We start from the raw sequence: 72,089 nt of genomic DNA, 5'->3' as shown, positions 1-72,089 counted from the left end.
CCACTTCACTGTTTCAAATGTACATTAAGAATTCACTTTATTGCCGAGAACGATTTTATTTTGGTGTAAACACGAGCAGAAATATACGTAAAAAAAAATGTTTAAAAAACAATAAATAAACTAAAATGTTTTATTCTAAAATGTAAAAAATAAATACAATAAGAATATGACAAATTAATGTAGACAAATATTAACATAGCATCTTAATAAAATCCGTGACGCCCCCGGAGTGGAGCGGAGCAACGAAACTGCAATTATGAAGCAGCTTTTGATGGCGCGCTATGCATGGGGCACCCTTGAGGGGGTTTCCCGACATGTCGTTGCAGTAAATTAAAGGGTGTTTCATGTTGTCGTTGCTGTGGACCTTCTTAATCTACCTTCTTTTGGGGGCCAAAGTATAATATTATTCTGAAATGGGCCAATCTGCATGAGTAGGCTACTCTTTTGATACTTTAAGTACATTTCATTCTTATACTTTAGTACTTTTACTTGAGTAACATTTTGATTGCAGGACTTTTACTTCTAACAGAGTATTCCTACACTCTGGTACTTCTACTTTTACTCAAGTGCAAGATCTGAGTACTTCTTCCACCTCTGGTTATCCTCCTTTATAAAGGGAATACAAATGTCACTCTCCCTTTGAGGTGCTATTCCAGGTCTCTGGGTCTTGTTACATGTTGTAGCATGAAAGCCAAACGAAACACTTGTAAATAGGTTGTTATGGGACTATCTCTTGAGCAACATTCTTAACATCACACAGGGATTGGTATTATAAGAATCCCCATTTATCTTCGCAATTAAAAATAGAAAAGTACTCATGTTATATGGCCTAATTCTTGTCATGTTTTCACCCCTCACTTAATTTGACAGTGGTCATAACTGCAGAGAAAACAAAGAAATACTCTCAAGAAAGCACAATAAATTTGGAAACTATGATGAACAACTGTCAACAAATGATGACAGTCGTATTAAAAACCGAAGCGACCCTCTTGCCACAAGCCACTCTCGAGGGGGAGACGCGGGAAGCCAAGAATAAATTGCCTGTCTGTAGTCATTTGAATGCAACATTTAGCTGTGATTTATGTGAAGTCAGAAAAGCATTATGAGGAAACATTTTCCAAGTGCAACAGCTTGCAGCAATTTACATTATATGGGGGGAAAACCGCCGAAACAAATATTTGACTGGCCTCCGTAATGAAATGGATATATTTATACACACAGAATTGAGTCAATGGCTCCGTAACAAACGCATGGCTTCACCAAAAGACGTCTCTTCGATCTTGTAGTAAACATTTTACTGATGCTACAGGGGCCTCGGATGAAAGTTATTAGAGCCATAATTCTCCCAGTGGGCCAAGAGATATGAAGATAATCCGCATGAAGATACGATAAAATGAAATCAATGCTGTGTTTGTATAAGTACAGAAAGAGATTCAGAGATTTACTAATTTAATTTAAATTAGTTTTAAGATGATATAGATCTGCTTTCGCTCTACTAATTACTGTGCAGACTGTGTTACCCTTTAATGTCCAACATGTTACTTTTCTGCAGAAAAAGTTGCCCCGAAAAAAAGGAAAATACATTTGCAGGTAACCTGGTGAACTTAGTGTAGCATTCAGCAGCTGACACACATATGTCTCTCAGTGGTGGGTGGAGAACAAAGCAGAGCTAAAAGGAGAGTCAATTTGTATACTTTGTTTCCACTGAGGATGTTGTTGTTGTGGAACGGCTCTTCTTGACTCAACTCACTTTTTCGTACCAGGACCTCGCTTTATTTTGTTAGATTTTCAATATTACATTTTTAATTAAAATGTTATAATAATATAGATTGTTTTGAGACCCACAGTGTCTATTTATCAATTTGGCTAAATTAATTGTGCTTGTGTCGTCTCTCTGTCCAATCAGAGGTCTGTATATTTCATTTCCACTTTCTAGTGTCAGCTTAGCTCACTTGACCTTACCAAATAAAAATAACGGGTGTTGAGGACTATACACAACCTTTGCTAATGTTAAACAAAGGAAAGAGCAAGTCCGGTTGAGTAGTGCCATGCCGTATATTGCAGTGTAAATGCAGCATTACAGCTTGTTTCACTCCCCCCAAGGGAGACATAAATGAATACAGTGTGGCAATTTCATTCCTAGTAGAAAACCCTTTGAAACAACATTTAGACCAACTTGGGGAATAAAAACTCAAATAAAGTACTTTCTAACAACAAAATAAATAAATAAAATATTTACATAATGACATATTTTTTTATTCTGGCCATTGTTGCCTGTTGTGAATGTATCATGACCTCAGTGTTTGTTCCTCAGTGCCACTGCCCTGTTTGATTTAGTTAGGAAGTAAACTTCCAATGTTAGTTATTGTAAGACATCTGTGTCTTTAAATGATGAGTTGATGAGTTACAGATGGTTGAAATATGTGTTCAGCTATCTTGTCCTTGTTCAGCACATATTGTAGCATGAATAAGACATACACACACACAAACACACACACAATTGCACATTTGCAATCAAGCATGCAGAACTTCAGCACTCTTTGTGCACAGGCGAGAAGACATGAAGGCAGCACTCTAATTAATATGTCACAGAGAAAATATTTTAATGACTTACAAATGGGGGTGACTGCACACTGCCCTGTGCCATTTATTTACAGTGAGGCTGAGACTTACTGGCATGAGGCAGCACATACAGCAAATTCTTAGACATCTAAATTAGAGGGGCCCGAAGTGTCGTGGCTTCGGATACATGTGTGTAACCCCTGTGGTCTCTAAGCCCCCTCCTTCAAATTTGCGTCTTCCCTAATCAGTGCCAAATGGACATTTTTCCCAGCTTGGGCAATTCAGCGAGAGAGAGGAAGGAAGTGATTGTATTCAATGAGAGCCTTCCATTTTTATTTTTTACAGCCGCGTCACATTGGGTCCCCCCCCACACATAAACGCAGCAACTCATACAATTACCAACGCTTTCATGTGTCTCAGGCAGCGGTCTGTGGGAAGGAGGGCCAATTGCTTATAATTAAGAGGTATTTGTTTGGGAGCTGCGGGGTGCTAAATTCTTCATACATATGGCCCTTTTTTTGTCATATTAGCAAATCTCCAGCGCATGTAGTACAACAGCAGAGCCCAAGGGTTAATCGAAATACTGTTACTGAGAGCTTTGTTTTCTTGTTTATCTTCCTATTGGTTTTCTCTTCTTATATTTATGTGTATGTTTACTGAAATGTTAGAAGCAAGCTGTCAGAGGTGCTTTTTAAAGTAAACATGTTGGATTGAAGACCATTACTGCACTTTTTATCTCATTTGCACCTAATGCCACAGTAAAAGATGTCCACTCTTCACCCAGCATATGCTAGTGATTATTAATTAGTGTTTTGCCTGCATTTTAGGTAATAAGAGAGAGAACCAGTAAAATGGTGAGTCCTCATACCCAAGGCAAATGCCTACAATTAAAGTTTACTATGTGTTTGTTTTTCAATAGGTCCTTAACGTTCGGCTGATGCAACAACTTGGCAGACGCAGGCAGCTAAAGTTCCTCCTGTGAGATAAACAGAGCTGCAGTGAGTCTGAACGAGGGAGAAACAAGTTAAAGGACGAGTTCACTGCGTCTGTAACCTGGCAAGGTGAGCAGGAGGAGCGAACAATTCTGACAGAAATGTCCTTTATCGATGAAAAATGACTTGTCTGTTTTATAATGTCTTGTATATTATGGCCTCTCCGTCCTGTGTTGCACTATTAGCTCAAGTTCCTGAAACCTCTTTATGATTTTGATAAAGTTACGATAACTTTATCAACTCTTAATACAACCAAATGTTGAGGAGGAACAAGTGATCTCCTAGGGTGACTGATAACATCATTTACAGTAAAAGGCTGAAGTCTCTATTTTTGATCATGTCTTTATATAGGTTATAGCTTTTGAGAATTCAAGTGGAAATGATTTATAACTAACAGCACAACCTAACAAAAACATATTGTATGTGTAGCTTTAGCTCCATTATTGTTCCTTTATTACCATTAACACACACACTTGAATATATTTTTGATTCAATCTCATATTCATTGTCCTTGTCCACCGAATATGAATTAATCTGCATCTAAAATGAGACCCTGTCAAATATAGAGATTTCTCCTTCTTAAGTAAATACAATGACCAGCTGTTTAAGGGGAAAAAAATAAAGTATATTTCTGACCTGCTGTTAACAATTTACATCTCCTAATTGCGCTGAGATCTGCAGACAAACTGCAGAGGCTGGGAAATATGTTGGATTTGAAATTTTTGACAGTAAGAAAAATATCCAGCTTTATCCCTTTGACATAAAAATCAGACTGGGGGAGTCTTGCTGAATCAGTTTTGTTGTCATCTGAAATATTACACCTGCATGCACACATGTTTTATCCTGTTGATAAGTGTATAGCTGCAAACACAGAACAGGTTTGGTGCAGCGGGGGGGGGGGACATTCAGCTGTTCAACAACAGAGAAGATGTCTAATTCTCCAAAGTGACATTCGGTCCAGCACTTGTGTACTTGTGTGTGTGGGGGTATTACTACCATAGCACTGTCATTGGGCCCTGCTGACATGGCAGAAAACCGTCTGGGTCACAGAGTCAGCTGGCACCAGAGCTAATGGGCCTGGCCTGTGTGTGTGTGTGTGTGTGTGTGTGTGTGTGTGTGTGTGTGTGTGTGTGTGTGTGTGTGTGTGTGTGTGTGTGTGTGTGTGTGTGTGTGTGTGTGTGTGTGTGTGTGTGTGTGTGTGTGTGTGTGTGTGTGTGTGTGTGTGTGTGTGTGTGTGTGTGTATATCAAGGTGGGCAGATACACATTAAGGGAAGTGTGTGTGTGCATGCATGCGTGCGTGTGTCCCTCCCGTTGCACCCCCCCCAGCTCTACTCTCCGTTCACAATGAGCCGTGCTCTGAAACATGGAGCCGGGTGATGACAGGCCGATCGGTGGGGGACAATGCGCTGTAATTTGTGAGGGGCCTTACCGCGAGAGGAATGATGGGTAATTAAGAGGAAGACACTGAGAGACACGGCGGGGGCTCGGTGACAGGCGACAGGCCATTGGCTGTGTGTGCCGACAAGCCAACAAACCCATCTCTGGTTCTCCCATAACAGGCTGGTCCCCTGCTCGATTTCACACACACACACACACACACACACACACACACACACACACACACACACACACACACACACACACACACACACACACACACACACACACACACACACACACTACTGTCCCGAATACATACCACATACTGATACTGACTGTGTTTTGAGAAGTCCTTTGTAAGAAAGTTTAAAAAGATGATACAATTTAAAGGGGACCTATCATGCAAAATGCACTTTTTTATGTCTTTTATACATAAATATGTGTCCCCGGTGTGTCAGGGAACTCACAAAGTGTCAGAAAATAAAACCCTCTCTCTTTTCCTCCGTGCGCAAATCTCTAAAAACGGGGATACAACGGAGCTGATCCAGATTTGCCATCCGATATGACGTAAATTACGTCACATCGGATGGTGGACCCACGGCCCTATCAGAAACGTTGCTATCAGAAACAATGCCCGATATGTTTTGGAAGTAATATGGTCTTTGTTTACATTAGCAAGCATCGCTAACACTCAGAGCTAACCTGCACTGGAGAGAGTATGTGTAAAGAAGCAGGTTATAAAAAGGAACTCACCTTGTGGTAAACCCGAGAAAAACAGTTGAGCTCCATACTGTTTCAAATATAATCCTTGATGTGGTTTTGAACATGATATGGCGTTTCATCACTGCAGCGTTTAGAAAGTATCTGCCGGGTCCCGCATGAGCAGGCATAAGCTCCGCCCCCTCTTTTTCTTTTCTTTTTTCTTTTTTTTAAACCTTTTATTCCCCGAATCAGCACTTTGGTAACAAAGCTGGAACGGTTACTTTTGTCACAGGAAGTGAAATAGAGGGATATGAGGCATGGCTAGAATGGGTGATCTGTTTGGTATTTTGAGCAAAACACTTCATAGACATGTTTTTTATATATTTTTATATATCTGAGACCTATGCTATTGCCTAAAAGTAGCATGATAGGTGACCTTTAAGGATAAATCGTATTTAATACAACTTGGATATTATTTTCATAGATTTCGCCATCAGTTATGATAAGATTGTATTTACCGCATCATGGGGACAATGACAAAAACTGTGATGAATATTTCCAAAGTTAGCCATGTATGTTTTAGTTTGCCGAACGTAAGATAGACATTAGCATCAAAGCAATGCTACTTGGTTATGTTCAGAAAAAAATCAGGTTGTAATTTGAATAAGTACATTTGTCATGTAACTTCTCCTCTTCAATAATGGATATCCGCCTTAACAATTGTCGGTGCAAAAACGGTGAGTTACAACATCAAAGCATCATATCTCCATTTTACATCACATCATCTCCATTTGGTCCTTTTGGGAAAAAATTACCAAACAGACAAGTTATATAATTCTCAGCAGTTTTTAACAGTGTCGTGGTGATTTAAGTCGCATTTCTTCTTTGAAATCCAAAGCCAAAATCAACATACACTATGTATACCTTCTGTTTTTTATTTTGAAGCATTTCCATAGCATATCACAAGAATGTGGCTCCTGCACAAAAGAATATGTGGTTGAAATATAATACACATGAAAAGAGGCTTTTAGCCTTTCAGAAAATGTTTAACATTTTCTCTTTCCTTTGCATTTCTTCTCTTCCTCTGCAAACGTTTTCATCTTATGGAGCTTTCACCACATTACTACAGGGACCTTAAACCGCAGGACCAAATCCTTGAGGTACACGGTACACAGGCTCTGTTCCCACAGACCTCAAAAACCCATATCAGCCCCATGTCTGCACATCCCTCCCTTACATCTCCCTCGCAGCCTGTAAATCACCAAAGCTCACTACCGGCCCCATTGAATAAATGTGCTGGAGTCGCTGACTAATTGATAGCGTTACAATCTGAACTGGTTCATAGTGCCGCCAAATTGAAAACATCAGGGGAGGAAGGCATGGGATGATGGTAGTAAAGACTGGGAGGAGGGAGACGGAGCACATGGGGATGTCGGGAGTAGACAGAGGGAGGGAGAGGAAGAGGTTTTGATGATAAAGAAAGAGGAGGAAGAGAGAGAGAAGAGGAGGTAAATAGGATGCTGATAGGAGAGAGGGAGGGATGGCTGCTGAGGGGGGAGTTCAAGGAGAAAACAGAGATAGAGTTAAATAGAGGGTTAGGCAAAGAGGAGGCGCAGTATCAGCAAGATAGAGCAGGAAATGGCATCTTAAAGTCGTATTCACGAGTACCTCACACGACAAACCACAGAACCACAGACTATTGAACTGTCTTTAAGTCTTCAAATCACCCACAGTCTAGTTCCAACATTAGTTGTCCTAATTTGTATATTTTTGACAATTGAATTAGTAGTTTTCATTTGTTGTCATTGAGTGGAAGTACAACACCAATTTGACACCGCCAACCCTACTTGTGTTTTCTATCTATCCCCTGAAGGTATGTATTAAATCACTGTTTGCCAATTTAAATATTGATTGAAAGCATGGACTTTGTATGGAGGGCAAAAGCAGAGAGAAAAAGAGAAACTTTCAAACTTAAAGTGTAGGCGTACTCTTAGATACAGACAGAGGAACAGAAAGAGATAGAGAGGCAGAAAGCTGGATGGGGGGGGGGGGGGGTTGTCTTTGATCTCAGTGTCTGCCATGCTGTTTTCCTTCAAGGCTTCCTGGTAAGTTTCAGTGGACACCAGCGGGTCCACTCTCAGGGATCGGACGCTAATGGATCAGTTAAAGGGGCCTATGCTTTATGGCCGGGCTAAGTGTTATCATCTGGGGTTAAAGACACTGACCATGGAGCAAACCCCTTCCAGATAGCCGCTCCTCTGGGGGATTACAGTAGGCCCTTTGCCAAAGTAAGGAGGCAATTGAGGGAAAGTGGTGCTCATTCTTTGTTTTGTTTTGGTTCATTTATCTCACTTAAATCTCTTTCTTCTATCTCACTTTTTTCTCCTTCTCTCTGTTTCTCTCTACTTTTCCCTTGTTCTCTCTACAGACGTCAGGGAATGCCTCTTTGTAGCTTCCCGAGCGCTGTTTGAAACCATTTGTCAGTTGTGCAAGACAGAAAGCTGACGATGGACTCCAGAGGTCGGGGTGACCCCTTTCATACAGCAGTTTATCCGTGGGACCTGTCAGGGCCGACTGCTTCAAATACGACGCAGGGCCCGTCAGATAAGGATCACAGAGACAGAGACATGCCTCCTAAAGTGATCGTTCCCCGTCTGTGTTTTTGTTTAACGAGCGGGCCGAGGGCTGGATTGACAGCACAGAGTCTCGCTGTAATTGAATGTGATAGATTCAGTCATTAAGTTAATTGGCAGCTGGTTTTGATCAAGACCTGTCACAGTCACTCAGAGATTTTATAGCATAATTTTTTGAGTCAATTGGGTAAGTGAATACCAGGTCTGTGAGAGCGCACCGGTCTCTTCAGTTGTGGCTTTTCATCACGTCATGTTAACAGCATGTGCAGGGCTAATGTGTCGCTACTGACGCAAAGGCAACATGGATCGGCGGACGCAGAGGTTATTTACAGTGTCTGTCAACTTATTGTGTTGTGTCTTTATTCCACATAAGTTGCTCTTTGTCGAGTTTTGTTAATGTCATTCAACTTTCAGCATTTCCTTTAAAGTAAAAAGTGAATGCCACTAATTATTTTCAAGGTATATCTTTGAGACACACTAAAAAACAAAACTGTTGCTTTCATTTTCAAACTGTAAATCACACAAGTTGCTGTCTAAACCTGAAAAAGTCCTTTCAAACATCTTGGTCAGGTAGGAGAGGGGACCTCTCGTAAAATAGGCAATAACACGTGTTTCAAATTGGCCATTGGTTATAGATTGGTTTACAAGGCTGGCTGGTTATCGGCCCAGTGGCATTTCCCCGTGTTGATAAAGCACCAGGGACTCGTGGGTCAATTAGTTTGCCACAGCAGAAATTCCTGCAGACAGCCAATTAAAGCTCTTGGCCTGCAGTCATGAAGCCCTTCCTGTTGACGGCTCATGCAGTTATTCTGAGCCCCCGGCAGCTCCTCACTCCTGCCGGTGTACATACTTATTCTACGTACAGTGCTGTAAAGAGAGCGCTTTAGGAGATCCCCATAGTTAGCTGAAATTACTTTTTAAAAAAAAGCCAAAGTATGTGCCGGTCATTCGGTGCAATGCAGTGATTGAGTTCCTAATTTTCTTGCTTTTAAGTCACAGGAATGCGTATGCAAAAACATAAACACAACGTATAAAGAAATAAACAAAATCAAAACGGGTAAAAACAAGTGCATCTGTTCAAAGGAGCAGTCAGAGCTCAGGGATGATTGGAGTGTGGGCCAATGTGGTGCGGAGAGTAGACAAAAGACGACGGGAGATGATTGCAGGGAATCAATTTTCCATTCTGCCTCAGAGCAAACCTAACCTCGAGGAGGATAAACTTTTATCTTTTAAAACAAAAGTGCTCCCTGTCACAAGCTTTTATTATGAGGGCTTTTGTTCACGAACGGGCTGCAAATTGTTGTTTTTCTGACGTGACGCAAACAGAGCATAACAGTAAACACTGATCCATTGTGGGATGTCAGCGGAGAGGATACTTTTGAAGAGCAGCAGCTGAGTCATAAGTGACGTGTGTGTGTGTGTGTGTGTGTGTGTGTGTGTGTGTGTGTGTGTGTGTGTGTGTGTGTGTGTGTGTGTGTGTGTGTGTGTGTGTGTGTGTGTGTGTGTGTGTGTGTGTGTGTGTGTGTGTCCTGCAAATAAAGACACATGCGTACATGTACACATTTAAAATGATGTGGCCACATTTTGTTAAAAATAAAAGAATCCTTTTCCCAATCATCCATTTTGCAAAAAGCATAAAACTTCAAAGATGATCCATATAATGTGATCATATTCAGTCACACGCAGGATGGCTTCATGTCTGTCTGTGTGCCAGGGGCCTCAAACAAAACAGAGTTGGTTCCTGGGATCACTTCACTATCATCCTCGCGGCTACGACTACATGCACAACCACTTATAATCACTTATAACAACTCTATAGACACGCCGGGCGTCAGCTGATCCACGCCGACAGGCCCAAGCAGCGGCACCCCGGGAGAATCACCCTTTAAAGCTCAATTATCTCATGGAGCCAGTGTCGTTTCAAAAAGGCCAACAGTAGAAGATGTTGGCCCCTGATAAGGGACACATGGGTTCCATCACTCTTAATTGAAGCAACGTTTCCTTGAAAAGAAACAACCCTGGAGCAATATGACAAAACAAACAGATTTAAGGACATAACAACTGTATTTGTAATAGAAACTTTTTTCATGGTGCATGGAAATTGCTTTTTGTGGGGCATATTTCTTTTTGAAAAAGTCATAGTTCAGAACAGCATGGTGAATGTATTTTTCTTTATTTTTAACGAACATCATTCTGTCTTGGAGAGCGCACCATGACGATAGGTTTCCAAACCTTCTCAAATGTGATTACTGGCCTGCAAAAACCTCAAACAATGCCGTGGAAAGCATGTCACTTAGAGTCACAAGCCAAAGTCCTTCTGTTTTTTTTCCATCTCTTCTCTTTCTTTTCATCCTTATGATCTGAAGTTAAGAATAAAGACATAAGTCATGTGTTTTAACAGAAGACACGCAGAACAAATTTACAGTAAAAAAAATAGCTGAGCTGCATAAGGAAAATGATAAATCTTGATTTGTGTATCATGTAAACAAAAAGCAGCCTCTCTGCTTTAATTTTGGGAAGAGTTGGTTAAATCCCTCCAATAACATCTTCATATATGTTTGCATGCATGTATAAAAGTTTCAATTCAACAGAAAGAAACTCAGAAAAAGAAGGCTTGTTGATGCGGTCAATCTCAGCTTTCGTATTCCAATGCACAGCTATGCCCAAGTTTACTCCCAGGATCTGTGGGATGTATTTAGCATTTACAATTTCTCATTTACAGGGATATTATTACCTCTCTGGCACCGAGCCCCGTTTTCGGAATCCCTCCCTTTAATGTTAAATCATGTGGACATTAAAGTCTTTCCTTGACTTACAAGACATGACATCTCTGGAAACATACAACCCAGGTCAAAGATGGAGCTCGTTAAAGGATTGCACACGACCACAAATTCACAGAGAGAAAAGGGGATAAAGAGAAAAAAATGTTTAGTTAACTCAGACTTCAGTCGTCGGGGAAGCGCGGCTTTGTAGCTGCTCGCTGGAGATGAGAGACAAAGACAGTTTTGTGCAAACTACTAAATATGGCTCCCCTGTCGTACTCATTTTAACTCGGGAAAATTGTGTTTGTTATCGACAATGGCTTTTAACAAGCACCACAAGCAAGAAGGGGATATGACTATAAGGAGATAAAACCTCAGAATAACGTACACTGTACTTTTCTCCCTCTGATGTTAAATCAAGACCACGTTTTAAAAAAGGTCAGATATGATTAAAAGCTGCTGCGTGCAGCTATTTGATCACAAACTGTTTTTCCCTGTTCTCAGTGGCACCTAAGTGATGCAACATTGACTCTTTTCTCCAATCATCCCTTCTTCATCATGACTTAGGTATTCATACTCCACCTTTAATCATCATTAAACAAATAATCTAAAACACACTCATTCTCCCAGTTGTTCTCACCTACAGAGTACAAAGAAATCTCCAATTGAGTTGTTTAGTCTTCACAGCGTCCATAGCCAACAGTCAGCCAGGCATACAGCTAACTATTTGTCTCATTAACTGCAGTTTGTATCCCATTAAACCAAGCCAGAAGGACACTTAATGCCCCCACAGACAAGCAAATTACAGAGTTTATATTGCAATCTTTAATTAGACTTTACTAGCCGCTTTAGATTTGGAAAAGTTATTTTAAAGTCTTATTTTTCCGTAGAAATCCAACAGATGAAGCAATGCCTGCATGCGAGAGAAGTTTACACATCCCATAACCGGTCGATAATCCCATTCACTTCATTCTGAGCACTTTTACCCCCCTCTTACTGCTAAATTGCCCAACATCATGTTGCAATTTAGGTTTTTTAATCACCGTTTTAGCAGTTACAGTGCGACTGTCCGATTTCCTGCAACAAAAGTGTGTAGCACCATTAGCGCGAGTAATTCCACACAGCAGGCCTCCAGTTGTGCATGTGATCAGACGAGAAGAAAACAACAAGCTTCACAATGGAAAACGTGAGCTAATGTCCTCGACCGTCCTACCTTGTTGTGGTTTTTCTCTGGGGCATTTACATTCTGTAGACATTATGGGGGAGAAATACCTGCAGCTGGGATACAATCCCTCGCCTCGGTTGTTTTGTGTGTTTGTGCTCAAGCTCACCCTGGTTTTCAGGTGTGTTTAAAGATATACCATCTCATATGGAATACTGAAATGTGCGACTGTCCCACAAGATTTCCCTAAGTGGGTCTGGATGAGAGCTGGAAAGTTGTTGCAAGGTCAGCGGTGAGTCATGGAGCTGAAGGCAGACCACTGGGGAGTGTGGTGCAGCGCTGGGATACTTTGCTACTGTGTCATCGTTACATTAAGGGATGTCAAGGTCGGGCCTTTAAAGTGTTCCCACAAAGGATCCCCTCTTCTCCCCGCGCTGGCCTGCACAAGTCATTTTGTGGACAACCACGCACCTACGAAAAGTGTATTTTCACATAAACCCAGGGCCATATGCCTGACAACACAGAGGCTAACCTCCGCGTTTTGGCTTAAGCCGCCTTTCAGTCCAACAAGTCAAACAAGCAAAGCCACGCAGCGGGTCAGATATTGAAATTCTTGCACTTATACAGTGAAAAGCAAAACAGAGAGAATTCTTATCCTGTTTTAAACTTTGTCTTATATAAACGTAGCCAGGGCTGTGGTGATATCTGATAAAATAGATCAAAATTACATTATTGGCTTTTATAGCCCACTGAAAACATAGCCCTAAGGTATGCTATTTGGCACAGAGCAGCTCGTAATATGTCTAAGAATTGTTACCATCTGGCTTGACTGCAGGGAATGCTTCTCTCCTAAAAACCTCAAAGTCAAAATGATACAAGTAAAAAGCAGTATTCATAACCAGGTTGGCTTTTTATGGATGCCTGTCCACATCAATTTGGCTCCACAGAGTCTTGAAGATAACTCACGGTATTTAGAAGCAATCATTTTCTTCCTTCCAAAACGTTTATTTCACTATTTCTCTCTAACGCTACGGCATCTGAATACAGTATTATTTTTAAAGCCGGATGTTTTCTGCCTTTGACAAAAACAGCAATGTTCATACAGCATGCCGTAGTGACAAGGAAGAAAAAACAGCATCAGTATTTGGTTTGCCCGGTTAGTTTCATCAATACAACCCAAAAACATAACTAGAATATGCAACCTCTCTGTGTGGACAAAAATATGTTATCCCCCGACATTTTAACCCTTTTTTTCTGAGCTACACCCTTCTAATCGCACTCCTGTACACAGTTTCAGCCCCCATTACCTTATTATGAGATTACAATGTCAATGTGCTCAGAAAAGTGACAATTACAGTAAGTGGTGGAGTAATTTTGAGCATTAAATGGGGTCTTTGTGTGCTATGTTGCTGTATATTTCCGCGGCCTGTCATAGGTTGAAAGAAGGCATTCAGGCGTATAGTCTAATACTTTCTCAAATGTTCTAGTCGGCAGGTATACAGATACATGTGTATATGGGAGCATTATGGTAATATAAATGCAGAGTTACATACTCAAATTTGCAAACACATATAGAGGCACACTGACAAGCTTTGTGTGTGTGTGTGTGTGTGTGTGTGTGTGTGTGTGTGTGTGTGTGTGTGTGTGTGTGTGTGTGTGTGTGTGTGTGTGTGTGTGTGTGTGTGTGTGTGTGTGTGTGTGTGTGTGTGTGTGTGTGTGTGTGTGTGTGGGTGTGTGTGTGTGTGCACTGAGGCCTGTGGCATATGAAACATGAGTCCCTGTTTAGCAGTGTGAACCGTGGGGGAGAGAGGAGGGCGGGAGGCTGTTTTCTCAATGCCTCCTTGACCTGTCACTATTGATGATGTGTGTGTGTGTGTGTGTGTGTGTGTGTGTGTGTGTGTGTGTGTGTGTGTGTGTGTGTGTGTGTGTGTGTGTGTGTGTGTGTGTGTGTGTGTGTGTGTGTGTGTGTGTGTGTGTGTGTGTGTGTGTGTGTGTGTGTGTGTGTGTGTGTGTGTGTGTGTGCATGTGAGTGTGTGAGAATCCGGCAGACATCTACAGGGGGACAGCGAACCCCTCACCCTCCTCCCCTGCTGCCGATATCCTCTCTCATGCCACCACCACCCCCCCTCCCTCCCTTCCCACCTCTCTGCCTCCTCTCCTCCCCTCTCCTGGCGCCCCGGTATGAGAGAGAAAGCTGTTGTTAATAAAAAGTTTTCAAAGAATGGGATGAAAAGGGAGGTGAAATTGAGCGGCCCTGGCCGTATTATTTCTTCTCCGTATGGGAGCTGGCCTCTCGCGGTCTCTCCGACGCTCTCGGACCGGGAGGGGGTCGCTGGCTCAGTGACCATTACTGCCCCGGGGCCAAAGCAAATGATTTGCCTCTCTGAGGCTTCAAAGGGGAGCAATTACACTTAAGTAACCAAATGAAAAGATAGCCCAGCTTGGCAGCAGTTTGGGGGAAACAGTGGAGGCCTTTGAGGGAAGAGGCACCACACCTCAGGAGTAATATGTAACAGCTCGCATCACAGAGAGAGAAAAAAGAAGAGGAAGAAAATAAACAACAGAATATTCTGCCACTGAAATGAAAAGAAAAAAGGTGCTGAAACCTGCCCAAACCAAAACAACAACATCATTTAGAGCGGTTTACCAATCCAGCTGATCTTTTAGAGTAATTGTGGCCATATAGAAACACAAACCCGACCGCTGGCCACTTTGGCATAGCTTATCACATAAACACACACTGCATGCAACATTACATCATGGCACATTTGAGAGAAATTAGATATGAAATCTGTTTTGTTTTTAATTCTTCTTCAAATGTGCTCCACATTATTGTCACTGCTATGTGTTTATGGTTGATTGCTTGAGAACAAGGTTCAATCTCTGTGCCACAGACAGAAACACAGTGCATTCCTTCAATGCTGTGTTTGTTTGTTTACTATAAATATGTCTGTGTACACAAACTTCCAAAAGACATGAACATCTTGCATCCCACCGAGCTTGAGAGGACGATGCTAAAACAACCGTGACACAATGAATAACATTAATTGCGATCTTAAGAGGCATGAGTTGCGTTTCTGTGAGTGGCATACATAAAGTCAACCTCTCCCCGCTGATAAAAGACTTGAAAAAGACCCTATTGACTGAAGTGGAGACTGTGAGTTTGGCAGGGGAGCTCACCTGTGGAGAGGAGTCTATAGCTGCATAGAAGGCCCAACAGCTGCCAGGGTTGTAAGTCTAGGCACCTAGCAGAGCCGCAGAATGCAAGGGACTCTTTCAATGCACTGCCACTTAGTAACAGAAGGCATGTGCCAAACTTGCAGAATGAGAATAAAAAACTCCCCCTTTGGAGTTCACTAAATATCAGCAGCGACTCTCTTTTTATCCCCACCACTCCTCTCCCCCCTCCTCTCTTTCTCTTTGCTCCCTCTCCTTTAGTCTATTATAATTCCTCCATAAAAGAACAATGGTTGACTGAAAGACCCCCAAACCACAGAGATATACCAACAATCGGCAGGGAGAAGGAAAAGGGGGGGGTCTCAGCTGAAGTGTGGAAGCCATCAATTACTGAGGGCCTAAAGTTAACATCCCAGCAGGATATGAGCATTAGAATGCAGATATGGGCAGGCCATGGGCAGCAGATGCCTAGCGGAGCGGTCAAAAGAGCACGCCGAGCTCATGAGAGGACATATGCAATGTGGGAGACTCTCGCCTCTCGCCTCTCGCCTCTCGCTTTGGAATCCAAAGAAGAATAGAAAATTAAATTGAATGATGATTGTAGTAGCAGTTCAAAAGAGCCCATTGTGCGGAACAAACTGGAATTATGGGTTTGAAATGGGACAAACAACGGACATTGCACATAATGGAAGCCAATACACATGGCTGTGGTGCAGCCTCAATAAATCTCACACATCAGCAGTGAGATTGCCTTGGATCTGGGGTTTGCCGCTCCAACAAGTCATGGCTCTTACCTGACGATGGCTCAACTGTTCTTTGCACTTGAAGGCTTTCAAGACGCCGACCATTAGTTCTCTCAATAAAACATTTTGTCTATCAAACAATCTTGTTTTATATTTATTTGAGAAACAGCAGCTAATATTCGTAGTTAAAGTTGCATGAGGGGAACCTTTTGTCTTTTAAAACTGTGACTGCCATCTGGGAGAAAACATGTTTCCCTCTAACTGTTATTGGGAATGCAGTTTAATTGTACAACAATGTCATTTTAGATGAGAGAGTTGGGAAAGGCAACTGATTGTGGTTTCTACACAGGAAAATCTAATAAAATAACAATTCATTGTTTCATCCAACCTTGGATCTGGGGTTTGCCGCTCCAACAAGTGGCCCTCCAGTCGGGTCTCAAACGCACCGTGATTCCTCCACACACTGCCCTAACAGGATTTTCCCCTCTCACCACATCTCTCTATTCTGACCGCTCAGCAAGAATCAGCCCTCTGGGCTTCCTCGCACAGCTAATTTACACTAGCCTGCAGGCTACCTTCACAGTGAGAACAGTGCAATTGTATTTTCAGGCTCATTAAGCAATAGCACAAAAAAGGGGGAGCTCTTACCCCCCATCTACTTTCCCGTTCACGCTCTGTTCAGCGGGAGAGAAAGGGGGAGTACAGAAGAGATAGAAGGTGGGATAAAGAAATGTGGCTAAATTATAGTTGTGAGGCTTTATCAGGTTGTTTGTGTTTACATCATCAGTTAGTTTGGGAGCTGGGTTGAGGAGGAGGTGGAGGAGGAGGAGGAGGAGGAGGAGGAGGAGGAGGAGGAGGAGGAGGAGGAGGAGGAAGAAGAAGAGAGCCGGCACAGTTGCTACTCTCGATCTTCTGAGAACCAATCCGGCTGCTCGGTAGCAGCCCTATTCAGGATCAACCCATGCTTGTTTATTTGAAAGAGACCCCGCTTTTTAAACTTCCCACCCTCTCCATTGTTCCACTTCTCATGGGGAGGACTTTGAAATTGTAATCTCAGGATATTCAAACACACACATTTGTTCTGACCTTTGGTGACTGCAATAACATTATTACTATAAGACAGGCATTGCCAATTTGGATCTGCGCTGCATTCAACCACTTTGACTTCAACGCTTTGTAGACATATAAAGTATTTCTATGGTGAGTTAGATTAAGAAATTAGGGGTGATTCTTGTTGTCATTAAAACTATATAAAATGAAGTTATGGCCTAAGCTGATTCAAAAGTACCGTTGAGTTAAAAAAAAAAATAAGGAGAACTAAATATTTTAAAATGTGAAGAAACATCAATTTAGACACTAAAAAAAAGTTTAACCGGTTACCATTACAGAGATTTTCACCATTACATTTAATTAAACAATAATTTATAAGGCCTGTTAACTGAAAAGAAACCCCTTCATCCTTCTCATTTTCTTCATTTACATTTTTTTGTTTTAACATTTAGCCTCATGGAAAGAAACATTTTCTATTTTATTTATATATATACATATAACATATTGTGTATTCACCTTGTGAAAAGTGCAGTTTCTCCCTTTATTGTTTGTGATTATTTATTTTTTTAGAAAAATCTGTAAATGAATAGAAAGAAAATAGATTGGTCTCCACAAAGATAACATTTTCCTCAACCAAATCTAAACAACAGCTATTGACTTATATATGAGGTGCAAAATAAAAATATGTTCTATAATATATACCAAATGGGTGTAATTTATACAATAGCTACTGGTTTTGACCTCACGTGGATTTGAAGCCAGCAGTGAAAGAGAAAATTGATGCTGCTGCCTTGGCTTTTTTTTTTTGTTCAAATGTACTGCATCACAACTTTGGCTGCTAAGAGCATATGAGATTGTGGTGAAATTCTTGGGTTGTGAATGAGACCACAGAGCAGCCACACAAAGTTCCTCGTCCCAAGTGCTCAACCTAACTCGCCCACTCGCATTGTCCCTAGACTTTCCTCAAGAATGTGGATTTCTATGGCCGACGGCAAGCCAGACAAAATTGCCAATTGCATTGTCACCTCTTGTGGTTTTTCTCCTCAACAATCTCTATTGGCAGCAGAGTTCAGGAGGAACCCTCTCAAAAAAAACACATCTGCTTTTAAAGATGCTCGAGTGGGAAACAGTGTTCAAGATGGTATCTCAAGAAGTAGTCAGTTTATGAGAAAACATAAATTTCAGCCTGAGTTGAAAATGCATTTTCCACCACCACCACAGTGGAAAGAAATAAACTCTGTTGTGTTTAGGTTTGAGTTAAAAACAGCAGCTATAACACCGCAGGACACTCCATCCCCTGTTTGCTTTTTTACAGTCCAAAAAACGAAGCCATGATGAAGGCAGCTTGCATCCTTCGCTACAGTGCAGCAAAACTAGTTCCCTCATTACCCTGCATTCAAACACGGGGCACTCTGATGCCACAAGAGGAAGTGGCTTTGGCAGAAAATGTCAAACCAGCGTTTAAGTGCAGGAATGAAGCGGCTCTGATGTGGATTGGATCAACTTGTTAAGTCAAATGAAAGGTCAAGATATTTTTCCACAGCACTGAGCAACCCACAGAGCAGCTATTTAAGCTGCTGTTAAATGGAGAGCGCCATGCTGGTTACCGTATGTAAGGAAGGCACACGTGTCGACAGAGGCAGGAAATTAAACCAATACACACAGAAAGATAAATAGTTACCTCTTGTTTTCACGCAGAAATTAAGACTACACTTCCCCACAGAGGTGTTCCTGTTCTTACAGACAAGGGAGAGCAATGTGAGAGTGACGTGTCAGGGTGATGCTCAGTTGTCCCCGGCTACTCCGCGCTGTCATGTCAGCAAAATGTCCATCTCGTGGAGGCCTTTAGCTACAGGTCTTTGTGTCACTGTCGACACATCTCACAGGGATTGGGTTCCACAGCTCGCTCACTCCTCTAAATGATCTGTTTGTTTGTCAGAGAGCCTCGCTACAGCAGGGAATTCACACATTGTTGATGGAGGACAGACACAAGCTCACCTGGACTCCCACAAAGTCTGACTTCATCAGCTGTTGCACCTCAAGTCCTCACTGGATCATCTTTTTGGAGAAAAACAAATGCGAGAATTACGTTATAATCTTGTTGAATTGTTTCCTCACATAGCTTATCATTCAGCCAATTGGCCCTTGCTCTTTACGAGCTGGCTGAGTGGTTCCATCTAAGCATCGAGCATTTCATACACGTAAAAAAGTTTTCATTTCTAATGCCAGCCAAAGGGAAAGTGCTTCCCATCGAGCTTGCACCGACCTTGAGGGACAGATCTGCTTTCAAACTCACTAACACCTTTTGACACAGTTCACTCGCCTGCATGCTGTTACAGAAATGTCTTTTGAGGTAGGGGAGAGGGGGCCCGAAGCTAAATACACTGGAGCAAACACCAGGGGAGGAGAGGTAACTATACTTCATGTGTAGATTTATCTCTGGGTGAACCTGTATCGGATGAATCTCTGTTTGAGTCTGTGTGCTCCACGGGACAACTCTCATCCCCTTCTTTCACAACACTACGGAGGTGAGATAGAGAGAAGGGTACACGTTCGCTGGGATTTAAACCCAAACCAGCTGGGTTACGAGAGGCCCCGGTGAGCGAGGAGACAGAGGGCCGGCTTTGTCAAAAAGAAAACGAAGGAGCGCACTCAACATCAGGATTTACTCAAGTTGAATCATCAACCAGTCATGGCTCTTACCTGACGATGGCTCAACTGTTCTTTGCACTTGAAGGCTTTCAAGACGCCGAACATTAGTTCTCTCAATAAAACGTTTTGTCTATCAAACAATCTTGTTTTATATTTATTTGAGAAACAGCAGCTAATTTAAAGTTGCATGAGGGGAACCTTTTGTCTTTTGATTTATGTATGTTTTTGACATATCACAAACACTTTTCAAGTCAAAGTCTAGATGAGGATGTAGTTGATGGCATTAACACACATGGGAACACTGGTATTCTTGTTTTAATTTACAATCTTAACCACATGTTTAAAACTGTGACTGCCATCTGGGAGAAAACATGTTTCCCTCTAACTGTTATTGGGAATGCAGTTTAATTGTACAACAATGTCATTTTAGATGAGAGCGTTGGGAAAGGCAACTGATTGTGGTTTCTACACAGGAAAATCTAATAAAATAACAATTCATTGTTTCATCCAACTAAGCAATTAAGCATTAAAAGGACTAATGAATTAAAGTTCTCGGATTAACCACTGGCGCAGATCAATCCATCATCTCATTTAGCCTCTATAATCGTATATTTGATAGTGTTGATGAGAGTGGAACTCTCGTGAGGTCTCATGTTGGGACTGATGATGTCCAGGAGGCCGCAGTGTGCTGCTGACACATTTAATGTGATATCAGCTTGGACCTTTGTTGAAAGGGGATTAATAGATGATGGACATCACAAAGTACAAGGAGCTTTATGTCCCAAGTTGCAAAACAAGGATCATATTGAGGAGAAATAATCATTATGGCACAAGAAAGAACTAACTAGAAAACTAAATACATCCACTTTACGATACCTTACAAGCTGACTTTAGTCCATTTGAATCTGAATTGATCCCCCTATCAAATTGAATTCATCCATCTGAACATTTTATAAAGTAGCTAGCTCCACATTAACTAACTATAGCAGTGTACATACTGGAAATGTGTCAATAAGTTGTAATTGTCACATTAATTAATTCAAGGTATAACTCCTTGTTCATGGCATTTTTTTTCAATAATTGTATGGGACTATTCAGCAAAATGTCTTTTGTTTCTTTATATATTTTAAGTTCATTTTGCTGATTAACATTGGTACTTTCAAGTGAAGTTTTGAATGACTTGTACTTATATACTTACGTATTTGTAGCCTACCTAAACTTGAGCAAAAGAAAATGAGTACTGACATAATTGACTTATTATCACCAGTAGGCTACTTATCAGGAAAGTGACCTGTAGTTACTCAAGCAGATATTATCCTGCAAATACTTTTTGCTGAGCACAACAATGGCAAATCAAATAGTTTTCTTAACAATTCACTCGGTTAAATATCTTTCAAGACAGTACAACATGTATTTGTAACCTGTTCTGAAGTCCAAGGAGGTGAAGTGAGATGATTTTGCATCACTGCTGTGAACATTTCACTAAACTTGTCAAACTGAATTAAATCCCACCTTCGACAGTTTCGGACTAGACGTGAAACAGTTAACTGTCAGCGCCTGCTTCCTCCCAGCAGCTCCATGCAGTGGACTATGAAATATTTGGAGGACAATTGGTTAAGTGGAGTTAACCGTTGCCTTTTCTCCCCGAGGTATCTTCCTTTTTGATCCTGCCGAGCCTGGCGCCTTGCAAAACACAACTTGTCTGGCTTATTAAATAGTATGACCTGCAGAAAGAAAACGCCTGTTGCTTCTCAACTGAGGCCATTGTGCAGCGAGAAGAGCTCATGACAGGCCTTAAATTGCTGTAATGCTGTGTGACCAACAGTCACCTAATCAATTTCGATCGTGGGTTTGCACCTTTTCTTTCTTGATTTGATTATCTGATAAATTGTTTAATCTTTTTTTTTTCAGTCTTTTTAATGTTTTACGTAGCTTGTTTGAATAGTAATTAGCCTATGTGTGATTTTATTTGATCTCTTAATGTTTTTATTTTTTCCTTCTCCTTTGATACAACTATCACTTTGATATTGACATGTGACTCTTTGGTTCCTGCTCAGCTTTACAGTAGTGGAATAATTCAAAGAATAGCAGCGATGGTGTGCCGGGCTAATGGATGTAAATGGTCAAGAGAGTCCTCCCCACTGGTTAATTGCGCTAAAATTGGTCTAAGCTACTTTGTGAGGGCCATCAATAGCCGCGCGCCGCATGGGGTCTGTATGATTAACTTCTCCTTCCTTTCAAAGGCCTCTTGATGTTCCCTTGGAAGGCAGTTAGCCAATCAAAGCCGCACTCCAAGACGTCACAAGGCCAAAGGGACTAGCTGATTGGTGGGAGTGGAAAGGGGGAACAGCCCCTGTCGTTTTATAGACGACTCCGTACAGCGCGTAAAAGCTACTGGGCACCGCTGTCAGCGCGGAGACGCATATTGGACACTGTACACTCGTCGACTCCATTTCTCTGAACGGGCCACACGGAGGTGCATGGCCCCATCCCCTTCTGTCACGATGAATCCTGTGCAGGGGTCGCCGTCCCAGGACGTCAAACAACTTCATCAGAAAGAGGAGACGGATACAGAGGGCGAGGACAACCAGCCCAAAGACATGACCACTGAGAAAGGATACAAACCTCAGCGGACCAGCCTCCCGTTTAGCGTAGAGTCGCTGATTTCCAAGAAGACCACCTGTCGGACTTCTTATCCCCCCTCAGACTTAGCTCAGGCCCTGCCGAAGCCCGTGGTTGGGCAAGGCGTGCAGTTCTCTCCAAGGACTCTTTACGCGGAAAGCAAGGTTTCCGCGAAGGGCTCACCGGGTGTTTCCAGCAATTCCAGTGAGGACAGCCCGCAGTTTTGTGAGAAAGAGCAGAGCACTTGGTACCAGACGTCCTCCTTTTCTACTCCGCCTCGTAAGTCCGTCCCTCTGCTGCTTTGAGAAATGCAAGGTTACTTTTCCCACAAACATCCATGTTATACAGTCAATAATAAAGGCTGCAGAGAAAAGGCTTAGACAACAGATACACAAAATGATTTGTTGCACCAGTCCTATTAGCTTTGCCCCACAGCTCTAAAGACTCTGCGTATATGTCTTTATTCTTTCTTGCATTCTGTGTTTTAAGAAATGCAGATACATGATGGTAGTGTTGCCACTGAGCATGTGAAGCAATTTGGTTTGTTGGGTTATTTTTGCAAGCATCTTTATATGTGATATATACCCACAAATGCAGGTGGTATATGCAAGCATACTAATAACTTCAAGATGCTTCAGCATTATAAAGAATGCCAGCACAACTGAACATCATCAACAATATATTTAATAGTAGCCTACTTATGGAAGTTTGTGTATCATAACTTAGTACTTTTTTTTAACATATGTAACATTAAGCTCTCTGTGGCTCTTTCCTGCTGTAACAATGCAAATGTCCCCTCTGTGGGACTAATAAAGGTATTCTGATTCTGATTCTGATTCTGATGGAAGTTTGTGTATTGTATCGTGTGTTTGCATTTGATATTGAATATTGCCTGTTCACTTGCTGTCTTTATCAACATACGCTTCAATGTAATCTCACCGCAGCGATTTCTTTGTCATTTTCCAACAGGGAGCACAAGTCCACCTCAGTGTCCTTTAAGGAAACACAAAAACAACAGGAAACCTCGCACTCCCTTCACTACCTCCCAGCTGCTGGCGCTGGAGCGCAAGTTTCGCCAGAAGCAGTACCTCTCCATCGCCGAGAGAGCCGAGTTCTCCAACTCTCTCAACCTGACGGAGACTCAGGTCAAAATTTGGTTTCAGAACAGGAGGGCCAAAGCCAAGAGACTGCAGGAGGCCGAGCTGGAAAAGTATAAACTGGCCTCCAAGCCCATGCTGCCCGCCTTCGCTCTGCCTCTCCCCCTCGGAGCGCACATGGGCTCTCCAACGTGGTGTCCGTCAAACGCCTTCGCGAGGCCCAGCATGCCGATCCCAGGACTGTTCGGCGGACCCGTCACTTATGGGATGTACTATTTATCTTAGTAGTACTGTCTGTTTATGTTTTAAAAAGTGAAAGTTTCTTCTTTCAATACACTTATGAACAAGGATGATGCGTTTTCTACACCTCGGACTATTTTTATAGGGGTTCAGAGAAATGTTCTAACCTCCAGAATTTAAAAAATATAATTTGGGTCACATTTTGCTATTTAATTGTGTGCGTAATTGGACTGAGTGAGTTTAGTTGTGCGCATTTTAAGGCCAGTTCTGTGGATTGTGGAGGCCTACATTACTGAGGCAGGACTCCAAAAGTAAATGTCAGGTTTTTAAACGACATGCCTTAAATATCTCTTTCCAGTCCACAGTAGTTTGTAAAAGTGTGTCCAGAAGCAAGGCTGCTGAGGCGGAGGTTTAAAAGCAAAAGAAAAGTACTTAAACAGAGTCAGTGCCTTAAGTGTATCACTTGAAGTATTACTTATCAATCAGGATTGACATTTCTGGTACAACTGCAGGTTCCCAGAGTTGCTGTTGAATGTTTGTATTTCCTTACAGCAGTCACCATTTCTACGTCTTTTTCAAAACATGGAGCAAAATTATATTTTAGAAAAACAATGTGTATTAGATATTTTTTTATTATCACAACGTGGCCTATATGGGAGTGATGATAGATTTTCTTCGAGGTGTTTTGCTGTAAATGTAAATACAATGTGTAGAGTTCATAAAGCCTTGCTGCCTCGCTTGAAGAGCAGCAGGAAATGTGGTATTTATTTATAATCTTTGTATCTGTACTGTGTACATACATCCTTCTATCTAAGTGTTCAGTAACTTGTAAAGGCTGATTTTAGTAAATAAACATTATACAAGATCTGAAAGTGGCTGACTCATTTAAAAAAAAAAAACCGCGTTCGCTATTTTGTTGAATTAGTGGAGCAGGAGTTGTGCTTATTCAACACATTTCAACAGACTTCATTAATGTAATGTTTATTTATGTATTTCTAGTGAAAGCACTGCCAAACCGCAACCATTGTTACCAATAAATGAAGCATTGCCTGCCCACTTGCCTAATTGTTTTATAATGGAACCTTAAAATGGCCCAATAATTACAACTGTGATTTTCCCAAAATATCGTGCCATTTACCTTAGACAACTTTATACGTCAAACGAGCGAAGACACTATTCATAAAACACTTTGTGGATATGTTAACATCAGCCTTTATCTGAGTAAAACCTTTTTTAACACAACAATTTTAACACAACTCTGTCTTCTTTCCTACTTTTTATCAAAACATTTGTAATGGTAAATACTTTTTAATTTAACATATATTGTCAATTCATTGTCATTTCCAAAAAAAGGGAGTTGGAGTTGGAAGGCTGTTCACACAAACCTCCTGCCCAATAAAACAACGTTCGGTTGGTAAAATGTGGTGGGCCTTGGGCGGTTGCTGCGCACCTAAAGAGACCGATATTCACCTGCAAATGATGCTTCCATAGCTAAAATAAATCCAGAAATATTGCAAAATGAGCACAAATTATCAGTTCGATGACATTTGGACAAAATATATCGTATATTTTTAAACGTGGTGCGATAATTGATTTCATTGTGCCCGTTGTTTTGATCCCTGCAACACACAGAGGTAATCATTTATATGTTTAATCTGTAGCCTACCATGTTAATTGCAAGTACTTATACCTTTAATTAAGAAGAAAAACTACTATGTTATTAGGTTCTAGTCGCCCTACACAAAATGATCGTAGCCTATGTCTGGTTTATATGACTCAACAGTAACAAGAGTAATACGACTTGCAGTTTAATATAGGTATATTTATTTTCACTCCAAAGCACCTGTAAATATACAGTTTATCCTTAATGTCAGGGATGTAAAGTAACTGAGTAGATGTACGCAGGTACTCTCTAGTTAAGTAGAATTTGTTCAAGTAATTGAACTCGAGTAGCCTATTTCATTTTTTTTGTACAATACATTTCAGAAGTAAATAGGGTATTCTCCCTCCACTACATTTATTCAAAAATGTTGTTACTTTGCAGATTTGGATAAATGATGTGAAATATAATCAACACTTAAACGTTGGTTACATCTGGAGTAAATTCACAATGTACCCTGCAATTAATATACAAAGTCATTAAAACTAGCTGCACCTTTACCAGCTTCATTGCATTCATATGTTTTTGTTTTTATCAAAACATATTATGTATTATTGTGAAATGGGCCAATCTGCAAAACGAGTAGATTTACTTTTGGTAGCCTACTTTAATATATTCAGATGCTATACTTTTCTACTTTGCCTCGAGTAACATTTTGATTGCAGGACTTTGACTTGTAACATAGTATTTTTACAATTTGTTACTTCTACTTTTATTTAAGTACAAGAAGATGTTAGTACATTTTCCACCTTTGCCAAATGTACAGTCAGAGACTAAAGATGTATATGAGCTTTTCCGACGGACAAATTAAGGCAGTGTAACTCTCGGTAGCTGCCTTACCCGTCCAGCAGAGGGCGGTGGCGGCCATGTTGCTGATCCTCCACTCATAAAGAAAACCACTTCCGCTGCTCCACTACGTCACTACTCTTTCAGCAGCGAGGTGAGTACATCCGAGCAGCGATCTCCTAAATGAAATCTAAAGAAAGTCTGTTTAAATAATCGTTTGTGCAACTTATACACGTGTCTTTGTGCATGATTTTCAACAGTACACGTATATTTTCCTGGGTGTTTTGTGAAAAACCCTGTGTAATAGAGAGACTTGACTGACCTTCACTAGCAAGCTAACAGAGCTAGCAGGAGTCTTAGACATAATGTCAAGGGCCTGGTGTCATTGAATGCCTATGGTCAAACATGTGTTTTCACCATGTCAACTTCTCCATTAGTTATTAAAAAACATTCCTTACAATGTAGCATAGTCTTTTTTCGAAACGTCACTTTCGAAAATGCATTTCTACCTGACGCTAACGCAAACTGCTAAGTGTTTATAACATCACAATGCGCCTTAAATTGCAAATACAAGTATGTTTCTCTGTCCAGGCTGCAACTAGGATGCACTAATGAATCAATTATTTTCATCTATATATAGGCTACATATAACCTTTGTGTCAGCAGCAGGTAAATGTCTTCCCATGTATGTCAACCGTAGTATAGCTAACGTAGACGATCACTACATAGTATACATTACATAGTGGAAATTCAGAAACACCCTGTCATTATTAAACCTGCTACACATTCATTACACACAGCCCTGCAATACATCCTACTGTCATTAAGGGTAACATGTTCAGAAACCACTTGAAATCCATATTTCGTTTTTTTTAAATATTAGTTGTTTACCCTCAATGATATAAACGGGGTAAAATATTCGCCAGCGATTACAACTTGCGAAATGATCATACACTTTATCAACACCTACCTAAAACACAAGTATTACGTTTCACTTTTGACCTTGTTAGCAGACAAAAGTTCATTCAAAAACTAAGTAAGGGACCTTGAGTTAAGTTTTTTTCTCCTGTCAAACTCCCAAATAGCTTCAAGACACATTGAATATCAACATTTATGCAGCTGGGATTTATTGCAGTACTGTACTATAGTATTAGTATTAGCTAGATGTACTTCATTAACTGGCAACTCAGTGTGTGCATATAACCAGAAAATAGGTTTTTCCGTAGTAGCCTGGTTTATTTTCATGTTTTTGATGGGCTTAATTTGACGAACAAGATTTCCTTCTTCCTTTCAGACATACATAATGGCAGGCCGCCGTGTAGCCGTGAAGGCCATTGACTGGTTGGCGTTTGCCGAGAGGGTCCCACCCAACCAGAAGAGCATGTTCAATGCTCTGAAGACTCGCAGTGATGCCATCGCTGCCAAGTTAGTTTAACACAAACAACAGGCTTAGAATGCTATGCCAAGTCAGCTTGAATCAATTTAGGTCTTATAGTGTTGAACTGTACTGTTGAGAAGTAAACTGTGAAAAATGTGGTTTGACGGAGCATGGACAAAATAAATTAAATTGTGCGCAGGGGAAACAAGAAAGTTACCTGTGCGAACAGGTGGAGATGGCGCTTCCTGAGACCACCAATGCTTTGCAAACTATTATGTTTACTTGTGGAAATTAAGTGAGTTATAATTCAAACTCTTACTTGTTTTTAAAGACATTTTGGCCAGGAGTGTAGTGCTATTTGTTTAAGCACCAGAGCGCAAGTAGGACATGAGCGTGCGTACGTGCACATCAATCAATTAATCAATCATATTGTATTAATAAAGCCCAATGTCACAAACTACACTTGTCTAAGGGGGCTTTACAGTGTGTACAAGTAATAGACTCTCCAGCTGAACTCGGCAACGCAGGAGACTATTTAAACAGGAGACTATTTAAACAATTCATCTATAAATTCTCACTGCATCAGCTGCCCACAGTTTTACTAGGAAAACCTCCTCTACTTCATGAAATGGCTGCAGCATCAGCAGGCAGCGGGATAATAACTTAAACAAATAGCACTACACCCCTGGCCAAAATGTCCTTAAAATTAAGTCAGAGTTTGAATAAGACTCAATTAATTTATGTACTGTAATTTCCTCACATAAACATAACGGTCTGCAATGAACTGCTGGTGTAGCTCCACTTCCTCCTGTGCGCACTGGTATCTTCCTCGTGAGCACACAAACATTTCTTATTTTAGTGTAATATATCCCAAGAGAAGCTCCGCAGGTTTACAATTTGGTGATATTTGAGGAAATGTGTATTGAGTTACAATTCTGTTATCAGGCAGGCCTTTACCCATTATGAGATAACGTTTTTTTGCGGGGGGGATCCAAGATGCGGACAAAAACGTTTTATTACGTGTATTTGTCATTTTATTATTTTGCTTGTTATATGCATTTTATTGGGTTTCTTATTAGCAATTGATGCAATGGGTTATTAAGTTGTCTCTGCACAGTTATTTTCTTACTCACCTTTTTTATCAACGAGGGAACACATTTGCTTATTCTTAACTGTTAAAAACTCATTTGAATCTTTGATGTCCTCTTGAGTTTGCTTACTGTACCTATATTGTCTGTTAAACTCCCATTGTCTCTTTGAACCAGACTGAGCTCCCTGCCAGAGACTGCTGCAGCCATTGACTGGAGTCTCTACCGGACCACGGTGGCCAAAGCTGGGATGGTTGATGATTTTGAGAAGAAGGTGAGCTTTACTTGACTGCAGTATTTAACTGATCATGAGCATAATGCAATCGTTCAATTACATGTGGGTGTAAGTAAAATCCCACATCTGACACTGGTAGTTAGCTTTACTGAGACCTTTCCACATAATGTAAAACACAATACTGGACCCAAATAAATGGTGAATTCAAAGGATTCTCTAAAGCAGGGGTGGGGAACCTCCGGCCTCCGGGCCGTACACGGCCCGCGAGACCATTTACCCCGAGGTAATTTATAAACACACGCAAAAAAGAAAAAAAATTAAGAAATCTAGACCGCAACAAAATTAAACAAGCGAATGCCTGTTTTTCATGGCCACGGTCAGGTTCCTTGAACACAACACGAGCCTAACGTGTCATCACGTGGTATATGTCTCATCTGACAGGGGTGTAGTGCTGACGGAGAGCCGCTCCGGCACTTCCAAAAATGGCAGTACCCATAAGGAGCCATACACATGCCGCAGTTTTTGCGTGGCTGTGTCTTTAGTTGAAAGCCCAGTGGCGATCTGTTCATCTGTCATACTGATCATACAGTCAATAACTTTGTTATTAGCATCTGGTTAGCTAGCTATGCTAACGAATATAAGAAGCTTTTTCTCCAACCAGTGAGGTAAAGGCACATCTTTATATGATCATTATAGTTATAAAAAAATAAGAGAATAAAGTAAACGGGTATAAAATACTATATGACAGTAAAAATAAGTTGTTATTAATAAACAAGAATAGAGTTTAAAAGGAGAGTGATTTGTAAAATATCCATAAAGAAAAAGAAATGTGCTTCCAGTTCTGTTTCATATGGGTGTTGAGAGATGTATCCATAGATCTCTTAATTTTGCCCCATTTTGATGCTTTTAACTTCAACATTTAAAAAAAAATCTTCGCTAGGGGAGGTTAGGTCCCCCCCCCACTTAAATAATGTCCACATGGATAGGATACTAAATGCATTTGCACACATCTTATGACCACCCAAACAGAAAGATATGGACACGTCACAACCGTGCACGCATGCATGGGCGAGTCATGGTAAGATATCTGGATTAAGAGGTTGCTTTTTCTTTGCACAGCATGAATGAAAGGCGAAATGAATGGGCTGTGATTTTAGTATTTTTAAGCAGAGGTTAATAATTTGTACGGCCCTCGGAGGATGTTGAAAAAATTGAAATGGCCCTTGAGAGGAAAAAGGTTCCCCACCCCTGCTCTAAAGGCAGTAGAATCTGACAAATCTTGGGTTGTCACTGAAGCTTTGTCTTAAAATAACTTATTTTTCCCCTGCAGATTTAATGACTTGCAGTGCTATTTGAATAATTGCAGTTTTATGCGTTACAGTGCTAAATGCAAAATGTTCTTTTTACACACAGTTCAAAGCCCTGCAGATTCCTCAGCCTGTGGACACACAGACCTCCGCCATCAACGCACAGCAGATTGAAACTGTAAGTGATTACACCTACAACAACGGTATAAAGTTGTATCATTTGTTGACTTTTTATAAAAAGAAAGATTGTTAAACCAAAATTGGTAACTCTATGTCATTTTTTTGTAAGCACTTAAATTATGTTAATATACACAATAGTTAACACTAACGAAATCTGACTATCTGACACTGAATTTCTTTGTGCTAATTAAAGCAAGGAAAGACAGAAACCAGAACTGATATTCATTGAAATGTATTATTTGATAGTACCAGCATTATCTGTAGAAGTGTAAGGTATAATTATTTCATATTTCTCCTACAGGATAAAGATGCTCTAGCCTACATTGAAGCTTCTAAGGCCCGCGTTGCTGAACATGAGAAAGAGGTGAGACATTTGTTGCTAAAACCACTCATGCACTTCATCAGTAAACCTGCATTTATAACCTTACTGTTTGTTTTCTGCTTCTCTTTTTCTATTCTTCCGTGTTTGGTCTCAGCTGGCTAAATTTAAGGACATGATTCCAGTCGATCAGATGACCATCGACGATCTCAACGATTACTTCCCCGAGACCAAATTGGACAAGGAAAAATATCCCTACTGGCCCCACCGGCCCATTGCGAGCCTGTAATCATATTACTGGCCACTCGCCCATCAATAAAGTTTATGTATTTGGAAGAGAACCATTTGTTTATTTCATTATTTGATGCACATGTTATTTTCAGATTCTTGACTGTTATTTTGACATTAAGACCAGTAACAGCAACCTGTGATACTATAGTTTGAGCCCACAGGGGGAGCGATATAAAGGCTTCTTACTAACATGTTGACTTGCAGAATAATGGTATCCTCTTGGGTTTATATCTGTAGCCGGTACCACTGTACGATAATATATGTTTCCAAGGCTTGAGCATCAAAAGATGTGTGTATTAACTTAATGTTTCGAAGGCTATTGAGCTTATATAGTAATAAATAAATACATTACCTAAGAGTTGTTGGCTAATTTAATAAGTAGACGTGTTGATGAAGACCTCTGTTGAGTACAGAGGTCGGGTATATAAAGTAATTGACATTTATTATCTGTGATCAGTAATATAAAGCTTAAATTAAATTCACATAGTGTTTTGTATGTTCAAACTTGCCCGTGTGTCTCTCATGTCGAAGTCCGAATAAAACGCTCAAAAGTTTACCTGCAGTTATAGACAAATGCAATATGTCCTGCTGATGTTACCCAATCGGGGATGTACTGGCTGTCTTCCTCAAAAATGATTGGAAACTCACTATTTATTTACATGTATGTGGGTGGAATATACACCATTCCCCAAAAATAGGCGTTTTGATTGGCCCATCTTTACGGCTTCTCAGTAGATGATTGGCTAAAATTCTGGTGGAAGGAAAACAGGAGGGGCTTCATCAGTGATTTCCCTTGTATGTTATTTGAGTCAGTGCCGATTGACGGGAGTGTATCAGATCAGGTAAATGCATTCTTGAAACGGCTATGTATTATTTGATGACATATTGTTAGTATGACAAATGTAAGCTCACGGTCGTGTCATTTATTGACCGTTTTATTTTCGCGTTTGTGTTTACCGCGCAGTGAAAACGGGCCACCCCTTCAAGTGTGTGTCAATAACTGTATGATTGCTGCTGCGGAGGTCAAAAAGACAACCCAAATGTTATTCAACATAAATGATGGCTTTGAGGTGCTTTACTTCCACATCCGCGATGATGACCACAGCGAACAGACAACAGTAGCGTCGAAAGCTAGCTAACGTTACCGTTACCCAGTGACAGCGCTAGCCGCAGGGATTACGATATGGATGGGATATTCAGGCAGGTGCCCTCTGCCCTGGACGCTGGAGAGATATTGTGATTGCTATTTTCAACCCACGAATCTTACGAAATACTAACAAATAATACTACCACATTTGCTTAACGTTTCCCAAGGCTGAAATCACACATTTAACACTTGTCCGAATATAAACAATAAGGCCTAACTATATATATGTATCCACAATCCCCTGTGTGCTTCCTTTGCCTGTTAGCTAGTTTAGCTAACTGTACACCACTGCGTCAAACACTCAACATCAATACACACATGCGAGTAGCCTATACGAACTACTGCTGCGAATTAGCAACATTACGTATTTCGTGTCGTAGCTTGAGGTTTATTGGTAGAAAATTATACTATTTTTTTTTTGTTTTCTGTTAAGTGGTTCCCCGCGTTTCATGTGTTTACAACTGAACAATCCTGCCATGGGATTTACGAGATGTCAGTAAGTCAACACCTCTGTGAGGTGCAAAACTATTTGGTCGGGGAATTATGAGATAATGTCAACCTCTGAGTTGACCTTGGTCAGAAGTTTGCTGATGCCTGTATGTTGTTGTGTTATGTTGTCTTTTCTTATAGTTTTATTAAAATCTGTCTCCACAAAGTGTGAAGTGTACAGTTGGCTAATCCTTCAGGGTCAAAGGTGATAGTCCAGCACAGTGTTAAAAGTAGTACATTCAACCAAATAAATGTTCCTCTGTGGTTGTCTTCTTGCACTGGCACTGCAAAATCCTTCAAATGTGGATATAGTGCAGAGTCACAGTAATGGTTTTACCTTGTGGCAGACATTTTCCAGCCATACATATTCCTAAAAGGGGGTTTAAAATGCATCATCATACAGGCACGTTTTTGTGAATATCATGGCCTGGAGGGTGTATTGTGTTAGGTGAAAACAGACATGGCTGTGTTAGTAGTTGGCCCAGGTCTGTCCCTGGACTGAAGAGTCAACACTAGCTTCATTGTACATAGAGGACAATGAGAATAGGCCTGCATGGAGAGAGGCACTGCTAGGAGGCTAATGCGTTGCTTATAGTCTCATTTACGGGGATAACAGGCCTGTGCTTTTCTTACAGTTGTATCACCACACTTGATGCTATATACAGCGAAAAGAGAGACAATCTGAGGCAAAGTGTAATGTGAAGCAACATGTTTTGAGTAATAGCAAGTACGTTTTGTTACATCGCTTGCTGCGATAGCCGACTGCTACAAGAGGCAGAGTAAGACATGTTTTACAAGAGCACTACATATAACAGTTATATCCCAAAATCTACAAGCTTGTTTTTGGAAAGGCAATTTTTTAAAATAGTAAAAGATTTGATAAATATGACTGACTGCCTGCCCACTGCTGACATTTGGCTGCTGTTGATTTTGCACTCAAAGATTGAAAGCATGGTGTTGTTAACAACACACACTTTTCTTATAATTTACTTTGTTTATTAATTTGCACTCAGCATTAAAAGACCACTTGTATACGAGAATGTCATTAACAATTTCTGCAAAATAATGAAGACCATATTATAACCTTTTTATGATTATCAATATTGGAAGATTAAGTCACATTTAATTTTCAAATGCACTTATATAATAATATAATATATTTTGGTTTGAAATAAGTGTGCTTGAAGCGGTGATTCCCTCGCAGCAGCCTCCTGTTCTGTTTGTGTGTGACTCACAGGGGTACTTCATGAAACATGACACTGCATCCTCACCCTTTCACTGATTTAGTTTCATCCATGCAGCAGTTCAGCCACAGATGTTATAGATTTCAGCAGTAAATACATCAGACAAGGGATGCAGCTGATGCCAGTCTGTGTTGTTACCTCATATTCAGTCTGGACAATGTTGGGACATTGCTGGTATCATTGGCAAATATGTTCTTTAATAAACCTTTTAACAGTCAATATGAGCACAAAACATAATTATTTTACATTGAATGTCAGATAAGAGCTGAAGCCTTCAATACATTGATGGCTTTTCATTGTAAAAACTGAATTGACGGTAATTGGAAATTCAGTCAGTTTTAGGCATACATACTAAAAGAAAAACATTGAACCGTCTTCCTAAATGAAATGATAAGCATCTTTTCTTTGTTTCATTTAATTGTGAAGTGAAATTTATGAAGTTGATGGGCATTTGTTTTACTATTCCTAATTACTTTTTTTGAAGGATTTATTTAATTACCAGTTAATTTGATGATTATCAAAGGGCTGTAGATAATCATTCTTGATCATTTTGCCGTAAAATTACTGAAAAAGACATTGATTGTCAAAAATAATAATCAAATAAACAACTTAACATTAGTTGCAGGCCAACTGTTGGTTCTGAAGTTAGTCATTTTATTAGCAGTATACACCAAGAGCAACTGAAGTACAGTGTTTATAAATCAATGCATTATAATGTAATGCCAGAGGAGATGCAATCACTATACAATATCCTTATTTACCAATATGAACATGCACTAAAACATCTTTAAATACCTAAGACACAGAACAAGAGGCTTGTTGTAACTTCTATGGCTATGGTAATGTCTTTTCTCTAATGGTCTTGAAGTGTTGGCTATTAGCCGTGAGACGCTTTCTTGTTTAGAGGCTTCTTCGCTCTGCTGCTGTATCCTACTTTGTATGCCCTCAGCACACATGGAGTGTCTTGTTAGCCCAATAGTTTACCCTCCAGCCTCACTTCTGCTGGTGTAGGAGTTGGAAATCGGTGGACCTCAACGAGCTAAGCTAGCATAGCTGTTTATTTGTTCATAGACAGTGAATGAAGCTTGTGTCCTAGCTCCAGTACATAAGCCTGTGTCAGCTGAATCCGTCTGTACTGGCAGATGTGGGCAGAGAGGTGGTATGTAGCCATCCTCGATGAACTTTGGGAATTATTGCCTCAGCACAATGTCACAGTTATCAGAGGCAGAGACATCAAGCTGTCGGCTATAGGGAAACCTCTCCATTAACCGCACTTTCTTACACTTCTTACACATATTAATATACATTTTATTGTATTGCACTGTTGGTGGAGCCTGTGACCTAAGATTTTCATCATAACTACACTATAGCTATGTACGTATGACTAATAAAAGCCTTGAACTTTGAACATGCTCACAGGTTTAAAAAAGAGAAATTGTACAGGAAAACTATGCCTACAAACACTTTTTTATTATGCTGCCCTAAATGCTTTCTCTGAATCCCCAATAGAAGCGCCACAAATGAATTGGGACAGTAAGGAGATCATTCTGGGATAAAAAGAGGGGAAGGGGTTACCATCTGGAACGTTTGTTTTATCTGTTATCTCGATAGCTTGCTGTGTGTGTGACAGAGACTTAGCCTTGACCAGACTTAGCTGTAGGATGCAATCATTTGATCCCTCTCTGATTCTAGTACTCGGTTAAAGGGATTTTAAGTAGAGCTGAAGTCTGTTTCAACCAGACAATTGAGAATATAAACAGTTGTTTTTTAATCCCCTGCTTCATATTCTCTTTCTGGTTAAACACGTGTTTTTCTTTACAGCAGCTTAAAGCAATTACGTGTGTGTTTGTGTGCATGTATGTCCCTTGTTACAATGTTGCATTTTCCTAATAGGAGTACAAACTGTGCTGAGGTAATTGTGTAGTTCACAATGAGAAAGCTCTAAATAGCCAGGATGTTTGTTAATGTTAAGTACCTAGAAGCAAGGTGACATCTATCCATGGATGCAAATGAAAAGTCAGGAAAAGATTTACATTTCCTAAACAAACATTCAACCATTCACCTGTGTTTTTCTACTGTGACATGCCAAAAGGTCAGTTTTGTAATCATGTTTGTCTTTGTTTCCAGTGGCCGTTGATGGACCATCCCTATGAAGAAACAGGGTGACAATGGGACAGAGTACCTCAGAACAAGAGGTCCAAGGAGACACGCAAGAGGTTGGTTTTTCACTAGATGTATATTTAATAATTTAATAAAACAAAGTGAGCAATCAAGTTTAGCTACAAAAAAGTAAATATACCATGTGCCAATAGAAGTCAGTAAGTGGGCTAACATAAATTGTATAGCTGACAAGTGTCATCCTTTGTAAGGGTGAAGTGAAATGCCTGTTTCAGACACACAGACGATCACTCACAAGTTCTACATATAAAACGTGAACAGACGGTGACCTTACACAAAATACTGTATAGCAGTCCACAAGCACAAAAGACTGCACAAGCATCCTATATATTAGTTAATGAAAACGTGCATTTAGGTTACATGTTATGTCCCAATCACAGCACAGCACACAATAGCAGCTTATAACAGCAAACTGCTGTACCGGCAAACTCAACATTGACCTGATGAATTTGGCTGCTAAACTCAAATTCAAACCCCAGATCATAATATTCCCATAAGGAAGAAGCCCTCATTTTATTTCTAGTTTATTTTCATAAATCAAGTTTTAGCATACATTTTATTTATGGCTGACTGTTAGCTTGCAAGTCTAATACATTGCAAATGCTCCTGCTTTGAAAAGAACTTTCCCAGACATTAGCCCTACGATGTACATGTGTCTCTAAATCGACCCAAAACTAAGGAGAATGGCCAGATCTGTAAGGCTCGGTCTGAACTTAACATGAAACATATTTTCTCTTAATGAGAATTCTAAGCAAACATTATGAAAATAAATATAATAACCTAAAGCTAGAAATTGATCCTATTCCATTTTTTCTGATAATCAACCCATCACTTCCTGTTATGTGACGTATTGCGATGTCTTCACATGCATAGCTCTTCATGTTAAGATTTCCACTAGTGTTTTAGTAACAGACTTTCAATTTATTGGAGACACCACCTTTAAACTGCGAATTGCCCACGTCAACACTTTCCACACTTACACTTTGATTCACAAACTACATTGCTCCTACTTAAAGCCTCCAGCTAAAGTATATTTCTGTGTGCACATCCTGTCTGTGCACTCATTGAATATTCCCCAGTGCCTTTTCCTGCCTTAGCCCCTCACACTAATCAATATCCACTGATAACAGACATGTTGTTTCTTTGGCTGTCAGCCAGAACACTCAAAACATATTACTCTTGCACACTCATACTGGAGTGAAACAAACAAGCTTATCTTGGCTACAGGATCTCCACTCCCTGAACTGACAATCTTGTTTAGAGAATTACTTAGTTCAATGTTTGCTGAACTTTACTGATAAAAAGTCATTAATTAAGCTAAAAGGAAAATCTACTCAGCTTTTTAAGAGTATTCTTCCTCTGTGTAGTTGCTGGGAGGCAATGCACATGAATAGGAAAAAAAACATTTTGATCCTTTTCTTTCTTTCTTTCTTTCATGCTTTGTTGCGTTCTGTGTCTCTCTGCCTCGCATAAAGTCCACCTCCATCAGTTTTCATTATGTCTTGTCGTCATCTCATGGGGCCTTGTTTGTAGGTAGTGAGGCTACACCCTCTATAGCAGCACAAGACCATATTACTCCCTACATCCACATGTGACTGAATAAAACAAATCCATCAACTATTTCAAGGTCAAACTACATACAAAAATATATGTTTATTCAAAGCAACACTGGATTGACCCACATTAGGGGGGCCATGGGTCATATGCAAACGTTATCTTGTAGAGTGATCAGCAGACTGTGACCTTTCTGTAGGAATTCAGACGAGTCAGACGTTGATGTGATTTTTTTCTTCTATCTTTATTATCAGGTCCAGTCGGTCCCCACTGACATAGACAATGGACCAAGCGATGCAGATACAACACCTGCTTTATTTGAGGAAGCAAATGTGAGTTTTTAAATCTCTACTTTTTTGAAAATACAGTTTTTTTTCAAACATTACTGTTTTGTACTGAATTTACTGCACTGTTCGAACTGTTCTATTATTTGACTTATATCAACATAACTGATATTTATTAATTATTACATCGTCTTAATATTTTCTTAAAGCAGTTGTCAACCATTACAATATTGTTGCTAAATCAATGTTGCAGCTGTAGCCATTGGGTATGCTATTAAAGCGGCTGCTTGTAATCCTCTGTATTTTTCTGTTACACTAGGATGGGTTTAATAACATCAAGACATTTGTTGAGGAGGAACTACAGTCGAGCATGGTAAGTGCAGCAAATTGTATTAATGCCATACATGTTTTGCCATAGATAGCCCGAAAATAGTAAATAGTAAATATAATATAAGTGAATCAGTCATTAGATTTGGTCAGCTTTTGACCTTGTAAACACATCCACTCTCCTCTTCTCTTCTTCTTTTCTGTGCAGATGGTGGGGATGGTGATTGGTGCGGGCATCGCCATAGTGCTCATCGCCATCCTCATCTTCTTCATCTTGCGAAGGATCCAGCTTCGAAGTCAGTATCTGCTAAGAATCCAATCTCACCATGCATTGAGAAAATGTAAAAATAGTCAGGAAAAATAAGTATGTATTTTGAAGGTTTTATGTCATTTCTTATTTTTCAGACATAGAAGCTCAGGAGGCCCCCAAATACCGCTTTCGCAAGAGGGACAAAGTAATGTTCTACGGCCGAAAGATCATGCGTAAAGTGAGTGTTTGGATGACAGAAAATGATAATACTCTAAGCAAGCCTGCAAGTCTGTGTTGTAGTTATCACAGGCAACATTTGGCAATATATAAGGGCTATTTTTTTAACCAACATGTCTCTCAACAGGTCTCACAGTCTACCTCTTCCCTGGTGGGTACATCCTCTTCCTCTCGGCCGCGCCTAAAGAAGAAGCAGAAGATGCTCAACATTGCCAAAAAGTAAATTAGAAAGCTTTCTCTTAACAACAGAAAAACCTCTACTGAAAGTTCACTGTAAGAAGTTCACACACTTTCCCATCCCCTCCTCATATCACACTGTCCTTCTGCTGTGCAGGATCCTGCGCTTCAAGAAGGAGGTGCCAATCCTGCAGGCCAAGGAGCCCCCTCCCTCAGTGCTGGAGGCGGACCTCACTGAGTTTGATGTGGCCAACTCACACCTCCCCTCCGAGGTGCTGTACATGCTCAAAAATGTCCGGTAGGTTTATCTCCTTTTTTCATGTCTATGATTGTTTTATTTTTAGGGGAGTTCATCTTCAACTTCAACTTCTTTTCGATACTTGAAAAAGTTATATTATATGATTCACATGCACAACACACAAATACAGTATAAGCCAAATGGTCACATTTATTCATTCAAAACAAAAACACAAATACACTTTTTTTTCTTAAAATGTAATTTTTTCAAAAACATTTTATTTCTCTAAATTATGGTAATTTCAAAATAAATTGTACAAAGAAAATCTGTAAAACTAGAATAATGTTAATACTCTTCTAGGTTTTCTTCTGACAGTAATGCTTGACACCGCACAATCCTTCACTTGCTAAAACATGTCTGTACACTACAGAGTTGAATTGCTTGATTGATGGGCAACTCCTGTGAGGCACGAGACCTAGCAAACTGTGTTCATTAAACATCCCTCATAGCTACACATAATGAAGAAAAAGCATTTTAAACATACAATCATTACTGATTAGTTCACACATGACCTAACCTCCCTGTCTTCATTGCAGTGTGCTGGGTCACTTTGAGAAGCCCCTCTTCCTGGAGCTGTGTAAACACATGGTGTTTGTGCAGTACCAACAAGGGGAGTACGTCTTCAGGCCGGGACAGCCTGACAGCAGCATCTACGTGGTTCAGGATGGAAAACTAGAATTGTGCCTTACTGGAGCGGTATGCCTTGCTGATTATTTATTGACTCAGTCCGAGCTTTTATGTCTATATCTGTTTAACTGTCTGTACCTCCTCGATTTCTTAGAAAAGCTTATGAACACAAGTTGCTTGTTTTTTGTCCTTTTAGGATGGCAAAGAAAGCGTGGTGAAGGAGGTCTATCCGGGAGACAGTGTCCACAGCCTCCTTAGCATCCTGGATGTCATCACAGTATGTCACACCGACTTGCTACACACTCAAATTACACATACATGTGGCTTTTATTGTTGGACCCCACCCACCAACTTCCTTCTCATTGAGTCACAATCACCTGCTGACTCACTCATGTCCTTCACTAACATACACCTGACTTGTACATTTATCACACACATAGTTGTTATATAGTGTACATTTTAAATGAAATAGTTATCTTAAATCTCTAGGATTATCATTAAAATGTTTGAAATAGATTGTTTTTGTGTGTTTGTAATGTATACTGATGTGTGATATTTTACGATTGATATCTTAATAAAACATTGTCACAAAGGAACAACAACATTATTACTTCAAGAATGGTCTAGAATAAGCAATCTCTCACGTAAGAACTTATTAAAATATGAAAATGTTCTGAAGTACTATGTGGGATCTTTGTGTCCAGGGCCACCAGAAGCCTTACAGAACTGTTTCAGCACGGGCTGCAGAGGTTTCCACTGTTCTCCGTTTACCCGTAGAGGCCTTCCTTGCTATATTCGAGAAGTACCCCGAGAGCCTGGTGCGGGTAGTACAGGTGGGTTGTTGTGTGTTTAATTCTGTTGGTTCCTCTTTCTCCCTCTATCTTTCTCGCTCTAGTTTTCCTCTATCGTTCAGTAGAAATGTACGCAGTCATAAAACTGGTTTTATAATGGTGTGTCAGTTCGCCAAAAACGTTTATTTTATTTGTTTAGATTATCATGGTCCGTCTCCAAAGAGTAACAGTCCTAGCCCTGCACAACTATCTGGGGCTCACCAATGAGCTCTTCAGCCATGTGAGTTAAAACACACACACACACACACACACACACACACACACACACACACACACACACACACACACACACACACACACACACACACACACAGACATTCCCATTGAAACATCTGCTGGTGATGTGGTTTGGCATTTTTCAGGAATTCAGCGCTATAAACTCAGCACACATGCTGTTTTTATTACAAATTGAGTTGCAATAAGCTAATGCTTTGTCTCTGTTTCACCTCTCCCCCATCTCACATCATACACATATCATTTGCAATGGTCCTGTAGGAAATGCAGCCCTCACGTCTTCCACCTCCATCTCCCCATCCAACTCGCACCAGTCCCATCCGGCATGGTAAGCGCTTCGGCAGCCTGACTGTGACAGAGGAGCATCGAGAAGCTGCCGTTAAGGGTGAAGCTACAGGTAGGGAGAAAAAAACAGATAGGAAATTATTATCTGTGTGAAATAAAAATCTTAACTCTCTATTTCTGCCACCGTTTTGGGTTTAGTTTCTCTTTAAATTCCTTACCAGTGATTTTCTATATGTACCTACAGGAGGGGAACAAGGGAAGGATGGAGCAACAGTGCCAACTCTCAGCAGGACCATCTCCATGCCTGTGGACATTGCCGGTGAGGGACTTCTGCCCCTGTTCACAGAGAGATCATTTTTTCTTAATGTTCTTCAGTTTCAGCTATACGATGTGCTATTTTGAGAAGGCACTTTCGTAGAAACATTGCTGAGATGCCTGAGGGGAAGGGGTCAGAGTGGAAAGAAGATTTGTTGACAACGGCACCACAAAAGGGCCGGCTCCCGTGTCCTAATACCAACCCCTCAGCTCTTCTCATGTCATACCAATCTACAATAAACAACACGTACAATACTTAGTTTCTGGGCATGTTTTCCTCTCTTTTTCAAATGAAGCACAGTGCAATAAGAAGGACTTATCTTTACCCTCTGCAGGTAACGGCATGTTAACTCAGAGAAATGTATGGCATGGAAACACAGATGTTGAAACATGAGAACCAGCAGTGAAGTCAAACTGAGGGCAAACTACAGTCTCACCTTTTTTCACTAATGCATTGATGAAGACAAAGGCAGACAGGTCCATTATCAAATAAAAAACAATTTATAAAAATTAGATTTAAAAAATGCAAAAGAAAGAAAAAAAGTGTTTATGAGTCTTCTTATTTTACATACTGTTGGTGCCTGCATGAGCAATGAACTTGAAGTTTTAAAAAACAATTCTCAGCCATTGTGCTTTAGCAAAACATATTGCTCCATAATTTGATCTGTTTAAACATTATAACCTGCCGAAGTGAAGTAGTATTTTTCCCCCTAACAACAAAAGCTGATTGTTGAATTAATACTGAATATCTCAATGTCTTTGTCTGTGCAGTTCTACAGAAAGGCCTGAGATCGGACTTTGACATGGCGTACGAAAGGGGACGGATCTCTGTCTCTGCAGAGGATGGCAACACTCCTCCTACGTTTACTCGGGTCAGTACACTGCAGACTCTTGAGAAACAAAGAAGATAAGGTTAATTGATCTTGTGACATAACATTTGGTAACTACAGCAGAAGCTACAGTGGTGTTGCAGAACATGAGTCTTCCGCAGGACATGAATAACAACAATCTTATCCAGTCTATTTAAATATTAACAAGTTTTTACTAGAAACGTTCTCATAGTGCAATCATACCTTTTTTATATTGTTCAAAACATACAAGTTTTAAAAATGTAAACGTGGATTAAACATTAAAGTACGTTAAAAACACAGCGACATAGTATGTGATATTATCCAACACTTAATAGGTTGTAATTCTTAGTTAATCATCTCATCATTATTACTCATAGATAATTCATACTTTTTTGCAAGGGAAGCTCTCCCAATCTAAAAAGAAGTCATAGTTTATATTGAAAAGTCATAGTTTATATTGAAAATGTTTCATGTATGTGAACCATTGCAGTCTACATCCCAGGACCAGCGGGAGAGGAAGGTGACCGTGGACGAGGTTCCCTCAGGGATCTATCTGTATCCAGAGGAAGAGTCGGGAGTGGACAATATTTTTACACCTGTATCCAGTCGATCCAATGCTGCTTTGTTTGAGGATGCTCAGAAAGAGCTCCTCAAACTCATGAACATTGAGGTTTGTTTTATTAGTTTGCTTATTTATATTGTGTCTTTATTATATATTGGTATTAAATGGCACTTAAATAAAATACCAAATCCACTACAGAAAATGTAAAAACAGTAAGGCAACATTTGTTGTCAAATGCCGGTTTTAAGCTTTTTTACACAACTTGTATATATACATTTATTTCATCATATACAGTATACTGTAGGACCCACTTTCCTGGATTAAGAAATAACAGTAGGCTGATTATATTGTTATTTTTTGCATGAATGAACACATTGTCACTAATCACTCAGCAGCATCTGCTGACAGATTATAATGGGGAAAAGGGGTCAGACAGTAGGCCTACTATACAGGAGCTAGGCCTGGAGTATAGATGGGTGGGGGGGCAGACTGCAGTGTCATGCCACAGAGACATGTGTTTGGTAATATATGTAAGGGAAAAAAATGAGGTAACAGACTATGCATGCTAAATTAGCTTCATAAAACTTAAAATCCAGCAGGTTTTAGATGGTGTCTGGTAGGAAGTTGTTAATACACATTTAATGAAACAAGCGGTAAACCCTCTCTGTGTGCCTCTTGGCGGTTATTTCTACACCTAATATTTCAAAACATCAGTGTCTGTGTAATGAGACCAAAGCATGATGCCTTAAGTACATGTTGCAAGTAGAATGAAGACATTTAATCAATAATGCTGCTTGATTGACCGTTGTTTTTTCTTTCTTCTAAAATCTAGGACCCATCCTTGTTAAATGGGAAAGTGACTCTGCACCAAGCAAAAGCTGGAGCCGTCTTGGCCAGACAGGGAGACCAGGTAGCCTACTTAACACAAGAATGGACTCTTTTTGTAGACTCATAATAAACTTCAACTACAGAAGCAATGACATAAAGGAATACAAGGGGTCTTAAGTTAGGCAGCTTTGGAAACTAACAAAAATGTTAAGCTGATTATTTAACCCCTACAAATTCTTGTCATAGAACCTGCATAATATGTAAAAACGGTCAAATAATCTTGAATGAAATAATCAATTTTTTTCAGTTTTCTTTGTCTATATTTAACTAGTTTAAGAAGTTACACTTTATTTAAAAATGTTTAACTTACATGTAATAGGCTATACAAATTAAATGTATTACTCTTTTTGCTACCTGTGTGTCTATATTTTATTTATTTTTTCTATGTTACTAACATCAGATTCAGGATTTAATATGTATTTGCTGCACTTTGCCTTGTGTATGGCAGTAAAGTATAGTAGAAGTAGAAATAAATGCTAATCAAATACAATTTCACATGTATGTAGTCAAGGCAAATCATTTTCCTCCCTTCTTTCTGTTTTCTTCTTCTCTCTTTTAGGATGTAAGTCTCCACTTTGTCCTGTCAGGTTGTCTGCATGTCTACCAGCGAATGATTGACAAGCAGGAGGCCGTCTGCCTGTTTGTGACCCACCCGGGGGAGATGGTGGGCCAGCTCGCTGTGCTCACTGGAGAGCCCCTCATCTTCACCATCAAAGCCATCAGAGAGTGTACTTATGTCAAGATCTCAAAGTCAGATTTCTACGAGTGAGTCAATCTCTTTCAAAATTCACGAACAAGGAAAAAACCCTCAATTTTTTATTGAAGCTTTCTGTACAAAATGTTTTTGGGAATCCAAAATCTGGATTGCGTCCTGGGACATATTATGTTTCATGTAAATACAACAACATAACAACTAACTCACCAACAAAAAGTTACACTGATCATCATTACTAAAATTGTATGCAGGGCAAACAATGTAATTGCTCCCTTTTACAGTCTGTGACCCAGGTACATTGAGGTCTACTTAGAAACCTTCAGTAGTTTTTTTAATAATTTTCCATTATTTCCTTCATAATTATTTGAAACCATTATAATTTGAGCTATAAATCATCTGCTTCCAATCAGTATTGATACTGTACAGCCAGTATGGCTCATGTCTGTGCCTGTGTGCTGCCCCCTGCAGGATCATGAGGGAGCAGCCCAGTGTGGTGCTGAGTGCCGCTCACACCGTGGCTATCCGCATGTCCCCGTTCGTCAGGCAGATGGACTTTGCTATTGACTGGATGGCTGTGGAGGCTGGCAGAGCTCTCTACAGGTTTAGCAAATATTGACCTTTCCTGTGCAAATTGATCTCGGTCAGTTTATTAATTTCTACATATTGTCTTCTGTAATATCTGTGTTTCTTCTCTTCACATCTACAGACAGGATGACCAGTCAGACTGCACCTACATTGTTCTGAATGGTCGTCTGCGTTCAGTTATCCGCAAGTCCAACGGCAAGAAGGAACTTGTTGGGGAATACGGCAGAGGAGACCTCATCGGAGTGGTGAGTCCTTCTCTCCTCAGTCAGAGAATTCTGCCTGCATGTCAAATAAATCTCAGGCAAATCAAATATTGAGCTAAAAGCAGATTGAAAAGGTAAAAATAGCTATCCGTTTAATGTGTTGATAAGCTGATATTGGGTATTTTTGTTTCAAGTTGATTGCTATGTTGTCTGATTAGATGTAACCACATCCGGACAGTTTAAATAAAATGATTTCTTTACTAGATTGGTAGTTAAAACAGACACTGTATATTTAATATTTTAAAATATATTTATATAAAAATATAACAATTCCAGTCATTGATGTCGGTTGATTGGTTATTTGTTTTTATATTCAACTTCTTACAACTGGGTTCCCACGGACCATTACACATTTTTAAAGGGCTTTAAATTAAGCAATCTGAAAATATGGCCTTAATAGGTATTCAAATGTCATGTCTTAAAAAGATAAGCAGTTGGAAGTAGGATTTTCATCCCCAGTGGCATTAAAAAGACAAAACATTCTTAAATCCAACTAGCCTTAAGCTCAAAGACCTCTGTAGTATAATTCTGTTTTATTGGTTCTGAAACATCTCACGATCTAGTGTAATGCTTTAGGTGGAGGCCTTGACCAGACAGCCGAGAGCGACCACCGTCCACGCTGTGAGAGACACAGAGCTGGTCAAACTTCCAGAGGGAACGCTCAACAACATCAAAAGACGATATCCACAGGTCAGTGACTTCTCCTAGATCTGGTTGTGGTTGTGTGTGCGGCTGAACTGGTTCTGATGCTTGTCGTGTGTTTAGGTGGTCACGAGGCTGATCCACTTGTTAGGACAGAAGATTCTGGGGAACCTGCAGCATGGTCGCGGGCCATTCTCAGGTGAGATGATGACTAGTAGCATTTTATGTGCACACAAACAGACGTTCTTTAACATACATTATACCCCATTAACATACTTTCTGTCTTTCTTTCTTCCAGGCTCAGCCCTGAGTCTGCCCACGATGACAGCCAGTGCTGATGTCACCAACCCTGCCAGCAACCTCTCCACGGTGGCTGTCCTGCCTGTGTGTGATGATGTGCCCATTAATGCATTCAACCTGGAGCTCAGCCATGCCCTCAGTGCCATCGGTAGGCCCACACAGTTTTCATTTGTCCACTACACCCAGTAGTGGACAAAGAGTCTGGTATTGTTTGGTTATAACAAAAGTATTCATCACTTACTAATATTAGTTTTATGTTCTTCACTGTTTCTCTAGTAATATATTTTTGCACCACCTCTGTTGTTTGTCTGTCTCACTTTGACACTTGCAGGCCCAACTCTTCTATTAACCAGTGAAATTATAAGAGAGCGACTGGGTGCCTCTGCTTTGGACAGGTCAGTCTAACTATTATAAAAGCCTCTCAGTTCTAAGGGATGAATCGCATGGCACGCATTAATTATAAAACCCTGCCAGCAGAGACACTTTTCCATCACTTTATTCCTGCTTTTCTCCTTTATCCGTCAGTATCCATGAGTACCGTCTCTCCGGCTGGCTGGCCCAGCAGGAGGACATCAATCGGATTGTCCTGTACCAGACCGACAGCAGCATGACTCCATGGACTCAGCGCTGCATCCGCCAGGCTGACTGCATCCTCATCGTCGGCCTGGGGGACCAGGAACCGGCTCTGGGACAGGTATGCTTGGTCCTAGGAAATAAGAAAGAGAAAGGGGGGACATTATATTAACCAATAACACTTACAAATACAAATAATAATAATACATGTACTCTCTTTGTCTATTTTCAAATTTGTCTCCGTCCTCTTGTCTCCCCCCTCCAGTTGGAGCAGATGCTGGAGAACACAGCGGTTCGTGCTCTGAAGCAGCTGGTCCTTCTGCACAGAGAGGACGGGCCGGGCCCCTCCAGGACGGTCGAGTGGCTCAACATGCGCAGCTGGTGCTCCGGACATCTGCACCTCAAGTGTCCCCGCAGGGTCTTCTCCAGACGCAGCCCCAGCAAAATAGTACGCAGAAAAGTTAACTCTCTTTCCTAGCTTTAAAAAAAAAAAGAAGTTATTCTTTAATTTGCCACGTACATATATTGTATAATTGTACGCTTTCAGAATCAGGTCCTTTCAAAACTGTAGAGTGCATTTATAAAAAATATCTGGTAAATCTATTGAGCTTCAACCTGAAAAATGTGCAAGAACATTATTTTCTTAACATTTTAGTTTAGGGTTACAGCTTTGATGTGATTTTCATGTGTATATTCTATGTTTGTGCAGAGGGATGTATATGAAAAGGTGTTTGAGAAAACGGCAGACAGGCACAGTGATTTCTCTAGGCTGGCCCGAGTTCTGACCGGAAACAGCATCGCCTTGGTGCTGGGAGGAGGTGGAGCCCGGTGAGTCACGTCTACAGACTTTAAAAAGCCTTTGTGTTTTGTGATATGAAAAATGTAGGTTAATGCGGATAAGGATTTTGTAATGTAAACATTTTATACTATACTTTTTTTATATCAAAGGAACATCTCAAGTCATTTTACCAGCTAACAACATAAACAGTTATCTAGTGTACCTGACAGTTTGTGTTTCTTCCTGCAGAGGCTGCTCTCATGTGGGTGTGATCAAAGCTATGGAGGAAGCAGGGATTCCTATTGACATAGTGGGTGGCACCTCAATCGGCTCATTCATTGGTGCACTGTACGCTGAGGAGAGGAGTGCCGTCAGAACCAAGCAGAGAGCCAGAGAGTGGTCCAAGGTACAGCTGGCATTTATATAAATGTTTCAATCGTTTCTGTCTTAGACTAGGACATTTTACTTGTAAATTAAAAAGGTTAGTTTAAGGAGCAGCCTTTAATTCGGTGTATTGCAAAATATTGAAAGGGAAATGCTTAAAACAGTGTTGTAGTCAAGTCACCAATTCACGAGTCCAAGTCACTCTCGAGTCCCCACTTTTCGAGTCCAAGTCCGAGTCACCTAGGGAGAGTCGGAGTCGAGTCCAAGTCCGAGTCACCCAAGGAGTGTCCGAGTCGAGTCCGAGTCATCATTACCTGTGTTCGAGTCTGAGTCCGAGTCACCTAAGAAGAGTCCAAGTCAAGTCCGAGTCACAAGTCTTCATGTATTAATCTTAGTGGATATATTTGTTGTAATGTAGCTGCTCCTCTACATTGCTTTTATCCTGTCATGTTATACTAATCTGTCTATTGAACTGCTGTGAAGCCAGTTTGGCTACAATTCTTGTAATAGGTGCTATACAAATATAAAGCTTATTATTATTATCATTATTTTTTTATTATTGTAAATTACCTTTAATATGTCTAACTATATTTAAAATGAGTTACCTTTTAGAGAAGTGATTATATTTGTATGCCAATATTTTCCTATGGTAAAGTTTTCGTTTTGCACTTTTATTTTGATAGTAATAAGATCGGGACTCTTATTTTTGAAGGAACTTTAACCGGAAGTTAATGAACAACGGAGCAGTGTAAACACACATGTATAATGACGGATAGATGACGAATAAATTAACATATACTAAATAGTTACATTGGGTTTTTAGCACCTGGCTGATAAGGGCACAAGTTCTAACCATCAGTTAGAGAGTCTGACCATCCTTCAGCCGGGGACGCTACAATTATTATAGTGAATGTTTAAATTATATCAATAAAGATCAAGCCCCAGAAAGCACATGGCTACTTAGCATGCAAAATGACACATTCTGCATGTTAAGTAGCCATGTGCTTTCGTGTTATCGGCTGAATCTTTATTTATTGATTAGATCACAATACTCTACTAAGACAGCCTATATGTCTGAACTCGATCCTTAGAGTAATGTGTTACGGAGCCTTCTCTTCAATCTTTTTTTTTTTTCATTTTGCGCTGCTCTTTCCCAATGTCGAAGAAAAATGTGTGAAAGCATACAGCACGATGCGGGTTGTGTCTCTGGACATCTTTAGACTGGAATAGCGGAGGCGCGCCCAGTACGTGAACTCGCCTCGCAGATGCACACGCCAGGACAGAGTACATCTGACTCAAAACAAAACTTGCTCGAATCCGAGTCCAAGTCGGAGCGTCAATGTACAAGTTGGGTCCGAGTCATCGTGGGCGAAGAATTCACTAGTCAGAGTCATCGTGGGCTAAAAATTCACGAGTCAGAGTCATCGTGCGCAAGAATTCACGGGTCTGAGTTCGACTCCGCGTCAATCAGTGCGCGAGTCAAGTCCGAGTCCAGGACTCGAGTAGGCCTACTCCATCTCTGGCTTGAAAACTGATGAAAAGCAACAACCTGACATGTTCCACTAAAATATATGATTAACAGTAAACTTGTGTCCAATTTGACTGTACAGGCAATGAACTCGGTATTTAAAACGGTGCTGGACCTGACCTATCCCATCACCTCCATGTTCTCTGGGGCTGCCTTCAACACCAGCATCTATAAAGTGTTCCTGGACAAACAAGCAGAGGTGAGGAATCTCCTAAAAGGTCATTCTCAAGTTTGGAGTTAAAATATTTTAAAATGTTTTGCTGCAGTAAGATCTGCCAGACCCTGAGAGGTTTATGTTTTTGAAGCAGTCACTGGAAAAAGGTACCTTTTAGGACACTGTAATACTTTCTGTGCCCCCAGGACCTGTGGCTGCCATACTTCAACGTCACCACTGACATCACGGCCTCAGCCATGCGTGTCCACCAGGATGGTAAGTGACAGCTGAGCTGACTGCAGTGGCCGCTTTATCAGAGCACTATCGCCATTGGCTGAGTGTTTTTTTAAGATTTAGATAAGCTCAGGACATTACATCTGTGTGTTAGTTCGTACACTATTTGATAGCTTTAGACCAGCATACATAAATGCCAGCACATACACATAAACACAAACACAAGAAAGGATGTTATTCATTTCATTTAACAAAACTCAATCAATAATACTGCTCTCTATGACCGAAAACTAATTTCTGAAATTGGCATTGTCATCAATTCCTGTATAAAAAATAATTAAGCATTGAATAATGCTGGCAGCAGACAGTCAAAAGTGAAATGGCAACCAAACTAAAGTTATTTTCTAAGTGAATGTAATGCTATGCTATTGCACTAGTGACACTAGCCCTTTTGCATTTCATATATGTATACAATAAGTCAATAAATATTGTAGGTAATAGTTTATGCTTCATCTCAAGTGACTGCATGCTCTCTGATTTATGGTTTAAGGCGGGTGTACTTCGAACTAAATTGAAGTTGTTGTATTATAAAACTAAATAGTTACTAGTATTCCTTATGCGTTTGTGTAATAGTTTCCTCACCGGCTGGAGGACTTTGCGTCTTGTTGGATATAGACAATATTAAGTTCCACACAACAGTGTAAAAATGTTCTCAAATTCAATGACTACAATCCAAAAACACAAGGCTCAGAGATCATTTTAAAAAGCAGCAGCCATTTAAATCATATTATAGATGATTTACAAGCAATAATGTGTTATTGACTGGGGAAATAAACATACTAGGTTTCTTTGGCCAACATGCATACACTGCAGCCATCAAAGCCAAATGAATTCTTCATTTTTAGTAACAAAGCCCCTTTTTTAGTCTCCATAAACCTGCCAGTTTCAATCTTGTTTGGAGTACACCACGGCCAAGGGCTGAGACAGATTTGACTTAATAAGTGCAAAAGAAAACACTTTCTAGATGTTTCTATGCCGGTGACTGTATTTAATGATATAATTGCAAATGTGTTCTGTTTGACTTGAGTAAATGCACCATCCCTAACATTAGCTGAAGCCTGAAAGACCTCCCTAACAACCCTGCAAATCCAGTTTGCCATTTTTCTATGCCATTTAACTTTTCAGTAAAATCATTTAATGCTACCACTGTCATGTACAGTAAGTTGCATCAACTTAAGACATAGCGAGTCTTAAGGCAACGTTCTGAATTATTATAATTTAGGCTGGTGACTGGATTTGAGGGGTTTTGTTATGTTAGCATCTTGTCATGTGTTTGAAATAACTGCTGGAGCAAAGCTTCCTCTCTCTAAATCCTTTTTCCTATCATTACTTTTCCAATCTTTTACAGCATAGTTTTCTCCCCTTTATCTCTTTGGTTTCTCCTTTTATTTTAGTTCACTCTTTCTTTCGTTGTCTATTTGTTCTTTTAATTTTCCAATTTTTAACCATCTTTCAAACTGTTTTTATATCTAGAATTTGTATTTTCTGTCTCTATTAAACTTCTCTTCTTTCTTAGTAACTTCCTGCCTTTTCATACACTAAATTCATATAACTGTAGATTTGTTATAGTTTATTTATCTCCCACATTTGAGTCTAAAACTCCCTGATTATGCCCTTTGTTTATAATCCTGACATCAGGTCTTTGTGCACATAGAGATATCACAGATCTGTCCATCCGTAGGTAGCTTCATAGACAAATAACTTGTGTAGTTGCTGACCCCAAAAATGCTGACTCCTCTCCCATGTCCATATCAACATGTAGGATCCAGAACACTCCCCCCTGCTTCCCCCTCATGACTCCCTATGACCTCCCATTTTGCTTCTATCATTCATCATAATTCTGGGCTTTCTGTAGTTTTTCTGGTGTGCTTTTGTCAAACATAGCTAGCTTGATGCTAACCTGAATGTGTCACTTTCGCTCCTGTTTGAATTACATCTTTTATCCAGAGAGAAAAACAAATAAGACTAATATCTGAGAAAACTTAAAGATTAAACACAAATCAGGAATATTTCCGGTAAAACCTTTTCCAGTTTCACCTGCAGTTTTCACTTCAGTCTACAGTCTGGAGTATTTAGCTAAACAGTAAACAGCTCTTCCTGATATGACGGACTCTATCTCAGTCTTTCTCCCTCTTTTGCCTCTCTCGTTGCCTGTCTCTCACTCTCTGCCTGTCTTCCTCCCACCTTGCTTGAAGAACTCGTCATCTAACAACACTAATACTACTTTTTATATGCCTAATGAACACATAAAAACTAAAACTTGCATTACTGTTTTTGAGTTGTAAATCTGATTTACATAGATCTCGTTTCATTTACCCGACGTATTTTATATCATTCATATCACAGACTGTTTATTTATACTTAGTTTAAGTTGTGTTGTTATTGTGTTTATTATTTCGGTATCTTGTCATCATTCTGAACAAAGTCCATTATACTTCCTTATCAGCCTTTGAAAGGTTATAATTAATTGGCCTAGAGTATGCTTTTATTTAAAATTGGCCTCTTAACAGAACGTTTTGTTAGATAGCACAGGCAGAAGTAAATTATTTTTGTTGACATTGTATTCCCCCTCCTCTCTGTTTTGCTCCTTGCAGCCTCTTTCACTTTACTTCTCTTTGTTGCGGGCGTTTCTTACTCTAAATCTTTCTCTCTCTACCTTTACTCTCTTTCTCAGCATTCTTCTCTCTCTCTCTCTCTCTCTCTCTCTCTCTCTCTCTCTCTCTCTCTCTCTCTCTCTCTCTCTCTCTCTCTCTCTCTCTCTCTCTCTCTCTCTCTCTACTCTATACTTTATGTCTTTCCTGCTCTCTTCACCCATCTGTGACGTTGAGTCGGGTCCATATTTGATGTGTTCCTCCTTCTACATCTCCATTTCCCGACAGGTTGCGTCTGGCGATATGTTAGAGCCAGCGCCTCCTACACCCCCTATTTACCTCCCCTGTGCGACCCCAAGGATGGCCACTTGCTTGTGGATGGTTGCTATGTTAACAATGTCCCAGGTCAGATTTTAAAAACCCGCTCACCAAAACATCCTCCTCTCATCCTTAAGTCGACAATCGACCACTCGGCGTCCCTCCTCCTCTTTCTTGCCCTCTCCCTCCCAAGTTCTCACTCGTAACTAACCCCACCCTGACCAGGTGGACACTGGGAGCCCATGGTTTGGAAGGAAAGACTAAATCCACTATACGTCTTTTGATTGAGCCAAGCAGTGCCTCATCTTATACTGGCCAATATTACATTAACTCCAATTGGCTTTTTCGATTCACCCACACAGCACATGTTCTACTGTTGGCTTTGCACAACCTCTAAATATAACTGCTGAGATCTAGACTTTTAGACTTCCTTAGTAAGTTTGAGGTTTTGCCCATGCATGTCTGGACATCTATGGGACATAGAGAGATGCATGATGGTCCGGATTCTTCTGGCCCCCTAAGTAGATTTACTAAACTTTTGAACCTTCTCTTTAATTACCATCAAGTTCTGGATGAGGCTTGTATTCACTATTTGTAATGACCTTACGTGGCATTGTAATGATCAAACTGATCGTTTGAATATCAATTAATCACGCGTGTTACCTTCTATTCTTTGCCTCGACCTTGAAATTAATTAAATGGGGGGGTTATGGTGAGTTTTAGCCCAAAAATCTGTTTGCATGCCCCCATTTGCTTTAATTCACCTTACTTTTCTCGGTTTACTGTTAAGGCATGCCAAATAAACGTTTTCTTCATGAACTAAACGTCACAGGGGCTAAGTCATTGATGAACAAATGGTCATTTAGCGGGTGACATACCTTTTTAAGTGGTATGGATTGAGCTGGACTTTCCTTGTGAGATTAGGGAGTATTGTGTACTTCGATTAAAGGAAATCTAGTAGCGTTGCAGGAGACACTTAGTGGAGATAGTGATCGGCTGCACCATGTCAACATCGCATCTGTCTGTCGGTCAGGATCATTGTGCGTTTCATTGGGCCTAAATGCGTCTGTCCTTTGAACTATAATGCAGCTTGTTTTCCTTGTATTCTATAAGACGGTTGAATTGCTACTGTTTCATTTCAATCACTTCTACCTACAAAAACATGCCAAGCCTCCCCTACATGTACAGCACCTGTCCTCTCCCCTAGCTTTGCTTGCTTCTATGTGCATGCCAGTGTTGCGCACTGTGAGCCATATGTTTCTTTATATATTGATGGCATGGATTGCTTATTAATTTTTCTATAGATTTTTTATCATTATTTAGGATGATGTGTTCTGGATCCTGCTGTTGCCCTTTGTACATCATGTACAAAATACATAAAGCTGTAGGTTTTAGTGATTCCCCTCAAGTCATATTTCAGTAAAAGGATTCTTCTTCAGCATTTACATATACTTCAAGCATAGATGCACCCCAACGCTTCTCTCTGTGGTGCTCCCTATCCTTCCAACCCATGCAGCACCCTTCCTGCTCCTGCCCCCTGCTGGCACTGAGCTGGACTGCAGGACTGGGCAGGCTGGGTGCTTCCCTGCCATGTTCACGGTGAAGAATCTCCAAATATTGTCACAGCATCTGCCGCTGCTCATTCTCTCACATCTAGACAATTAATACATTATTCTTTAATTCTTCTCAATCAATATCATGATTGGTTTCATCTTATATTTTTATACGATTTTGCTTTAGAAAGAAGCTTATAATATGACCCCATGCCCTAAAGCACTGTTGTTGTTGGGACACTGTTTGGAGATTCAACCAGCCTTGGTGCTCTGTGATGGTTGCCATTTACTTTTTTACCTTTACGCACAAGTCACACAGGGTCTCTGTGCAAGGTAATGAGGTTTGAGGTGGTTTACTACAGAGTGTAGAGGTGGGCAGAACTACAGTCCTAGCCTTTGCAGGGATCGGCTACCTTCTTTGTCCGACCTCCCTCTTATGTTGGGATTGTGGTCTGTGTCGACACTAACCTGAAACGTATAGCAAACATTATTGAGATGTTATCGACCTCCCCTTCCTCCTCCCCTTCCTGGTGTGTCAGGCTCTCTGTGGCGCTATGTGCGGGCGAGCATGACCCTCTCGGGGTACCTGCCGCCTCTCTGCGACCCCAAAGACGGCAACTTGCTAATGGACGGTGGCTACATCAACAACCTGCCAGGCAAGTAGAGGTGGTACCCCCTCTCACCCTAGAAAACAATCCTCAATGTCCACCAAACTCCTGTCCCCCAGAGGAGAGGGGAGATGGAGTGAGGGAGGGGGATGATTATTACGAGTCATTTTAATCAGGTTTTTTGTAGGCTAAGGTAAGTATGTCAATTTGAGGTTTTCTTAATGCGAATGAATGGAAGTCAAGTTGTAGTGGAGGAGTGTGCTGAGTTTTCCCTGTCGGAATATGGAGCCAGTTCAAACCATCAAATGAGACAAATTTTATCCACATTTTTGTGTTTAGTAAGGAAACGATTTCTATCAGACCCTGACATTTTCTCTGTATTACAAGATGGGGAGAATTCAGCATTTAAACTTGTGATGGGGCTGGATTCGAATGTAAATGAGGACAAGGTCACACTTAAACACTTTACACTTTGTTATTCAAGCAATACCACATTGAAAAGGGGAATGTGTTATTAGCCTGTCAAACAGCCCGGTGTCAGAAAGGCGTCAAATAAAAAATGCTTAGAGGGGTTACCAACTGTATCAAATTGGAAGGGAAAAAAAGATTAGCAGTTCTTTACATTAAGACCAATGTGTGATTTTGCTATAATTATGCCATACGACACCAGTCTGCTTTGATATTAAAGTCAGGTTCCCCTTATGTCAAAATGAGCACTTGTCTGTAGAGCTGGGCAATATTTCACCTTGAGCTGAATCATACTGTGGTGATATGATCATATCATGTTATCATTAGGATGTGCAAATTAATGATTTCAAGCAAATTGTAATTTAAAAACAACAAAAGGAGTTATTGAAGTTCTAGTTTATCACTAATGAGAAGTTTGGATTCATGTAATTCATGAGTTCTGCTTGAACCTCAGTAAGATTTGTTCTATGATTAAGATTGATATCAGAAAAATATCCTTCCTAATATTCTGTTAATAAAACAATATTGCCCAGCCATACAATTTGTGTTCATTAATACACAAATTACTTTGGTGTGCAGATGAAAACTCCCCTTGAGTCGGTCTCTGTGTCGCTATGGTAAAGAACATTTTCTGTCTAGAAACAGCAGGGCCATGTTTCACAGTGCTCTGGACTGAGCTGCTGTAATTCTCTCTCTGCTCGTTCTTGAGGTCTGTGAAAAGTGAGGCTTTGCTTTTTGGGTCCAAAGATTGATTTAACTCTAGGCTCTTTAAAAATCAACATTGTTTATTTCTGACTCTTGTTTCTCTGCCTGCTCTCTAGGGAGTTTGTGCTCAATCAGCTGCATTTTCTAGTTGTTCTTGGCACTATGGATCAGTGCGTTGGGCTTGTGGGACGTCTTCCTGTTTTTCTGTCTTAGAATAGGCTCAACACCACAAAAATGCTCGCTGTCCCAACGCTCGTTTTAACACTAGAAAGTCAATGAGAAAGGTCATGACCTCCGGCATTGTGCCCATTGGCCAGGGAAGTCTAGATTTTCCACTTTCAAAGTTGCAGTGTTTCCTGTCACTAATTGGCTATAAATCCTCTGCAGTGTATCTGACCACTGAAACATTGTTGTGGTGTAAGTCTGTTCAAACATTGTGCTGCTAAAATGAATGTTTAATTAAATAAATAAATATATATATATATATAATAACACAGCATCCGTTGTTTTACCATCTCTGCTGCTGGATTTTGCCGTGCTGTGTTTGTGCGTCTGTGTGTGTGAATGCTGGTGGTTGCGCTACACGTTCAACAGCGGACATTGCGAGGAACATGGGTGCCAGAACAGTTATTGCCATCGACGTAGGTAGCCAAGATGAGACCGACCTCTGTAACTATGGAGACAGCCTGTCTGGCTGGTGGTTGCTTTGGAAACGGATCAATCCCTGGGCAGAGAAAGTGAAGGTACAGTTGGCAGCCCAAGGTTCTGGCTACTATTGGTGACTCAGCATCTTATAAATACTGAGTAGTGCATTTTAGCTTTTTTTTTTTTAAATAAATATGTAGAAGAAAGGATCTGCTCTGTCTGCAGATTGCGAAATACATGTGTTTGTGTTAGTGTTAATTTCTGGTTCTTACACTGTTCCTTCCCCAGGTCCCCGACATGGCAGAGATCCAGTCTCGGCTGGCTTACGTCTCTTGTGTGCGGCAGTTAGAGGTTGTAAAGAAGAGCGCCTACTGCGAGTACATCAGACCGCCCATCGACCGCTTCAAGACCATGGACTTCGGCAAGTTTGACGAGATTTATGTAAGTAACTTTATAAATAATGCCTGTTTTTACCATCCACTTGGACTCAAGGATGGTTCAATTACATTTTGGTGGTCAAAGGTCATGGTCACTTTAATCATTAGGCATTTCATGTGGTTCCCACTGCCACATCCTAAACACAATACACAGCCAATTACCCAAATAGAGGACAAGTTAGCCAAAGAGCCAGGGAAGTAGCAGGAAATGTGCTTTAACTCCGTAACTCTCTATTTTAGCTGTGAACACTAGCTGTACCTCTGATTGCACCTCACACAATGATTCACTGCAGCACGTACAAAATACAGTTTTGAAGATGTATGTTCTTCTGAAGTATAGATCATTGCCGCAACTAGCAGCACATTTTAACATGAATGAAATGTTGCCAAATAAACAAAACATAATTAAGAAACAAAGTTGCTATATTGAAAGTACCTTTTTATTTCTGTTTTAAAATACTTCAGGATGTGGGCTTCCAGCATGGCAAGTTGCTGTTTACTGGTTGGGCCCGTGGCGACATTATCGAGAACATGCTGAAGGACCACCGCTCAGCCGACTACAACGACAGCAAGAGAACTGACGTGAGAGCACGCACGCACACACACACACACACACACACACACACACACACACACACACACACACACACACACACACACACACACACACACACACACACACACACACACACACACACACACACACACACACACACACACACACACACACACACACACACACACACACACACACACACACACACACACACACACACACACACACACACACACAGTTTGCATTTTTTTAAATAAGTTTACTAATATTGAATTATAAATATGGTTGATGTATTACTACATACACATATAATGATGTTTTTTTGTGTTCCTTAGTCCTGCACGTGTCCAGCAGCTGACTTCACTGACCTTGCAGAGATTGTATCCAGGATAGAGCCGGTTCAAAGCTACGTGGCTACAGAAGGTACGACAACTTGCCAGTTTCTTCATTAACATTATCTAATAATATTTCCTGTTAAGAGTGGTTTAAAATATTTAAACACAGCTTGCACACAAAAAAGGTTTATGCTGCAGTCTCCTATAAAGGAACGATTAACCTTCAAGATCAGGTTCAATATAATCCTTGTAATGAATCAGGGGTCATCGCTTTTTTCGGTCTGTTTTATTGAAATACAGCAGGAGATGGCCCTGATATTTTATGGGTACAATCTAAACCAGCGGGTCAGTCACACAATAAATTCTCTCTGCAATATCTCCTCTAAATCTTTCCATTCAGCGGAGGAGTCAGACTGTCTGACGGAGTACGAGGAAGACGGCATGGACACAGTACGAGAGGAAGAGGGTGAGGAGGAGGAGGAGGAAGAGGCAGAGGACCCAGACGATATCTCCCCTGGAGAGTGGGGCCAGAATGGAGTCTTTCAGACTGTAAGCACACACATAAACACAAACATGTGACCGATCCAAATAACTACAGTCTCTTCTTTCATGGCATTTGAAAATTCTGGACCCATACCAATATGTAAAAGAACAATTTGGCCTAAACTGACTACTGTTTATTTTCTTGTTGTTGATTTGATTGGGAGTGAAAATTCAAATAGTGTCACCTGAAAAAAGAAAAATTGTGCCCGGAATATTTTTTACTGAAGAATAGAAGTAATTTGAAAAATTCAGCTTTTTGTTTTTATTTTGTCAGTTCATGTCATCCATTAGATGGAGTTCATACTGTTTCTTAAAAATAAATTCTAGATTAATCGATAGTTTGGTCAATAAAGTGTCAAAAATAATGTGTATCCAGGGTTGTCAGTCCAAAAGTGTGTGTACATTTAAAAAAAAAAAAAACTCTCTTCTGCTCTCTAGGATGAGGAAAAAACTGTGAGACAACGCAGGAAACTGGCCAGTGATTCCAACACCTCTGAAGTCTCTGACTGCTGACAAAGGAGTATGGAGGAGAGGAGGGAGTTTATACAAGAACAAGGGACAAATTACTGGTCCATAAACTGTAAAAGATAGAGACTTGGACCCCACGCTCAGCTCCTACAACTTCTGCAGGAAAACGCTGTTCATGCTCAAAATCCTTGAACATTCTTTGCATCGAGTGGCTTTCTGTTCACATTTTAACCCCACCGTCGAATACAAACAGTCTTTTTATGCTCTTCCCTGCCCAGCAATTTCTCTCATCACTTTGCATCAAACTTACCGGTGCCAGAATCCCTGCCTGCCAAACCGGGACACAAACAAAACACAACTGGGACACCTAAAACTCCTAAATCACACATGTTTTTTTGTTTCAAATGGCCAGAAGGACCCTGTCTGTGTCCCTGATTCTTTACGTGTGTCTCTACCGTTGGTACATTTTCAATTGCACTCAATTATTGAGGATTTAACGCATTACATAGTCCTACGATTTCTTCTGTGCACTGGATGAGTGCCTGAATGTTAGAATGACTGTTTTTTGTGATTTCTTGAAGGAGTAGCAGGACACTGAAAAAATAAGTAGGGAATACATACAATAGAGCTGTAGTTAGTAAGAGTTATGCAGGTTTATTGTTAAATGTAGAGAGCCAGGAAGGGCAAGCTGGAGGAGGAACAGATGATTATGTAAACACCAAAGCCGACTTTATATTGAATGAACAGAACAGAACCAGTGATAAATCTACTCACAGTGACTGGAGAAAGAGTGATATTTTCACTGACACTACACAACAAACCAGTAGCGTGACCGCCTCTGTTTCCACAAGGTCACACACAAAGCACTCAAGGTTCCTGTGTATAGCGACAATAAGGAGTGTATGACAGCGAATCTGAGATTGTACAGTCATGAAAATCTTTCAGTCAACAAATTATTGTCGGATTGTACACAGAAACCCTTAGTACGTCTTAACTTCAAATGAGCAAAAATGCAACTAATTTAAGCTATTAACACAATTAACATGGACCTTTTATAGATTGTAACAAGATTATATTATAATATACACAATGTTGATATTCATATATGTATATGAGGTGGACATTTGTAAATTAGAGCTTTGCTGCAAGACAAGAGAACCTACACATAAACAAGTGTTTCTTCTCTTAAAATGCATTGTTTTTATTTATACTTGTTAACTACTGGCTTTTTAAAATCTTTTTTTTTTCTGGTGGGGCTGGAGGGGGGTGTATTGTTTTAAATAACTTGGCTTTCGCTGTTTTGCACTGAAACATTTAAAGTATTCCTTGCTCAGAAGATGTTTGGTTTAATAATTGCCAACCTTAATAAGCCAAGAAAATCTAAAGAATAAAAACAGATAATAATTTAATATGCATATTGGAAAATAAAAATAATATGCAGTATGTGGTGTTTGTGTTTTTTTTCCTTCTCTTTCTTATACCTTTTTATGCATGTTTTGTCACAAAGCTGACAGCTAGACACTTGCATACAATCCTTTTAAATATGTTGGATAATGAGCCGATCAGATTATCTTAAACTGATTTTCAAACACAAAGTTCCCACCAACGGTTTGTACTCAACACCAAAATCAACATTCGAAGCATGCCAAGCTTTTCCACTTACAGAAACTATGTGAAAAACTGAAGGTACAGTATGGTAGACATTTTTCTTACTGTGAAACCACAAATTCAAAGTTCACATGCTGTTAGTGTTTTAAAAACGATTAGATTGACATCAGCGTCAAGGACAAAAAGAAACCAAGTTTGTAATAAGGAGATCTTCTGTTGTCTTGGTGTATGGTGATATTTGTTCCTACATTTATCCCTTTATTTATGACTTGATTCACTTGATGGGGTCAGAGGCTAGGGTACACACACTTTTGTTCAAGGAAATGTATTAACAGTGGGTCAGAGGTGAGGCACACACTTTTGCTCAAAGAAATGTATGCAGTAGAAGTTGTTCCCCAGCTCTATCCTCCTCGGAGGACATATTAAAGCTCCCATGTCATGCTTTTCCGGTTATTACCCGTCCCCTTGTGTGTTATGAAGGTTTTTATGCATGTAAACGGTGTGCAGAGTCAAAACCCTCAAAGTACACCCTGTAGTGAGTAAAACTCAAACACAGAAAATACCTCCCCAAAACGCCTCGTTGGAGATACGTCACTGCCCATTTGCGTCTTCCATTTAGTTCCGGGTACGCCATGATGTCATGCGGTACCCGGAACGAAATGGACCAATCCCGAAGAGCTATGGCCACACCCAGCGGCGCTGGCCGCACCCTCTGCCAGCCTAACATTTACTGTTGGAAGCTCTGGTTCAGTTCACAATCGATCCAGTCATGCCACTGCCAAGGACCTGTTTCCTGAAATGTGAGGAGAAATCTGAGCTGTTTGTCCTACCGACGGAAGAACCACGACGAAGTCAGTGGTTGAAATGTCTTTTTAACACTGTTCCTTCAGAGGTTCGAAGAACCGGCATTTCACAGACGAAAGCTTCCAAAACATTGCCCAGTTTGAAGCCGGATATGCACAGCATTTGAAACTGAAGAACGATGCTATTCCTAGTTTGTTTGGACCGTTTGGAGCAGGGGAAGATTCGGGTACACAACCTGTAAGTTTGCATTGTTATTTGTGTATTTATCAAACAAGACTGTTTAAATGTGTAAACTGTGTTGGACTGCTAAGCCATTGACACAGTGCTAACTGTGCTAACTAAGTTGCTAGCGTTCCATATATCAACTCTAATATCAGCAGATGGCCTTGCATACATGTATCTCATAGCAGGAGAATGTCTGCATTCACACACAAAATACCTATTGACAGTATACTCCGGGTGATTTGCCGTGCGGTCAGTCGCGAAACGTAATTACATTATAGCTGGCGTAGCGTGTATGCTACCGATCTAACCGACGGAGCTAGACCTGGGTTTGGTCGGAAAAACATTTTTGTTATGCTACGTTGCTAGCGTTTAAATATATCAACTACAATGTCAGCAGATGGCCTTACATGTTTGTCATGGCAGGAGAATGTCTGCAGTCACACACACGGAATACTCATACAGTATACTCCGGGTGATTTACCGTACATTGTGACAGTACATGTACATACTGCATGTATAGCTAACGAGGCTAGCTGTATGCTAGCGCAAAACAATGTATTCATGCAAGTTACAATGTATGACCGAACGTAGCAGAATACCCGTATAAGATTGCAATTATAAACACGTTATTGCTAGCCTAATATGAACCACTAGCTTTTGTTCATAGTAGTTTTATTACAGTACATTATAGTTGCCGATCCTCCGAGCTAGCGTTCATATCGTGTTAGCTACCAAAGTAAACAATAAAGCTAGGTTAGCATATTAGCTGGCAAGCTGTTCATTAGATAGATCCACACTCCTACCACAACTACTACTAACGAATCTAAAACAACTAAGTTTCTCTAATATTTTGTGATTTGCATTTGATTTCGTCCAGCCAGATCCTGGCGGACAATACATGACGGGGACAGGACTACTACTACTGAGGCCTCGTCCTAAAAGGCACCGGCTGCGCCCAGGCAAGATGCGGGGAGGAATGGATGATATACCGTGTGTATATATGTATATTTATGTTCATTTTGTACATTTCTAAAAATAAAGTTTAATGGAAATACTTAGTAGGCCTATCCTTTCTTCCCTGAATTATTTGCTCCTATAACATATCATTCATATATAGCAAACCATGATTTGATTTCTCATCAAACAGTAGTAGTTTATTACAGGTAAAAATAACTTACTCTTTGTTATGACCGGCTCGTAGGCCACAACGGAAAGACAAGGAGACATACACGAGTTTACAAAACCACGGCACATTTATTGTAGTAAATGCAGAGATAGGTGGTCGAGGGGAGAGAATCGCCGAGCCGCTTTGGAGAGAGACGGGCCGGGCTGGGCTTAATAGCACCTCGGCTACGGAGGTGTCCGTGATCGCGCTGATTAGCCTCTTCAGCTCCACCCCACCGTAAGACCTGCAACACACCTGCACAAAGGCCCTGGGGCCGTCACACTCTTCTATAACAACAGTTGTAGGTACAGTTCGGTTAGTTAGCGTATAAAATATACGGCTGTACCGACGCCATTATAAGACTGATGTTCCCCAAAAAAAGCGGGCGGAGCCTCTCTGGTGGTTGACTAATCAGAACAGAGTGGCCGAGCTGACCAATCGGAGCACACTAGGCTCACAGGGAGGAGGGGGCAAGAGCTCCAACGAGTCGTTTAGTGGAGAGAGTGAATACTGCTGAATACACATACTTGACAGAGATGCTGTATGCGAAACCAATGTGAGTTTGGAAAATTGCACAGTATAAATCTATTTTAGTATACCTCAACAATGTAATTATGATCAGTGGAAATGGCCATGACATGGGCCCTTTAAGGTGACATTTCAGAAGATTTTATTACCTCAATGTGTGTTACCCTGGACCTGGGTCAATCAGTTGGAATTACCCATCTACAGCTAAAAGCCTACTGATATGCTCAATTAACCCTTGATTGTACTGACAAGACCGTTTTCTCGACTGTAAGCTAAATGGACCATACTATTCAAACTGCATTTGAAACATCCATGTTACTTTGTTATTTCGCCATTCAACTAAGACATATGCTTAACCTTCATAATGTATATAACAAGAACATAGGATTCAACAAAGATAGGAATGAACATCTCTAAAAATCTGAATTAGTTCCTTCATTATTGTGAATTATAATGAATTATCTTTGATGAAGATGTGTAATCTGTTAAATTTAGTGTAGGCTACTGCACTGCTGACAAAAGGCGGACAAAGTTATAGAGTGGCGAAGTCACGCCCATCTACTTCCGCCCCATGGGACCTTATTTCGGAAAAATAATGTATTGAAGTCAATGGAGAGAGAAAACTTATCTTTCGATCCCGTTTGAATTGTGCCATGAATTACACATATGATGTTTGTCAATCTTAAAAAATAATTTCCATGTCAAAAAAGTCACAGTTTGTCGTAAAACTGTTGAAATATAAGACTATGAAAAATACGTAACTAGAAAGACTACAAATCCCAGAGTCGCGTAAGTGATGTCACAATTGTTTTCCTCCACCATTCAGATAGCTAAGATCAGCGCAATATAGATATAATCTATCTATATGGCGCTGGCTAAGATAAGATAACTTTAACAAGATGCCTGTGTGCTTAGTACCAGGTTGTTATTATACCAGCAATGGGTCTTGCTCGTTCTTTTGCTTCCCGTTAGATGAAAGGACCAGGAGTTGCTTGATCAAGTTAGCTACCTAGCTAGTAGCTAGCACGTTAGTTAGCATTACAGCCTTGTCATTTTTATTAGCCTTAACATGAAGTAACATTAAGTAACCCAAAATGTTAAACAGTAGTAGTCATATTTCGTGAACCCTTTGAATAGTACTGTCACCGGTGTGATCATTCTATAATACACCATTTAAGCCCGGGGGAGAAATGCTAACGCTAACGTTAGCATCGGCGATCTTCTCTATTTCATGCTATCTGCACAAATGGTTGACATTAAACATTAAAACGACCAGGCAGTTCAGAGAGAATCAAAGGAAGGCAGGCAGGCAGCTTTGCATGACATTCTTCAGGACGTGTTTCATTGTGGTGATAGTGAGGGTAGTCAATCGTTTTGTTGACAAGACAGTAGTGACGGCCATCTTGGTGACGTGTGTTGTTGACCAGAGATGTAGTTCATTGAGCGTTTCACACAAACAAATGTGTTACTTCACAGTTTTACGACACATTTTTTTTTTTTTAACTTGCAAAATTATCTTTTAAATTGACAAACATCATATGTGTAATTCGTGGCACAATTCAAACGGGATCGAAAGATAATCTTTCTCTCTCCATTGACTTCAATACATAATTTTTCCGAAATAAGGTCCCATGGAGGTCCACCGGAAGGGGAGGGACTTCGCCACTCTATTACATATTCATGGGTACCACGTGACGTCACTGTATTCTAGCGCCGCCATTTTGGTGTCCGGTCACAGCAAGTCATTACAACAACAGAGAACACGGAGGAAGCAACAGAGAAAGACAAATCGTGAATAATAAAGTTTGTGGATACGCCTGGGATTTGTTGTGCTGTGGGCTGTGACAATAGTCGCCAGAGGAACCCCGGACTACAGTTTGTATCGATCCCCAAAGACTTAGACCGTCGTAATAAATGGCTGGCTGCCATCAGAAGGGACCACTGGCAGCCGACATCTAACTCCAGATTGTGCAGTCAACACTTTGTTTCCGGTAAGCTCTTCACTTATTGTTATCTTTTTGTCAGAAATACGTTTTCAAAATACTTCAACATAGATAATTCAGTTGTTGAATAATAATGACCGTTAGCAGTGTAATGGTAACATAGCACGAGTAAAATATTCCCAGTTTTGAAAGGACTGCATTAGTTTTGCTCTGTGTTACTTTACGCTTGAAACCGACTGAGACACATTTCTGGCAGAAAATTGAGAAAGAAATTGCCGTTCTCAATATTATTGAATGCATGCCTTAAAGGTAGGGTAGGTAAGTTTGAGAAACCGGCTCGAGATCGCTAGATTTTGAAAATACACAACCGGAGAAAATCTGCCACTTCCTTATAGAGCCCCTCCTCCAACACACACGAACGCGCACATGACCAATGAGGGCACGAGATAAGTTTGTGCCCCGATGGAAGGCTGACAGGCAGGTAGGCCATCCAGTTATTTTAGCCGGGCCGGCTAAAATGATTGGTCGTACTTTTTACAGTATTACGGCTTCCCCAGATGACATTTTTTTATGGATTTTTTGTCAAAGCACTTAAGATATTCATTGCTATCGGGATGTTAAGAGCATTCCATGGAATATAACAAAAAGTGTATCTCGAGCCGGTTTCTCAAACTTACCTACCCTACCTTTAAATTACTTGTGTATTATTTATATTACATGTATTATTGCTACTTTTACTTAAGTTAAGGATCGTAATACTTCTTGTCATTATCTTATTAGGAGGCCTATACACACATTAAAGTGGACCTATCATGCTATATTTGAATAATATAGTGTAGGACCATACCTATATAAGGCATATTTATACTTTTTTTTTTTCAAAATACCAAACAGATCATGCATTTTAGCCATGCCTCATTTTGCTCAATTTGACATTTTTTAGCTCTGTTTTTGCAAGGGCAGATTCTGTGAGAACAGCACCATCTACAGGCCTGGCATATGTACTACAGCGTCTCCAGCGCTTTCGAACGGCAATGGCCGTGGCTGTCTCCTCCTGATTGGTGGAGTTGGCCCAATAGCCGTAGCGCCACTGTCCTGACGTCAGGAAAGTGTTAAATCTGGATCAGTTTTTATCAGATCCGTTGCAGCCCCTTTTTTAGAGATTTGGGTATGGAGGAAAATAGAGAGGGTTGTGTTTTCTGACACTTGGTGAGTCCCTGGAACACCGGGGACACATATTCATGTATAAAAGACGTACAAAAGTGCATTTTGCATGATAGGTCCCCTTTAAATTGGGTAATCCTGACAAATTCCTTAAGCTTGAGGAGCTCACTATGAATAGCCTACAATAAACTGAGCATGTTTAAATCTTTTCAAAACTAATGCTGCATATTTAAATGTCTTTTTATAAAAGTATTTTTAAAGTCAGGGCTTTTAAACTGGTTTAATGGTGCTGGATAATAGCAGTTATAGGCATTATAATTTTCTAAGGCTAAAGCAGTACACAACACAGTGAAAATCATCTTGAGACCAGTACTGTATAAATACTTTTTAATATCATATTTCTATTTCACATTTGATTGATAACATGTTCAAGAAATGCATGGCTATTGCTTGTTATTCATTAGCAAAAATGTAAGAATATTTACAAATGAAAAATGATTCTACATATCATGTTAAAATGACATATTCCAATTCACACCATTGAATGACTGGATTTTGATACATTCTGTACATCTCAATAGATTTATGTGTTAAGTATAATATGCAATATTGATTATATAATTATTATACCCTCCATAAATGAATGCATTGAGGTAAATTATATATGGGTGACTTTCTAAACCTGCAGATAAGGATGGTGCACCTGACTATGACTTTATTTTACTACACCTGAACAACTTTCACATGATCTATCTATGGCTATTCTGCGCACACCCTGCACACATTGATGACTTTTATCCGCAGGCAAAGCATTTGAAAGAGAGACTATGAGTAAAGTTTTCTTTGCACTAAGCAAAACAAAGATGTGATACAGCAATCACTACCAAGACAAAAAGGTTTATATTTTAACCAGATTAAGTACATTTAACTGGATTGTAGCATTCTCAGATAAATGCAGCCCTAAAGACTCTTACGGGCCGTCTCCACGGCAGCGTTAAAAAATCTTGAAACGCTTCTGCCCATTCACTTTGAATGGGGTGACGTCACTTTTTTTCGCTTTCGCCGAAATGCATTGTGGGCAGGCGAGCGGAGATTCTCAGGATTTTCAAGATCCAAAGTTGAACAATGTTCAACTTTTGAAGCTGAGGAGGAAGCGTCAGCCAATCAAATCCCGTGTACGCAAATCTGACAGTTCAAGCTCTAGCCAATCAAACGGCGTGTATGCTGGGAGAGACAGACCGCAGGTCATTTCCTCATATTCCAAAACATGGAGGAGAAATTAGCGGTAGCGAATCAATCACCCGGTGCTTTATGACCAGACCTACCGGGATATAAACCGGAGGAGCCAGGCATGGAGGGAGGTGGCAGAGACAGTGGTATGTTTTCGCCTGTTTTGGGGAGTTTATATCCAGTTTACTTCGGGCTTTTTGGCTTCATATGTCGCGGGCGGGAGATTCATGTGATTGGTTGGTCGCAAAAAAATCCCCAAGCCTCAGATACGCCCACCTCCAAGATTTTTTTAACGCTGCCGTGGAGACGGCCCGTTAACACCTGCAGTCAAACACTGGAGCTGTGACCTGTTTTCTTGTTGCTAAATGTGGCTCAGAAGATAAAAGAAACACATTAATCAGGAGGTGGTATCTTATGGCGCATTTCCATTGCAGGGCCTCGCTCGGCTTAGTACGGTAGTTAGGCCTTGTTAGGACTGGCTCACTTTATGCTGCGTTTCCATTACAGTTTAGTAGCTATTGCAGTAACTATAGTAACGCAGTGTAGGTGGAGCCGTGACGTCATCTTCAATGCGAACCAGAGAAAAACAACATCAGCCGTTAGCTGTTAGCACTCAAGCTCACAGCTCCTCATATCTGTTCATAAACTAGACAAAAGTCTAGTACAAGTACAAACCACAGACTGTCTGTGTCGTGGCGAATACAGTCGCTGGTTTATTTATGTCTGTATAGGCCGTTGTTGTGAGTGTGGACGGTCGGAGCATATACTGCGTTAGCTTAGCCGATCTCCATTTAGAAAACACGCATTTTTAAAAGGTTTTTCGTCTGTCAACTTGTCAAAGCATTAATTCATGGTTTTTCAGTATCAGTATGTTGTTACTTCGGCATCATTTTGAAACGTGTATTACAATTAAATCACAGTCAAATATGTTCATTTTGTTGTAGTTGTAGCCCCCTTGCCAGCGATTCTTTCTCTAGTTTAGCATACTCAGCCCAACTCAGCCCGGTTGTTGGCCCGGAAAGAACCTCGATTTTATGGGGCCAGAAAAACTGTGAAATAGTACCCGCTAGCCGGTACTACGCCAAGTGCAACCAAAAACGGGCCGCACACGGCACGGCACGCTTAAACCGCGCTCCGCGCTGTAGTGGAAATGCGCCATTATACAACATTGCCTAAATGCTTTCTAGCATTGATTCACATTTTCAGATCAAATACAGCATTCTTGTAATAAATATTATATAGAATCTGACCAAAGGTAATAATTAGGGCTGTCAGTCGATTAAAATATTTAATCGCGATTAATCGCATGATTGTCCATAGTTAATCGCAAATTAATCGCACATTTTTTATCTGTTCTAAATGTACCTTAGAGGGATATTTTTCAAGTTTGTAATACTCTTATCAACATATGAGTGGACAAATATGCTTTATATGTTTGTTTATTATCATTTGAACAATGACAAATATTCTCATGAATATTAAAGGACCCATGTCATGCTTTTCCGGTTATTACCCGTCCCCTTGTGTGTTATGAAGGTTTTTATGCATGTAAACGGTGTGCAGAGTCACAAACCCTCAAAGTACACCCTGTAGCGAGTAAAACTCTAACACAGAAAATACCTCCCCAAAACGCCTCGTTGGAGATACGTCATTGTCCATTTGATTCTTCCATTTCGTTCCGGGTACGGCATGATGTCAAGCCGTACCCGGAACGAAATGGACCAATCCGTGGAGCCGTTACGTTACGTCCGCGGAGCCGTTACGTTAAGCCCCCGCTGATTGGTCCAAATTGACCAATCCACGGACTTCCTCACACACACATCTGTGTGCAGGGAGCAGGCAGCTCAGCTGATTTCTCCTCCCTGTGCAGGCTGATAACAGACAGTTGGGATCGCGGCGAAATTCTCTCTGCAGACCCATTCTCACAGCGTTTATCAACCTTTTTCTTACTCAATATCAAGCCACACTTATTGTTTTTACTTCGGCTGTGACTTTGTGTGTGCTCAGGATGAGTTTGGCTGTGTTTGGCTGTGTATTGCTAACAAGGAAACAACACCTCCACGGAGCTCAGCGCGATTCACAACGTCCCGACCAATCAGAGCACACTGTGCTCGGAGGGAGGGTGGGGGCTAGCTATTGGAGCTACAACGAGCCGTTAAAGGCAGAGAGTCAAATTCAGTGAATACACGTAGTTTACAGAGATGCTGTATGAGAAACCAATGTGAGTTTGGAAAATTGCACAATATAAATCTATTCTAGTAGACCTCAACAATGGAATTATGATCAGTGGAAATGGCCATGACATGGGCCCTTTAAACACAACAACCTCTGAACATTACAAATATTCGCCTCAATTCAACCTGGAACCTCTCTCATACATTAATACAATACAAAGTGTGTGTGTGTGTGTGTGTGTGTGTGTGTGTGTGTGTGTGTGTGTGTGTGTGTGTGTGTGTGTGTGTGTGTGTGTGTGTGTGTGTGTGTGTGTGTGTGTGTGTGTGTGTGTGTCTGTGTGTCTGTGTGTCTGTGTGTGTGTGTGTGTGTGTGAGAATGTGTGTGTGTGTGTGTGTGTGAGAATGTGTGTGAGAATGTGTGTGAGAATGTGGAGACACTGTGATGGATCGTTGGAGCTATGTGCAGCTCAAGGCATATATGCTCGAACGGGAGCTGCCTGGACGCTGCAATCATGTTGCGCGCACTATCCGTGCTGAGTGTGCTGACTTTTCCACTGTCTGGCCACCTGCATAAAGTCAAGTGCTCGGCGCAGTTGTCGGCGAAATGTCGCTCCTCTGTTTTCATTGAAACAGCTCCTTATATCCGTTAGCGCAGCTAGCTAGCACCAGATGCTAACAACAACAACAACAACACGTAAGGTGTGCCTCGCTCGCGCCACACATACACACACCCTCCCGGTCCTCCCGATGGCCAGTCCGGGCCTGCCGGTGAGCGTGGAAGTGTGGTCTGCCACAAGCGGGCGGCAGGAGCGGGGCTGTCAGCATCAGCTTGTAGATGGTATTTTAAACTCGATGCGCTCTGAAACTACGGGGCGGCCGAGGACAAAAAATACACATGCGTTAATCTTTTGAGAGAGCGAAATGTCACAGATTACCCGTCATGCCTGAGAAGTACCCGTATGTGCGCTCATAGAGCATGCACAACTTTAACCACGCCCCCCAAAAGGCTCGTTCACATTAAGCACGTCAACAGCACCGCACGTTCATGACAGCATGGTACTGGATTGTTATATGATGGATTTTGATATTAACGAGGCGGCCGCGGCAGTTAGCAGCTAGCGGCTAGCTAGTAATTATGCTAATTTACACATCAATCGTTATGTACTTTTATATTACGCTGTAACAAGATCTAGTGATATCCAAGCAACAGAGCTTAATTTAGCATGAAAGAATTATTGCACTGTATATATATATATATATATATATATATATATACATATACATATACATATATATACATATATATACATATATATACATATATATACATATATATACATACATATACATATATATATATATATTAGGCCTGTCAAGTTAACGCGTTAATAACAAAACAAAAATAACGCCACTAATTATTTTAACGCGATTAACGCATGTGTATTTTTTGTCCTCGGCCGCCCCGTAGTTTCAGAGCGCATCGAGTTTAAAATACCATCTACAAGCTGATGATGACAACACCTTACGTGTTGTTGTTGTTGTTAGCATCTGGTGCTAGCTAGCGCTAACGGATATAAGGAGCTGTTTCAATGAAAACAGAGGAGCGACATTTCGCCGACAACTGCGCCGAGCACTTGACTTTATGCAGGTAGCCAGACAGTGGGACATTGTACGAAAAGTCAGCACACTCACCACGGATAGTGCGCGCAACATGATTGCAGCGTCCAGGCAGCTCCCGTTCGAGCATATATGCCTTGAGCTGCACATAGCTCCAACGATCCATCACAGTGTCTCCACATTCTCACACACACACACACACACACACACACACACACACACACACACACACACTTTGTATTGTATTACTGTATGAGAGAGGTTCCAGGTTGAATTGAGGCGAATATTTGTAATGTTCAGAGGTTGTTGTGTTTAATATTCATGAGAATATTTGTCATTGTTCAAATGATAATAAACAAACATATAAAGCA

The 72,089-nt window shown here is 40.5% G+C and overlaps 3 protein-coding genes across 5 annotated transcripts; all 3 read left to right on the top strand.

Moving 5' to 3' along the window:
* Positions 1–22,296: 22,296 nt before the first annotated feature.
* On the top strand, positions 22,297–23,820 carry LOC117474768 (homeobox protein MSH-C-like). The gene is made up of 2 exons (XM_034120773.1): positions 22,297–22,717; positions 23,408–23,820. The coding sequence occupies exons 1-2, from the start codon at positions 22,297–22,299 to the stop codon at positions 23,818–23,820; spliced, it is 834 nt and encodes a 277-aa protein (XP_033976664.1).
* A 2,533-nt stretch (positions 23,821–26,353) lies between these two features.
* On the top strand, positions 26,354–31,069 carry atp5pd (ATP synthase peripheral stalk subunit d). The gene is made up of 6 exons (XM_034120821.1): positions 26,354–26,375; positions 27,516–27,646; positions 28,865–28,961; positions 30,336–30,407; positions 30,711–30,773; positions 30,886–31,069. The coding sequence occupies exons 2-6, from the start codon at positions 27,525–27,527 to the stop codon at positions 31,015–31,017; spliced, it is 486 nt and encodes a 161-aa protein (XP_033976712.1). The 5' UTR covers positions 26,354–26,375; positions 27,516–27,524; the 3' UTR covers positions 31,018–31,069.
* A 725-nt stretch (positions 31,070–31,794) lies between these two features.
* pnpla6 (patatin-like phospholipase domain containing 6) lies at positions 31,795–60,703 on the top strand. 3 transcript variants are annotated; one of them, XM_034120493.1, is made up of 38 exons: positions 31,795–31,861; positions 36,027–36,115; positions 37,886–37,963; positions 38,235–38,288; positions 38,451–38,538; positions 38,648–38,730; positions 38,857–38,948; positions 39,064–39,204; positions 39,741–39,900; positions 40,028–40,108; positions 40,536–40,664; positions 40,822–40,902; positions 41,178–41,313; positions 41,446–41,520; positions 42,288–42,388; positions 42,858–43,037; positions 43,762–43,839; positions 44,377–44,582; positions 45,001–45,132; positions 45,239–45,362; positions 45,957–46,070; positions 46,146–46,221; positions 46,321–46,470; positions 46,654–46,717; positions 46,848–47,016; positions 47,161–47,343; positions 47,605–47,723; positions 47,923–48,079; positions 49,668–49,784; positions 49,946–50,015; positions 52,913–53,029; positions 55,035–55,151; positions 56,871–57,019; positions 57,210–57,362; positions 57,824–57,940; positions 58,250–58,337; positions 58,650–58,798; positions 59,231–60,703. In XM_034120493.1, the coding sequence occupies exons 2-38, from the start codon at positions 36,068–36,070 to the stop codon at positions 59,303–59,305; spliced, it is 4,251 nt and encodes a 1,416-aa protein (XP_033976384.1). In that variant the 5' UTR covers positions 31,795–31,861; positions 36,027–36,067; the 3' UTR covers positions 59,306–60,703. The 3 variants fall into 3 exon arrangements, with proteins under 3 accessions (XP_033976384.1, XP_033976385.1, XP_033976386.1); XM_034120494.1 differs by lacking the exon at positions 52,913–53,029; XM_034120495.1 differs by lacking the exon at positions 55,035–55,151.
* The last annotated feature ends 11,386 nt before the right edge of the window (positions 60,704–72,089 follow it).

The sequence above is a fragment of the Trematomus bernacchii genome, unplaced genomic scaffold (assembly GCF_902827165.1).
Source record: "Trematomus bernacchii unplaced genomic scaffold, fTreBer1.1, whole genome shotgun sequence".
NCBI lineage: Eukaryota > Metazoa > Chordata > Actinopteri > Perciformes > Nototheniidae > Trematomus > Trematomus bernacchii.
The sequence above is the reverse complement of the archived record's forward strand: the minus strand, read 5'-3'. Positions and strand labels throughout refer to the sequence as shown.

What these genes read in the sequence shown, in the direction of transcription:
- pnpla6 (XM_034120493.1), top strand. Translation starts at nt 36,068, where the DNA reads ATGGGACAGAGTACCTCAGAACAAGAGGTCCAAGGAGACACGCAAGAG. An exon ending in CTGGGAGGAGGTGGAGCCCG is followed by an intron (nt 47,724 to 47,922) that starts GTGAGTCACGTC and finishes TTCTTCCTGCAG; the next exon opens with AGGCTGCTCTCATGTGGGTG. An exon ending in CCTGGGCAGAGAAAGTGAAG is followed by an intron (nt 57,020 to 57,209) that starts GTACAGTTGGCA and finishes TTCCTTCCCCAG; the next exon opens with GTCCCCGACATGGCAGAGAT.
- atp5pd (XM_034120821.1), top strand. Translation starts at nt 27,525, where the DNA reads ATGGCAGGCCGCCGTGTAGCCGTGAAGGCCATTGACTGGTTGGCGTTT. An exon ending in TTGATGATTTTGAGAAGAAG is followed by an intron (nt 28,962 to 30,335) that starts GTGAGCTTTACT and finishes TTTTACACACAG; the next exon opens with TTCAAAGCCCTGCAGATTCC. An exon ending in ACGCACAGCAGATTGAAACT is followed by an intron (nt 30,408 to 30,710) that starts GTAAGTGATTAC and finishes TTTCTCCTACAG; the next exon opens with GATAAAGATGCTCTAGCCTA.
- LOC117474768 (XM_034120773.1), top strand. Translation starts at nt 22,297, where the DNA reads ATGGCCCCATCCCCTTCTGTCACGATGAATCCTGTGCAGGGGTCGCCG. An exon ending in CTCCTTTTCTACTCCGCCTC is followed by an intron (nt 22,718 to 23,407) that starts GTAAGTCCGTCC and finishes ATTTTCCAACAG; the next exon opens with GGAGCACAAGTCCACCTCAG.